Below are 72089 nucleotides of genomic sequence, written 5' to 3'. Positions count from 1 at the left end.
TGCTTTTGTTACTTCTAGGTTAGACTACTGCAATGCTCTACTTTCCGGCTACCCGGATAAAGCACTAAATAAACTTCAGTTAGTGCAAAATACGGCTGCGTCGGAGCCGGTGTCGGAGCCGGCGAGCATCGGAGCCGGTGTAGTACGATTTGATCTTAGACAGGACTAAGATCAAATCGTACTACACCGGCTCCGACGCTCGTCGGCTGTGGCAGGGCTTGCAAACTATTACAGACTACAAAGGGAAGCACAGCCGTGAGCTGCCCAGTGACACGAGCCTACCAGACGAGCTAAATTACTTCTAAGCTCGTGTCAAGGCAAGTAACACTGAAACATGCATGAGAGCGTCAGCTGTTCCGGACGACTGTGTGATCACTCTCTCCGTAGCCAATGTGAGTAAGACCTTTAAACAGGTCAACATTCATAAGGCCACAAGGCTTTATGAAAACGAAAACCATCAAACGCTTTGCCTGTTTGATGGTTCGTCAGAGGGCATAAAATAATTTCTTATCAGCTTCCGGGTTAGAGTCCCGCTCCTTGAAAGTGGCAGCTATACCCTTTAACTCAGTGAGGATGTTGCCTGTAATCCATGGCTTCTGGTTGGGGTATGTACGTACAGTCACTGTGGGGACGAAGTCATCGATGCACTTATTGATGAAGCCAGTGACTGATGTGGTGTACTCCTCAATGCCATCAGAAGAATCCCGGAACATATTCCAGTCTGTGCTAGCAGTCCTGTAGCTTAGCATCTGCTTCATCTGACCACTTTTTTATCGATCGAGTCACTGGTGCTTCCTGCTTTAGTTTTTGCTTGTCAGCAAGAATCAGGAGGATAGAATTATGGTAAGATTTGCCAAATGGAGGGCGAGGGAGAGCTTTTTTCCCTAATGTCGCACATTTAACATGCTGGTAGAAATTAGGTCAAACGGATTTAAGTTTCCCTGCATTAAAGTCCCCGGTCACTAGGAGTGCCGCCTCTGGATGAGCGTTTTCCTGTTTGCATATGGCCGTATACAGCTCATTGAGTGCGGTCTTAGTGTCAGCATCGGTTTGTGGTGGTAAATAGACAGCTATGGAGAATACACAGTTGAAGTCGGAAGTTTACATACACCTTAGCCAAATACATTTAAACTCAGTTTTCACAATTCCTGACATTTAATCCTCATAAAAAATCCCTGTTTTACGTCAGTTAGGATCACCACTTTATTTAAGAATGTGAAAAGTAGAGAGAATTATTTATTTCAGCTTTTATTTCTTTCATCACATTCCCAGTGGGTCAGAAGTTTACATACACACAATTGGTATTTGGTAGCATTGCCTTTAAATTGTTTACCTTGGGTCAAATGTTTCGGGTAGCCTTCCACAAACTTCCCACAATAAGTTGGGTGAATTTTGGCCCATTCCTCCTGACTGAGCTGGTGTAACTGAGTCAGGTTTGTAGGCCTCCTTGCTCACACACACTTCTTCAGTTCTGCCCACAAATGTTCTATAGGATTGTGGTGGTCCCATGCGTGCTCCCATGCGTGCTCCCATGGTGTTTAAACTTGCGTACTATTGTTTGTACAGATGAACGTGGTACCTTCAGGTGTTTTGTAATTGCTCCCAAGGATGAACCAGACTTGTGGAGGCTTACAATTATTTTTCTGAGGTCTTGGCTGATTTCTGTCTGCAAACAATTGTTGGAAAAATGACTTGTGTTATACACAAAGTAGATGTTCTAACCGACTTGCCAAATCTATAGTTTGGTAACAAGACATTTGTGGAGTGGTTGAAAAATGAGTTTTAATGACTCCAACCTAAGTGTATGTAAACTTCCGACTTCAACTGTAGATGGAAACTCTCTTGGTAGATTAGTGTGGTCTACAGCTTATCATGAGATACTCTATCTCAGGCGAGCAAAACCTTGAGACTTCCTTAGATATATCGTGCACCAGCTGTTGTTTACAAATATACACAGACCGCCACCTCTTGTTACCAAAGGCTTCTGTTCTATCCTGCTAGGTAAGTAATCGCTGTTCTGATGTCCAGAAGCTCTTTTCAGTCATAAGAGACGGTAGCAGCAACATTATCTACAAAATAAGTTACAAACAATGTGAAAAAACAAACAAAATAGCACGGTTGTTTAAGAGCCCATAAATCAGCAGCCATCCCCTCTGGCGCCATTATATCCTTACACATGTTAAACCGTTACACATGTATTCAATCGAAAGTTCACATGTTAACACCACAATTTTCATGTGAGAAGAATAACATGTTTTCACCTCACATGAATTGCAGACTCACATGGAATTTGCAGTGTCACGTGAACAATTTTCACGTGAATATTGAATTTGAATATTGAACTTTCACGTGAAAACCTAACTCTCGTGTGGAATTGCATTTTCCTATGTGAAAAACGTTCACGTGAAAATCGAATTTGCACTTTCACGTGCTTTTACATGTTGTCTCGTGATCACGTGAAATTCATTTGGTTTTTCCGTAAGGGATACTACACTCAATATGGAATTTGTTCCATTCGTGGCTCCTAAATATCTCACATGATCATTACAAACTATGACTACCATCCTGCCAATACTCTTAAATGGTTTCCTCTCCATGCATGATGTTTGGGACAGAGCCTATCTCAGCTCTCTGCTCTCTTTAAAGGTTGTGTGCGTGTCTGCTTGACCCGCTGGGATGGAAGGTGTGAGAGATCCAGCCATCTGTTTATCCGGCTTGCAGGGTCGGGGTGCACCAGTTGCCGCTCTCTCTGTGTGACCCAAATAGCACCCTATTCCCTACATAGTGCACTACTTTTAGTTCACTATGTAGGGAATAGTGTGCTATTTGAGACTCAGCCTCTGTTTGGCTCCTGGGGTCCTGGCATGTGGGCTCTGTGTCAGATCTGGCCCTCCAGATGGTTCTGGGATCAGCTCCAGGTAACAGGCCAGTAACGTGGCGGACGTGTCGGGCCATCCCAGGAGACACCAAGCAATGTGATTCACCGTAAATTTCCATAACCCTCCCACCGGGCCCAGCCCCATGCTTCAACCCACCATGGGCCAGCATTTATCCGGGGGACTTGTTTGTTCCATCAGAGTTAATGGATTAAAGTTGGTTAAACCTTTTACTGCAGTGGGCTAAATCAGGGTCATACAGAGTGTTTCTTGGCAGTCTTAAACAAATCTACTTTGAAACAAAAGTATACACCTCACACACATGGTTATGGGTTTAAAACAAGAAGACACCTGTACCATGTCAGATATAGAGTTGAAATGTATTCAATTTTGAGTTTGCATCCCAATATTACACTTTATATACATCCCAGAAGACTGAAATTTAACAAAACAGTTCGACATAGTCGATTAATTATGAAAAATATGAATAACATTCCACCCATGAGGCCACTAGAGGGCGATCGACTGCAGGAAAGGGATGTATACAATGACTTTTATATGACTTAAATTACTTTCTAAACAAGAAAGAAATACATGCTATGAACAGGAGGTAGGAAATCAGGTTTAAATGTGAAGGTTTAAATCTATTACCTGTAATAGTGAGTCAGAAAAAATCATAAATAACTGTATGATTAAGCTATTGGATCTGATGCAACTGAAAGTTCGAGACTTCATAATTTATAGGGAGAAAAAGCTTATCTCTGCTTTGATTAGAATATTTTCTGAGGGCACTTTACAATGTCACCAGTGAGCTGTGCTATTTTGAGTATGCTCTGTCTATGCTGTAAGCTACTCTAACAAGTTTCCCTATTGCAGTGATGCAACTTTGAATGAGATTAACACACATGTAGCATAACCAGATTGACTTGTTAGTCATGTTCCTAACTTCAAGCAATAGGCATAATATATTTAAAATTGTTTTCTATAAATCTCTGCAATCAGCACCCCCACATCTAGTAGTGTGACAGCTTCACAATTCCTGTGGACATGTCTGCCTGGGTCTGTATCCAACACGACGCCAGACGGTTACTCTTCGGAACATGATGCCTGCAGCAGCTTTGTGCAACCAGAGAGAGGCAGGAGTCAGCCAAGACACAACACACACACACACACACACACACACACACACACACACACACACACACAGAGAGAGTCTGTCTTTTCAGGAGCAAGTGTCAATGCAGGAACGCTCCAGGCCTTCTGAGAATATGTGTGCTCATTATGTTACGATATGGCAACATTATCAGATGTTGAGAGATGGTGGTCAGGGTTACATTTGTGCTCAGCTGCTTTATCTGTGGCAGGAGCCGGGGGGAGATTCTGGCACTCAAAGATTCTGAGGGAGAGAGGGAGAGAGAGAGAATTACACTAAAAGATAGTGAGATGCAGAACACATTTGACCTTCAAAGACTTTTCAGTTGGAAGAGAAAACAAGACGAGGCATCCTGTTTCTGGTTCCATGCATGATACATGGGTTATACATGTTATCCATGTGAAGGAATTCATCCAGTCCATTTACAATATAATCCTATTCTCTCATACTGATTATCTCATTCCTGTTTTTATCCACAATGAGAATGATAATGGGATGAATGCTGGCACAGTGCTGACACAGTACAGATTAAGGGTAAATATGGACCGTCGTGAACCATTACTAAATGGAATAAAAATGTGTCATTGACGTTTATATATCTGGACTGCTTTCTTTCATAAGGTCCTTTGATGGAGTTTTGTTCTGTCTTGCTCTTGGGTGAGAAACTGGGTATGTTCTCACCCGAATGTTGGTAGATCATATTACTGGAGTTGTACTGACCAAGGGAATAGTTGTTGGTTATTGACAAACCAGAAGGATTTATGCAAGCCAAAGAACATATCCACAAATAGACTCCTTGTAAATCAACTCGATCCAAATAAATATTGTGTTTAGATTTCTGGTTTAAGATAATTATGTCATCATTTTTGGATCGCTTGGTGATAATTGCTATGTTACAATGTGACTTTGTCTTGTCGTGAGATGAAATACTATCTGTTTGCACAGAAAAAGACGGCATCTTCAAACTACTCATTTACCATGCTAGCTGTATTGAAAAACACGCTTGTGCAATAGACAAAAAAAATAATTAAAAAACGATTTAATTCATCATGATTTTGATGACATTCTGAGTACATTTATTGAGCAACTTTATGTAAATTCATACAATCAAACATGTGTTTATGCACTGTGTGACATGCCATAATTGATATAATTAACTGCAATTGAAGATGATTATTCAAAATGTGTGCTATACAAATCCTGGGAACTAAAACTATCCTTCAGATTTAATGACAGCCATCTGAAGCAAGTTCAGAGTGTAAATGTTTATTCATTTACGCCTGGCTATGTCTCCCACTGTGCACCCAGCCAGGCAGACACACTTCACAACAAGACAGTCGTTCTTTCAGATAGCAACTACGGGGAGATGCCTTTACAAGTGGTCCCTCGTTTGAAGAGTTTTAGGCCTACACCATTTTCAGAGTTATATAATGCCTTCTTAAAATGAATAACATTTTACGAAATATCTATAATATTTGTGTAATGTAGGATACAGTGATTGACTGCATGGGTTATTTTATATAGGTTAGAGTGCAGGTAGCCTATATGCATGCATGTGTAGGTTATAACATTACATTAACTCAAGTGCCAGGCACTCAAATGTCCCTTAAATTGTATAACACCATTTTAAAAACTTTAAAAAAGAGCTTTAGAAAGACTACCACTTGAAAACTGGCATAGACAATCTATCTAGGCCACTCGAGACAAAAAGCAGAACAGGCCAGTCAGAGTGGTAGGCAGCAGCATATTCCTCGCCTGTATTGTTTTTTTTAAGTATAAATGATAGGATAGCCATAGAAATGGATAGTCTTGAATGTTCTCTTGCATCCCACAAAGTTTTGGAACAGCGCGCTAAAATACTCCTCAAGTCACGACTGCATTACTGTGTTATTATTCCTGTAGTAAATGTTGCTGTCATGTCCTCAATTGTCATAGATTTAAAATGATAAAATAAACGTTTCGTAGTGCGTAAAAAAAAAAACGTTTCGTAGTGCATTAGCCTATCTTTACTAAATCACGAGAAACGAGCCGCTGTCAAAGTGTGAAAAGCTTGGACTAAGTGATGATCCTACCTGAGAGAACTCTCGGGTTTCATTCAAGACACACCATGCGTCAGCAACAGCTGTCCTGCAGCTTGGACGGTCTCTGAGAAGGAGGAAAGGTTATCAGCGAAGGCTTGAAAGAAGACTTTACCACCGGGTGACTTGGCTTTTGTGGAAATACCTTTCTTTTTTGTTACAGGACAAGGTAAACCAGGTTGGGTAAACAGAAACACCGAGTTGTCTGTCATCTTTTAGCGCCGCTGTGGTCTTTTGCTGAGGGGGCACTGAGCGGTTCGTTTGCGTGGGAGGAAAAGTGCCGTTGAACTTTTTGAAGTCAGTCTGTCAGTTGGGGTTTTGAACTTCACATAATCTTCGTGTTATGTTTACAGTGTGGTGCGATCATGACAACATGGCCGGTGGCTTTACAAGATTGAATTTATTCCTGCCAAGTAAATAATTTAATCACTGACATCTCGAAGTTATTTTTATAGCCTATCTATAGAAACAAGTGTAGCGCCTTGGCTATTGCCGGTTTCCTACATAGCCAAGCGTACACCTGTCTCACCCAAGTAGGCTACAGTCGATTAGTTTACTGGTCTTGTGATCCAGTTCTATGATATCATGATTTAAATGACTGACACATTGGTCATTTATATTGAAAATGTATATTATTAAGTTCCTAAAGACGTTAGGAGTCATCCATGGGTCATTACCTTCCCAGTGCTTCATAGCCTAACCATGTTGCTTCAGTTGCTGGTTAATTATGGGATATACTGAACCCCAGTTTATAAGCATGGGGTGAAACCATATTGGACTTTGCTGAGTATAAGTTTGCTCTGTGATGTATTTCATAGTATTGTGATGTATTTCATAGTATTTCACCTGTCATCAGTAGGTCCTCTCAACACAGTTTTGTACACCGAATATATGGACATTTTTGGTCTGACCCCACTTGTGTGGATATCAACAAATATTAAGAGTGTGATATATCCTTGATCATGTTTTTTTCTTTCAACATGCGTTATAGTTGACTGTGTTATCGATAATACAAAATAAGGTCCTCTATAAGCCAAATGGCACGAAGTTCAGAGGTTTGGATTTAGCCAAGAATTTCCAGCAGTAGCCTATAATTGCTGGTAATTGCATGAACGAACCAACTTTCTCTGCCAGTTCCGTAAGTAATCCGTCATTTGAAATTCTGTTGCAGTTTCTCTCGTTACCAGTAAGACAAATCTCCTTTTGGATGTAAACATACAACAGCACACACACTCATGGGGACGTCTTAACTTGGATCAAAGTATCGATACCATAACACAAGTACTGTATTGGCTGCTGTGAGATGCGATTTGGAGAAATGGCATGCTCAGCAGGTTAACATGCCATGGACATAGCACGTCGTTTATGCAATAGCCACTGCTGTGACACAGGAGACAACTGTGTATGTCCCTTACAGAAAATGAATTAGGAGTTTACTACCGGTATGTGTGTGAAAAGCATCAAGATTGGAGTCAGTGAATACACCAGAACGTTCCCTTTAACGTGATGTAGAGCACGCAATGGTGGAAACGTTGTCTGGCCAGCCGTGCTCAATTTAGAGTGCATCTTAACTTGCATATGGTGAGCGTGTATCCTTTATTAGGTTTTACAGAGTACGTCATAGATGATGGACGAGTGCAATGCCACTTTGTGATTCGGAACTTCCAGTATAGTATAGATCCCTCAAACTCAACTCTGGACCTCGATGGCAGTTCCACCGCATTTTTTTCATTGTTCCCCTCTAATCAGGGACAGATTTAGACTCGGGACGCCAGATGGGTGGAATGAATTATCAGGTTGAATAGAAAACTAGCAGGCTCCGGGCCTCATAGGGTAAAAGTTTAATACCCCTGGTATAGATCATGAAAATGTATTTAAAATGTCTACTTCCTTTTCAAACTCCTTTACTTGAATTCAGTGACACAACCAGGCCGGGAGCCTCTATCAAAACAATCAAGGTCTTATCAAATTCACAGGTCAGGAGTCAAAGGTCACAGCATAATCCCAATTTGTCACATGCGCGTTTCTTTCTGCAATGTGAAAGATGGAAGCGGAAGCTGAACATTAGAACACAGTGTCCGTCGTTTGAAGTCTTTAACACCTCATCCTATTGCAGTAGGCAGCTAGCTGGGCTTTATTTGCGTAGGCGCTCCATCAGATTTTTTTTTTTATTATCTCAGACCGGAGGAGAAGGAGACATGTCCGCCTCTGTCTGTCCGTCCGTCCGTCCGTCCGTCCGTCCGTCTGTCTGTCTGTGTGTGTGTGTGTGTGTGTTCTCAGATTAGAAGGGAGAGGAGCGTACTAAATGCACAGGACACTGTATCTCATCTCGCTGGAGGATCTCACTGTGTGTGTGTGTGTGTGTGTGTGGTTGGAGGGGAATTCCCTTTGATGATGATACCATTATATCCTGACAACCCTGTATCGAATCTCTGTCCATCTCAGTGGTGCTATTTGCATCAGGGGAAATGCCTCTCAGCTGGCTTTGTCTGCCGGGCATTCTGTGGTTTGGTTTTGTGTTGCGTCCCACCGTGCTGCCGTGCTGGTGCATCGCATCGGTGTCAGAGGGAGGCACATATTAGACTGTGTTTGTGTGTTAGTGCTGTGCAGTACTTCTGTTACAGGCAGAAGATATGTGTGGGGGTTTGAGTGATTTTGACAGCAATGGCTTAGAGTGATAACAGCAAGTGAAATTGAGAGTGATTCTTTGCCATTGCAACAGCAGGTTAGAAGAGTTAGATGTGAAAGTTAAGTGTATGAGGCTAGAGTCTCTCTCTCTGTGTGTGTGTGTGTGTGCGTGCACGAGCGTGTGTGTGTGTCTGTCTGACCGAGTTATTCAAAGATGAAAACGTACAAAATGTCTGCGTGCGGTATGAGTGAGTATGACAGTGTCAGAAGGTGGAATGGGTGAGTAAGATCTTCTCAGAAGTCTCTGGTGCTTGGCAGGATGCCCCCACAAACATGCGATGGAGAGGAGGAGCTGTTGCGGGGGGGGCCTAGATGGCACCTGCACCTGTCTCCCCCAGCTTGGCTCCTGTCTCACCTGCCCCTCTAGGCCCAGTTGTCTTATTTATAGAGATGATGGCTTCATTTCCAGCCACAAGGGGAGGGGGGGTGAAGAGATGCTGCATACGTGTGTCTAAGCTTTGACCGCTGCTCCTCCAGCCCTCTATGCCAAACCATGCAAATCGGAGCCTCTGGCGTCCAAGACAGACGGAGGCACGTCTCCGGGGTCCTTGCGCCGCTCCCCGATTGCCCTCATTAGACATGTACAGTAGATCAGGTTGTAACTCTCTTTCTGTATTATTAACTGTCAGCACTGTCCCCTCCGTTGAAGTCCCGTTGCTGGTGGAGAGGCCTTGGGCCTTGTCTTACGGCCTTGACTCTTGTGTTGCGCCATCCGCCTGTTCGCCTTCCCTCGAGGAGACGATGTTGGCAATAACACGTCGTTTTGTCATTTGGCGGCTTTTCTGTGGAGGTCACTGGCGGAGACAAGAGGATCCTGTGGGGATCCTTGGAGTTTTTGGTCAGTTTGTAAGGGGAAACTATTTGGCACTTGTGGAGTCGAGGAGGGCCAAGGGGGACTTTTTGTTCTCTGGTGACTGTGGGCTGTGTGTGACAGTTAAAGAAGGCCATCTGACTTGTGCTGGGTACTTGGGTTTTGGGGATAACCTGATGTGTTTCTAAGGTTCCTGTAGCTGTTGGTCTCTGTTGTGGGATAGAGTAGGAAAGATACTTACGCAATTCGTGCTTTCGTGGCAAATCCAAACCAATATTGTGCTGGCTTGATTAAATTTTCTTTCACATTGTCCTTTCCAGCATGGTTCCAGCAACTATGGTCGATGCGTAACCAGGCTGGTGCAGTACAGCTTGGTTTGGCTCAGCTCAGTGGTGGGAACAGGGTGTGTCCCCTGGGTGGAGGATGAGGGTCAGAGGGGGTAACGGGAGAGGCAGGCAGGCGCCATGTAGAGTGGCAGACGCCTCATGTACACTTAGACCCAGAGGGTGTGAGAGTTTGTTAGGGAATCAGTTTTCTCTTCTGGTCAGCTCCCCATAGAAAAAGGGCAATCTGAGAATTGGTTTACCAACTGAAGACGAGGTCTAAACCTCACACCTATTGTACCTATTTCTGAAAGGGTCCTCCTTCAGTATAATCTGCGCCACACACACACCACGGCTCTACTTTGCAATCTCAACCATGTGCTATTCTTTTTGATATGTTCTGTTTATGACTGTGATACCTGTTTGAGGTTTATATTATGACACATTTTTAACAGGCTTTTGATTCGCTGGGAACCAGGATGGAAAGGCAAATGTGAAAAGATCGTATCTGAACCAGCACAGAACAGTTCAGGTAATACTATACAGCACAGTACAGCATTATTAAAGAGGCCAGAAGGGACTTACAATCCCTGGTGGGCAAGCGTTTCGAGAACAGTGCGCAGCTGCCTTCGTGTCCCCTGGTCTGAGTGTGCTGGAGCTGGTCGTTCAGCTACATCCAGTCTAGATGAACAACATTCTGCTGGGTGAGGATGCTGAGTGGGCTTGACTCGTGGGTGACAGGGCGTTGAAGAGCGGGACGAGAGGTATGAGATATGGCTCCCCATGAGAGCCATAAGAAAGAGAAACTCACGGGCTGGGGGGGAGGGGAGGGGGGAAAAATCAGGAAAGGCCACCCCTGTGCTGAGTATCTCCTGAGGGGAGTACTGCCAGCCAGCCATGGGGACAGAGAGAAGGAACATAGTTCCCAGTGTTTGTGTCCTTTACAGCCCGGGCCGACACGACACGCTCCCCGGGCATGGTGTGTGGCGTCCCTTATCGCAGCGATAAGTGGATTTCTGACATGTCGGTGACGGGTGGCTCCCTGTGAGATGACGGTCCTGCTGTATTTCATATCACGCGGTGGAACAACGGGGACGACATGATCTCATGGAGTTCACATGCGTTATCTGGCGTGGCGAGGGCTTGTGGGTCTGGAGTGGGTGCCATGAGATGACTTGGCGCTTGACAGTTAGGAAGGACGGACATAAGCGAGGAGAGTGTCTTCTGCATTTGGTCCAATCGAATGTGAACAAAGAAGGTTTTCTTGGTGTTAAAGGGGTAAAGGGGTCAGTCGCTGGCGCTGCTCCTGAGGAAAACGTCAAACTTTTTCGGGCTGGTGGATGATATTTCTGGACGTGGCTGAAGTTGACCCTGATTCTCGTGCCTCAGAAACATGGATACCTACCCAGTCCTTCCAAAGCGCCTCCCCCATCCCTGTCCCCCACCCCTGTCGCTCTTGCGTGTAAGCGCCGGCAGCCTTTAATGTCTACCAAATTATCTTTGCGCAGGAGCCAGAAGCCTAAAGCTGTGTAACTTAGTTTCCGGATAGGAATACCATCACTCTGCATTCCCTGGCTGGATAGTGTGACACACATTGGGCCTCTGTATCCTCTCTTCCACCCGCTTCTATCCCTCCGGTATGTCTCTTGTCAGAATAGTCCTGTAGACCGCTGCATGTTGACAAGCACAACGTATAGTGCACTTCCGTGCTTACTGCTTAGCCCCATGCTTGAGATGAAGTTTATATAACAGCTTAGGCTAACTTCCGTGCTTAGCCCATGCTTGAGATGACGTTTAGAGTATAGAATATCTTAAAGGGGTGGTATTCAAATTACACATTTACGTACATTTTCTTAGCTTGAAAGTAGTTTATAGGCCACATTGTATGCAGCTAGGGTTGCAAAGGGAGGGTATATTACTGGAAGCGATTGACGTTTACCAGTAAACTACCAACACTATTGCGTTATATAGCAAACGTGCCCACTCTGGTCTTGCCACATGTGCTCTAGCCAACAGCTCGCAGACACAGTGCGGGTAGGCTATGTACATTATGAGATTATTATGGATAAAAGTAATATTATTTTTATTTGTCAAATGGCAGCCAAGCATCGATCGTCATGTCAGCAGAATAAGACCCTCGATATTTATTGGAAAGGAGCATTAAGCTCATCACTTTGCACGTTCACCACCCTGTGAATCTCATCTTAACTTATTTCATCTGTATCCTAATAAACCGCATGGTTTCCCGAGCCGTAGCGGGAGGACCACAAACCATATCATCGCGTGACTCCAAGTTTACTTCGATATGATGGTTATTATATCAATATTTGCGCATAAAAGGTGTTTCCACACCATTTCTCGCATAATTACATTTTCCCGACACAAAAATATCCCACCATGTCGAAGGAACAATTTGTCTGTCAGCATTTATAAAATAGTTTCTTCAGCACCGTCGTGACTTTTTTCACGTGTCAGGTAATTCATCCGCATGAAATAGTTGGATGGAAAATTGGTTTCTGTCATCTTTAGTCGATTTGCAGGACTATAATGGAGAGCTTGCAAGCGTTTGGCTAACGGTGTAAACATCTCCCTTCATTTATTTTATTTTATTTAACCTTTATTTAATTAGGCAAGTCAGTTCAGAACAAATTCTTATTTACAATGACGACCTACCAAAAGGCAAAAGGCCTCCTGCGGAGACGGAGGCCTGGGATAAAAAAATTAATAAAAATACAATATAAATATAGGACAAAACACACATCACAACAAGAGAGACACAACACTTCATACAAGTGCATACCTAGAGTACTGGGCTGCCTCAAGCATAAATACCACCCCGTAGAACACAAAGTCTAAGCTTTCTGCAAGGTGCCTGTTCTTCCTGTTATAGCATATGCTGACGGCCCCATATAACTGAGGCTGACTGGCGGAGACGTTTTTGCACTGTTTGTCTTATTGCCTGTTGCTCGGCTGTTACATACAGTATCAAATGTTGTGGTATCAAATAGTGCCCCGTTTGGATGACTTCAGTTTCGTCTACAGCCCCCCCCCCCCGGCACTCTGGGCTGCAGGTCACACATTGGGGCCCAGGGCTTTACAACATAAGGTTAGTTACACATGTTAACAACTCCGCGAAGGACGCCTCCTGACACAGAAAGAGCCCATTAGGGCTCTGGTCAAAAGTAGTGCACTATGTAGTAGGGGTTGGAACCAAAATTATATATTTTTTTAGTTTCACTGTTCCGATCAGTAAATTAAAGTTCTGAACTGGTTCAAACAAAAAAATCATGGTTTATATCGTTCCTCTCTGTTCCTTTTTAAACTTTACATTACATTTAGCTTGACATTGAATTACTTCGAGCAGCTTGCTATGGAGCTTGCAAGCTATAGATGTTGACATGCTTTGGAAAGACAAGTGTAGGGCGCAGATGCAACTGAACTTTGGTGGGTGGGAAGAGAGGGAGAAAGGGAGAGAGGTTGGAGGTGCAGGTAGCCTACACAATCACACACGCTGGAAAAGATTTTCAGCCGGCTGGCAGACACTGGACTATGTATCTTGAGTGACAGAGTGAGGGCTTTGCATAGGTGCATCGTAGGTGCATTTACATCAGCACTGCTCGTTCTCTCCCTTCTAATCTGAGAACACACACACACACAGGCTGGTGGACGGACGGACACAGACAGACAGACAGACAGACAGACAGACAGAGAGAGAGAGAGAGAGAGAGAATCAAACAGAGACAGACAGACAGACAGGGTGGCAAGCAGACGGACAGAACCACAGACCGACAGGACTCTTTCAGAAAGCATGTTTGATTTGATTATGTTAAGCGTCTTGTTGATGTGCCGTGTGTGCGTGCTGCAGACTTCACAGGAGTGAAGGATCTGGCAGTGGCCTGTTTCATAGCAGCAGACCAGGACCAGAATGGAGCAGTGTAGCCTAATAGTTGTGGGAAACCAGAGGCAGCCATCTCTGCCAGGAGAAATGCAAGACAAAACTGGGAGCAACATGTTTGGAAGGAGGAGGGGGGGATAGAGGGGTTGTCACAGGCCAGGCACATACATTAAGGAGGGAGGGGTTGACATGTGTGTGTGTTGAAGGAAGCAGTCAAGTGCTAGGAGAGGGGCAGGGGTGAAAGGGGGGTGGAGGGGGCTGGAACGTGTAAACAGAGTGGATAGGATTTTAACCCCATGCGAAATAGAATGTGGCAGAGTTCTGAGCTGTCAGAAAGCTCTGAGCCGGAATGCCAACGGCCTGTTTATCGGCACGATGTAAGGCAGGGAGGGAGCGGAGGGCTAGCGAGTGAGGAGCTAGGAATGAGCAGAGTCATCGCCGGTACTGTAACCCGACGCCTTACCATGATTGTCTGTAGCAGCTGGGCAGCCACCATGTAGAGAGGGGTACTGGTGGAAGAACCACGCTTCCCCTGGAACCATTTACTTTCCTAGGCCAGCCATGATATGATCCAGGCAGGCCCACTCCATCCTCTAATGTGAGGTCCCTACATTGACCTCAGGGGTAAAAAATCATGCAAATCTGCACAGTCACAGGATGGCCTTATTTCTATTACAGCATATTGGATGACTGTCATTCATATTCCATTCACCCATTTTCCCTATACCCATCATGAGGTTGCTACAACCTAGCCCACGAATGAAAGTTAACAACATACACTACCGGTCAAACATTTTAGAACACCTACACCTAAAGCAGATATTCAAAGCATTATTTTACAATTATTGCAACTGGAAGTTTTGAGAAATTATATGATACAAATTTGCATTTTCTTGATTTATCAACTGGAACATATTTTTTTTACATTTTTTAAATTAGTTGTTCAGTAAACCTGCGTGACGTCTGTGTGTGTGTGTGCATCAGTGGCGATTTTAGCATGTACAGTTGAAGTCGGAAGTTTACATACACTTAGGTTGGAGTCATTAAAACTAGTTTTTCAACCACTCCACAAATTTCTTGTTAACAAACTATAGTTTTGGCAAGTCGGTTAGGACGTCTACTTTGTGCATGACACAAGTCATTTTTCCAACAATTGTTTATAGACAGATTATTTCACTTATAATTCAATGTATCACAATTCCAGTGAGTCAGAAGTTCACATACACTAAGTTGACTGTGCCTTTTAAACAGCTTGGAAAATTCCACAAAATTATGTCATGGCTTTAGAAGCTTCTGATAGGCTAATTGACATCATTTGAGTCAATTGGAGGTGTACCTGTGGATGTATTTCAAGGCCTACCTTCAAACTCAGTGCCTCTTTGCTTGACATCATGGGAAAATCAAAAGAAATCAGCCAAGACTTCAGAAAAATAATTATAGACCTCCACGAGTCTGGTTCATCCTTGGGAGCAATTTCCAAACGCCTGAAGGTACCACGTTCATCTGTACAAACAGTAGTACTCAAGTATAAACACCATGGGACCACGCAGCCGTCATACCGCTCAGGAAGGAGACGCGTTCTGTCTCCTAGAGGTGAATGTACTTTGGTGCGAAAAGTGCAAATAAATTCCAGAACAACAGCAAAGGACCGTGTGAAGATGCTGGAGGAAACGGGTACAAAAGTATCTATATTGACAGTAAAACGAGTCCTATATCGACATAACCTGAAAGGCCGCTCAGCAAGGAAGAAGCCACTGCTCCAAAACCGCCATAAAAAGCCAGACAACTGCACATGGGGACAAAGATCGGACTTTTTTGAGAAATTTCCTCTGGTCTGATGAAACAAAAATAGACCTGTTTGGCCATAATGACCATTTTTATGTTTGGAGGAAAAAGGGGGATGCTTGCAAGCTGAAGAACACCATCCCAACCGTGAAGCACGGGGGTGGCAGCATCATGTTGTGMGGTTGCTTTGCTGCAGGAGGGACTATTGCACTTCACAAAATAGGAAGGAAAATTATGTGGATATATTGAAGCAACATCTCAAGACATCAGTCAGGAAGTTAAAGCTTGGTCGCAAATGGGTCTTCCAAATGGACAATGACTCCAAGCATACTTCCAAAGTTGTGGCAAAATGGCTTAAGGACAACAAAGTCAAGGTATTGGAGTGGCTATCACAAAGCCCTGACCTCAATCCTAACATTTGTGGGCAGAACTGAAAAGTGTGTGTGAGCAAGTGGCCTACAAACCTGACTCAGTTACACCAGCTCTGTCAGGAGGAATGGGCCAAAATTTACCCAACTTATTTTGGGAGGCTTGTGGAAGGCTACCCGAAATGTTTGACCCAAGTTAAACAATTTAAAGGCAGTGCTACCAAATACTAATTGAGTGTATGTAAACTTCTGACCCACTGGGAATGTGATGAACTAAATAAAAGCTGAAATAAATCATTCTCTCTACTATTATTCTGACATTTCACTTTCTTAAAATAAAGTGGTGATCCTAACTGACCTAAGACAGGGAATTCATTTTTACTAGGATTACATGTCAGGAGTTGTGAAAAACTGAGTTTAAATGTATTTGGCTAAGGTGTATGTAAACTTCCGACTTCAACTGTAAGTCTTGGTGGGGCAAATAATAAAAATAAAAGTATGATGCACGCCATCAAAGCCACAACACAACACTAATCAATACATGAATGCACAATAACAGTGACAAACAATGCCCACAAACTGCTAGGGCCTACATAAAGCTGCACCAACAGCAGTCCCAACATCTTACCACTGCTACACCAGGCTATCAGCGGAGCCTTGTCTGGCAGCGAAACACTTTATTCAGCCTCATTTACTGCCTTTTAAAAAAACATAGCTGATATGGCTGACTTGCTTAAACAAATGTGGTTTCTAATGAGATGTACAAACTATGGCATAAGGGGATGACAAGCGGATAAGAGGCATTCCGTAATTTTGATTAAGACATTAATGAGCGAGCTAGGACGGACGTAGTCAATATAATTTTTTTTTTTATTGCACTTTTGAAATGGACAGCGATAGAATTCAGAACCTGGGCCGTTCTTACAGTGTTCTCCCTGTACACCAAGTCAGAAACATAGGATAAATAAAGGGAGCATATAAGCAGACAATGAAAGTTCTTACAATATTCAATGATTACATTTCTCTAAAACAGGTTATAGGCTACATGTGCATCACCAAGTCAAAACAGTAGGCGAAATTAAGAGGGGAAAATAGACCAAATTATTAGAGTGAGGCACATGGGCTACTAATAGCGTACTACACAACATACACTTAGTATTACTTTCTTGGCTACGGTATACATATCTCCCTGGTATATTACATAATTTATGCAGCAGCATACAATAGATTTTTGGAGTCACCTTCTTGTGCGGTGCTCACTTGAACAGGAAGGTGACGCGGCTGCCCTTCGTGGTCAAATTTTGTCATCAAAGTCTGGCATTCTCTGGATTTATGGTGCTTTCAAAATAACTGGGAACTCGGGGGAAAAAACAAGGTCGAATCATGATGATCTCATTGATCTTCAGGTCGTAGCTCGAGTTGGATAACCGTTCAAAACGTATTTTCCCAGTCGGCGCTCGATTATTCCCGACTTCTCATTTGTCTTGAACTCACTGAAGTCAATTTTTTGCAGTTCCGAGTTAACAGTTGTTTTGAGTGCGGCACACATCATGCTTCATTGACAGCATGGCCAATGTTAAATGTTTATAATTTTAAACTTGGAAAAGAGACCCTTAATCCCAGATTTGGGACCACACCGCCACTCCACTGAATAGCAGGCTAGTGATTACTTTGCAATACTTACAGAGTTAGCCACTGTCACTGATTACTTCCAAACCACTCATTGTTGAATTTGCGATTTCCAACTTGTTGTGCAGTGTTTATGTCCAATGGCCGATGAGCACCGATACGTTTTAACTATAATTTCTCTTCATATGACAAGGAATGAAAAGGATTTGCCAGTAGATTGTCGACTTGATTCATGATGATGACTGATAGCTAAGATTTTGAAAGTATGATGTTGACATGATCAGTCCAATCAAAGCTACTGTACATATAACATGATTTGACGTCATTTTATCTGTGGCCAATGACCTTGAGCCTTCTTGGATGGGCACTTATAAAGTAACTCTATGGCAGCACCCAAGTGGCTTTAATTTTCTAGGACTACCCTTAGACTTGGCGGTGACGTAGTGTCCCCATGAGTGACAGAACACTGAGCCAATCACGGCGCAACGCTCCGTATTTTCTGCTGGCTTGCCCCACCACAGAAAGCACTGAGCTAGGCTGAAACCTGCATTTTGGAGCTGCCTTACTCAAGAAAACAAAAAAGAGTTGTTGGTATGCGGATTTATTAACTCAATGATATCATTTATTTATTTTTACATTGTTTGCAAACTGATATGTGACACGTATTAATGCCAAAATAACATGCAAAACAGCCCCCCCCAAAATAAGAATGTAGATATCTTTTTGGGGGGGGGTAAAAAAAATAGCAAAAAATGTGGGACTCAAGTCGGGCTGACCTGACCTGAATGACGGGTCGCCGCTGGCGTGCAAGCACACCTGTGGAGCCACCAGCCACACTGCCTTGGTATGGTCAATATGGTATTATTTAGAAGTTGTCTTGTCATTGTAAAGGAGTTTCTGTTGACGAAAGGGAAGAGGATTCTGTAAAGTAGTTTCAAGGCTACGGATTGTTGTAAAAAGTACAGATGAAGGCTTGGCTGCTCAAAAACACAGAAAAGGACTGACATGTCTGAGTTCACATTTCAGCTGAAACTGCTGCACAGTGTCCTCACCCAGTCTTTTCTCTTTGTACCTGTCCCTCTCCATGAAATACCCTTATGAAACAATATGCCAAAACATTTTAAAGATGTATTTTTTCAACTTCCATTTTCATGCCTAATATCTTTTCATCTTCCTGATCCATCCCTCCAACTCACAGCACACTAGTTAAATTAAGGTTACATTCAAAAAAAAAAAAAACCTGCTGAGAGACCCCGGTGTGGTTGCATTTCTCGCCCAGCAGAATGCCAAGATGGTCGCCCTGCTCCCTCCCACAGGCACCGAAGTGTTTCGCCGCTTCACCCTTGAGTCGCTGGCGGAGATCGAGAGGCGGATGGCCGAGGAAGCAGAGGAGCAGGAGAGAAAAAAGGCCCTGAACATTGAGGTACATTTAACATTTGAGTCATTTTGCAGACACTCATCCAGATTCCAGAGTGACTTTACAACCAGTGGATTTAAATAAGGTAGTTAAAATGACCACATATCACAGTCAAGCCATTGCAAGTAAATCTTTCTTTCAAAATAGCTGCTATCCGCAAAACCAGTGCTGGTAAGAAATGGTCAAGTGATTGTGATCATGTTTTTTTGTACCTTTCCGGAGGTGGCAGAGGAGGACCTGCCAAAGCCAGCCGTCGACCTGGAGGCCGGCAAGGCCCTGCCATTCATCTACGGAGACCCGCCACCTGAGCTGTTCAACACGCCCCTGGAGGAACTGGATCCTTTCTACAAATCACACAAAGTGAGCACTGCAGTGAGCACTGCAGACCATGTCCCTTAGTGGCCCGAGGACTGAGTGTCCACAGAACCAAACATCATCACAAAGTTATTTAATTTACAATAAGCTCAAATCAGAGGTGTATTTACACATTCCAAGGAATATTATCATATTGTTATTATTCAGAGGGTAAATGCCCTCTGATTTACAACAATTACAACAAACTCTATTTTGCTAATATCCTTGAGACAAACATCAAGACATTCAATTATTCTTTCTTCACTAATCTTTACTTCTTGTTTTTCAGACCTTTATTGTCATCACCAAAGGGAATACAATATTCAGGTTCAATGCTGAGCCTGCCTGCTATATTCTAACACCCTTCAGTATTCTCAGGAGAGGATCCATCAAAATTCTCATACATTCATATCCTTTCAATACAAGTATCTCACTGATCTACATTATAAATACATATAACTTAGGATCCTGCTGAATGTTCAGAGTCCAAGAAATGTGCTAGTGTGTGTGTGTGTGTGTGTGTGTGTGTGTGTGTGTGTGTGGTGGGTGTGGGTGATGTTTGTGTGTGTGTGTGTGTGTGTGTGGTGTTGTGGTGTGTGTGTGTGTGTGTGTGTGTGTGTGTGGTGTGTGTGTGTGTGGGAGAATCAGAGCAGGTGGTTAGTCCAGTTCATAAATAGAAACTGTCTCTGAGCCTGTTGTTATCAGACCTCATGCTCCGATACCATGTGCCCGACAGTAAGGGAGTGAACAGCTCGAGGCTGGGGTGTGTGGGGTCCTTGATGATGCGGCTGGCCTTCCTCATCACTATTTCGAGTAGATGTCCTGGATGGGTGGGGGCACTGAGCCATCTTCACTACTCACTGGAGGGCCTTGCAGTCATGGATGGAGCAAATCCTGTATCAGGCCGTGATGCAACCAGTCAGGATGCTCTCGATGGTGTAGCAGTAGTATATGAAGAGGACCCGGGTGGCATTGCGAATTTCTTCAGCCACCTTAGGAAGTAGAGACACTGTTGTGCCCTCTTGACAAGAGTGGTGGGGTTGTTGGTCCATGTCATGTCTTTGGTGATGTGAACACTGAGGAACTGAAAACTGCTAAGTCTCTCTACTGCAGTCCTATTGATGTGGATCGGACATGTTCCCTCCTCTGTTTCCTGAAGTCAATAATCAACTCTTTTGTTTTGCTGACTTTGAGGGAGAGGTTGTTGTCCTGGCACCGCAATTCCAGTTCACTTACCTCCTCCCTATATGCTGACTCGTCGTTGTTGGTTCCATGCTTACAACCTTGATGATGGAGTTGGTGTCGTGCAAAGCCACACAGTCGTGTGTGAACAGGGAGTACAGCAGAGGGCTGAGGACACACCCCTGGGGGGCCCCTGTGTTAAGAGTCAGTGTGGAGGAGGTGTTGTTGCCAATCCTCACAGTCTGTGGTCTGCCCGTCAGGAAGTCCAGCATCCAGTGCAGAGAGTGGTGTCCAGACGCAGAGTTCTGAGCTTGGTGTCAACAATAGTGTTGAATGCTGAACTGTAGTCAATGAACAGCATCGTCACATAGGTGTTCCTTTTGTTCAGATGTGTTACGGCTGTGTGAATAGCAATGGAAATGGCATTTTCTGTGGATCTGTTGGAGCGGTAGGCAAATTGGAGTGGGTCCACTGTGCCTAGCATGCTGGCCTTGATGTGGTCCATGACCAGCTTCTCGAAGCACTTCATGACGACCGGGTGAGCGTGATGAGGCGATAGTCATTTGGGCATGTCGTCTTGTTTTTCTTGGGCACTGGGATGATGGAAGTCTCTTTGAAGCAGGTGGGGACTACAGCCTGGGACAGGGACAGATTAAAGATGTCAGAGAAGACACCCGCCAGCTGGTTAGCACACACTCCCAGGAATGCCATCTGGGCCAGTGTATTCACTCTTTTGAGAGTTTTCCTCACGTCAGCCTCGGAGAGCAAAAGCACCTGGTCGTCCGGAGCAGCTAGACTCTTCCTGGATGGATCGGTATTGTCTGTCTCGAAGCGAGCATAGAATGTGTTAATCTCGTCTGGGAGGAAGGCTTCGGGGGGCACCACACTGCTGGATTTGCCTTTGTAGTCCGTGATAGTCTAGTCCTTGTCACATGCTTCACGGGTCTGAGTTGTCAAGCATCAATTCCATTTTGAGTCTGTATTGTCTATTTACTTCCCTAATGGATTTGCGGAGCTCGTATCTTCTTGCCTTGTACTTGCCTGCTGACATTGTATGCTGTAGTACGGGCACTCAGCATGGTACGGATATCTCTGTTCATCCAGGGTTTTTGGTTTGGGTATGTTCGGATTGTTAATGTGGGTACAACATCATCAACACATTTCCAAATGAAGCCTGTGACTGACGATGTACACTACCGGTCAAAAGTGTTTGAACACCTACTCATTCAATGGTTTTTCTTTCTTTGTTACTATTTGTTACTATTTTCTACATTGTAGAATAATACTGAAGACATCGAAACTATTTGAGATTCTTCAAATAGCCACCCTTTGCCTTGATGACAGCTTTTCACACTCTTGGCATTCTCTCAACCAGCTTCACCTGGAATGCTTTTCCCACATATGCTGAGCACTTGTTGGCTGCTTTTCCTTCACTCTGCGGTCCAACTCATCCCAAACCATCTCAGTTTGGCTGAGGTCGAGGGATTGTGGAGGCCAGGTCATCTGATGCAGCACTCCATCACTCTCCTTCTTGATAAAATAGCCCTTACACAACCTGGGTCATTGTCCTGTTGAAAAATAAATGATAGTTCCACTAAGCCCAAACCAGATGGGATAGCCTATCACTGCAGAATGCTGTGGTAGCCATGCTGGTTAAATGTGCCTTGCATTCTAAATAAATCACAGACAGCGTCACGAGCAAAGCACCCCCACACCATCACACCTCATCCTCCATGCTTTACGGTGGGAAATATATATGAGGAGATCATTCATAAACCCACACCGCGTCTCACAAAGACACAGAACAAAAAATCTCAGATTTTGACTCCAAACCAAAGGACAGATTTCCACAGGTCTAATGTCCATTGCTCGTGTTTCTAGGCCCAAGCAAGTCTCTTCTTATTATTGGTGTCCTTTAGTAGTGGTTTCTTTGCAGCAATTTGACCATGAAGGCCTGATTCACGCAGTCTCCTCTGAACTGTTGACGTTGAGATGTGTCTGTTACTTGAACTCTGTGAAGCATTTATTTGGGCTGCAATTTCTGAGGCTGGTAACTCTAATGAGCTTATCCTCTGCAGCAGAGGGAACTCTGGGTCTTCCATTCCTGTGGCGGACCTCATGAGAGCCAGTTTCATCATAGCGCTTGATGGTTTTTGCGACTGCACTTGAAGAAACGTTCAAAGTTCTTTACATTTTCTGGATTGAGTGACCTTCATGTCTTAAAGTAATGATGGACTGTCATTTCTCTTTGCTTGTTTGAGCTTTTCTTGCCATAATATGGACTTTTACCAAATAGGGCTATCTTTTGTATACCCCCCTACTTTGTCACAACACAACTGATTGCTCGAACACATTAAGAAGGAAAGAAATTCCTCAAATTCCCCTTTAAGAAGGCACACCTGTTAATTGAAATGCGTTCCAGGTGACTATCTCATAAAGCTGGTTGAGAGAATGTCAAGAGTGTGCAAAGTTGTCATCAAGGCAAAGGGTGGCTATTTGAAGAATCTCAAATATATAATATATTTGGATTTGTTTAACACTTTTTTGGTTACTACATGATTCCATATGTGTTATTTAATAGTTTTGATGTCTTCACTATTATTCTACAATGTAGAAAATAGTTTAAAAAATAAAGAAAAACCCTTGAATGAGTAGGTAGTGTATATTCCTCAATGTCAGTGGATGAGTCCTGAGTGGATGAATCTTTGAATATTTTCCAATCATTATTCTCAAAACAGTCCTGCAGCATTGAGTCTGCCTTCTCTGTCCAGCGCCCCACTATTCTCTGTGTTGGTGTCTCCCTCTTGAGTTGCTGCTTGTAGGTCAGGGAGTAGGAACAGAGAGACGTGGTCTAATTGGCTGAAATGGGGAAGGGGGATGGCTTTGTACTTATCATAGATATTTTTATTTACATCCCAGTTAACAATTCTAGGGAGAAAGAACGTTTTTGTAATGTTACCCGTAATGTTCCTTAATGTTTGAGCGTCCAGCTTTCTGAGGGTTAGGAGAATTTTCCATCAATGTCCCACAAACATACTCCACGGAGTTGTATTATTTTCTAGACAACGCATAGAGCCCCGAGTTGATTATCCCTTTTATACCCTGGCTAGATTTGCCACTAGAAATGTGTTAATTTGCTGGTAGAAATGTGTTCAACATTCACTGAAGGAGCCAGCAAGTCAACTAGATAGCTGCAATTGTTGCGTGGTAGACTTGCTAGCTTAGCTAACCAAACAATCAGTCCTAGCTTGCTATTATGAAAATCGAATTCAACAATACCAATACTGTTTCCAATTCGACTTTTGCTTTCAAAAGCAGCTCAAACATAGAACATGTAAGAATGAACTATAGCCATTGAATTCTACCGTGCAAATATACAGTGGGTTATAGGGAAATACTAAATGCTCTAGAATGTCCTTCAAGCCAATCAGAAAGGAGTATTGAACAATGCCATGGTGTATACAATATTAATGTTCTAGACACGTTTCATGGGAATGCCCTTTTGCCCTCGGAACAGCCTCAATTCATCAGGGCATGGACTCTACATGGTGTCCAAAGTGTTCAACATCGATGCTGGCCCATGTTGACTCCAATGCTTCCCACAGTTGTCACAGTGTCAAGTTGACTGGATGTATGTTGGGTGCTGGACCATTCTTGATACACACAGGGAACTGTTGAGTGTGAAAAACCCAGCAGCGTTGCAGTTCTTGACACAAACTGGTGTGCCTGGCACCTACTACCATATCCTGTTCAAAGTCACTTAAATCTTTTGTCTTGCCCATTCACTCTCTGAATGGCACACGTACACAATCCATGTCGCAATTGTCAAGGCTTAAAACTCCTTCTTTAACCCGTCTCCTCCGCTTAATCTACACTGATTGAAGGGGATTTAACTAGCGACATCAATAAGTGATCATTGCTTTCACCTGGATAGACTATGTCACGGAAAGAGCAGTTGTCCTTGATGTTTTGTACACCTTCAGTGTATACAGTGATTATTATTCAACACCTGGGATTTGAACTCACAACCTCATGGTTCACGGCATTCAGATATTCCTGCTACACCATCATGTCTGCGTCAGTTATCAGTTAATTTGACTATTCTCTCATTATTGATTTGATTTACTTATTTCAAAATGTGAAGTTTTTCTGCATAGTTGTCTGATGTTGGTGGGGCATATTAACCTGTTTTAAGGATACTCCTGAATCACTAGGATCAACGAAAGTTTGTCTTGAGTGTACTTTTAACAGAGATGAGATTTACTTCAAAGTGCATTCACCCTATTACTTATGCATAGGAAGTTCTTTCAGTTCTACATATGTGCCTAGGGAGGAGGGGTTAGGGTTTGTTCTGGACAGGGCCTAACTATACTGGCCCAATAAGCAGATGCCTTAGAGATATCCCTTATTGGGACAGTGGTTAGGGTGTTCGTCATTGGCGCTGGTGGCTTGGGTTTGAGACCTGCTAGGCGAGTCACCCTACTCACACGTCCTTAGCAATATATGTTAATGTCATTATTTGGCAACAGTTACAACACACCTAATTGATCAATCGGTTTTTACTATCCAGTATGTCACCCATTAGCGACTACTGATTACTATATTCATAGGAATCAAAGATATAAATGAAATAAAAATTGTTATTAAAAAATGGACTAATTAAATTGGTCCATAGAATTAGATTTGAATACCATTATATTGCCATGTTATTTCCTTAATATGGGTACATTATTTAGCATGTTCATCATGTTAACGATCATGTCCAACTGTGTGTTCATGACGATGAGTGACCCTCCGGCATGGAGTAAAACTGTTGAGTAAGTTTCCAACCTACGTAGGAGATTATTCATGTTTTGTGGAAGCTATATTGACTGCTTCAGCATCCCATGTATTTTCAAGTCAGTACCTACATTTTGGGGTGGGGGCACTTTAAAAAAAAAAGTGTAAATGTTCATATAAATATCAGTGATTTTTTTGTAATTATTTAAGGTTGGTCATAACATTATTGACAGTAATTTTGACCACTACAAAGTTTCACCAAAAGCTATTTTATAAAGCTTCTCTCTCGTCCCCTCTTTTTGTATTGCAGATATGTTTTCACTGGTATCTATACCGTTGAGGCAACAGTTAAAGTGTTTTCCAGAGGCTTCTGTGTTGGAGATTTCACATTCCTTCGAGATCCATGGAACTGGTTGGATTTTATGGTGATCAGCATGGCGTGAGTATTGGGAGAGTGATTGCCGCCAGTCGTCAGCGCAGTACCATTAGACACGGGGGCAGGTGTTAGAGTGTGTGTGTATTTGTGTTTCTTTGTGTGTCTGTGTGCATGAGTGAAGGAGTAAGGTCAAAGGTCAGAGGACATCTCCAATGGCTTAATGAGTTTGACCTTGGCCTTGTCTGCTTCCTTACCTCTCCTCCCCCCAGGCCCCAGCACCCTATGTACTCTCTCTCCCTCCCTCTCTCCCTCCCTCTCCCTCTCTCCCTCTCTCCCTAATTCACTATGACTCTAAACCCTCTGTCTACTACATCAAATACGACGATGACTTCCACATCCACGACCTGGTCAAAACCATCTAGAATACAACTTTACCCGCTCAAAACCACCTAGAAAGGACTAGTCCCCCCTGCCTCCGATCCTCACACCTGTGCACTCACCTTTTCAACTCAGTCAATTCAGGAAGTGAGGTGAAATTCAGTATTCACCAAAGTTGAAATATTGGGAAACGTCTCAATCATGACGGGAATGTCAATCCATTTCCTGAATTGACTGGATGAAATGGAACTCTCTGCCACCATGACACTTCCCTGTCATTATTGTGGACATGTTCCCTGCCCTGTGTCTCGTCCAGGGTCAGAAGTTTGCTAAAAGTGTGAACTCTGTGACTCAGAATCGACTAGTCTTTTGTAAACAGTACAAAGCTTGCATGTATTTCCTTTTCTTTTAAGCAGCTACGTTTGATTTTGTTTGGCTAAGGAGTACTAATTGTAAATCACTCTGGATAAGACCGTCTGCAAAATGACTCAAATATAAATATATAATATATCTCTCCATCCCTCTCTCTCCTCTCTCTCTCTCACTCTTTCTCTCTCCATAATGCCCTTCTACGCCACTTGCCTCGCTTTATCATGGAGCCCCAATGAATGAAAATATTTGTCCACTTGCAAAGGACGGTCACACACCACACTCTGGGTCTATTTATAGGTGCTCACCTCCTTCCCGGGCTTTGTTTGTCCCAGTACCAAATGGCTGAAGGTCTGTGACGGTCCAAAGTGCTGCACTATGACTGTACTCTATATGGCCTTGGAGCCCCGATGAAAAGTAACACCATACAGTTCATCCACCTAGTTTCAATCATGTAAATATAAGATTACAAATATTTGAGTTACTGTACATATAAGTGGGTTAAGGATCCTACTGTCAAAATCTGAAACAGAGCTTGTTTCTGTGGAGCCCAATGTGATCTAGTTTCTATCAAATGTATTTTTGTAAGTGTCGTCCTTCTTCGAACATTGAAACTTTTGCTGGTGAGTCCCAGCCACATCATGACGTATGCCACTTCATAACTAAATCTCCATATGGTGTCTTACTGGTCTAGTCACACTCCTGCCTTCTGCAGTCAGTTTACAGATAACACTGCCATTTGGCTCTAGAAGTGGACAGTTACCCTGAGCTAAACATATCCTCCGCTAAACCATATCTTTTACCATAGCAACCCTCTGATCCTCTATTTTAGAATAACAACTCAGCCAATGGTATTGAATTAACTGTACATTTAAAGTCCATGAAACGGAAGAGATTTTGGTTCAACTGACACATCAACTGTCAACTCCTCTATTCTAATGTGTGGTTGTGTTGTCATGTTTTGTGCTCGCGCAGGTACCTCACAGAGTTCGTTGACCTGGGCAACGTGTCTGCCCTCAGGACGTTCCGTGTGCTCCGAGCCCTAAAAACAATCACTGTAATTCCCGGTACGTGTCACATAAGAAGGTCCAAATCCCACCGGGGTGTGTTTGTTTACTGCACCACTTGCTTTTGAACACCTGCTTTGGGTCATGTGTACCTCAGTCGGTAAGTGAATGGTGCTAGCAACCCTCAGGTTGTTTTGGGTTGTATTCCCGCACTGTATTGTAAGTCACCTTGAAAAAAGGCATCTGCTAAATTGCATCTGTTATTATATTATAAGTACAATGCTCTGCAAGCTACACAACACAAAATGGGTTATTAATGACGCCATGCGGAGAACAAGGATATCAAGCACAATCAAATATTCTCAACGTTATGTTTTTCGTTCTTCGGCAAATCGTTTTCAGGTCACGGATGATTTGAATGCTTTTTTTTTTGGGGGGGGGGGGTATTTTAAGGTCTGAAAACCATTGTGGGCGCTTTGATCCAGTCGGTGAAGAAGCTGGCTGATGTGATGATCCTGACAGTGTTCTGCCTGGCTGTGTTCGCTCTGGTCGGCCTTCAACTGTTCATGGGAAACCTGAAGCAGAAGTGTGTTTACTGGCCCCCTGTGGAATGGCGTTTGAACTCTACCGACATGGACAACATCACTATGGCCTTCAACGACACCGATGGTTTTAATGACGTCACGGGCTACAGTGGCACAAACAGCAGCAACAGCACGTGGGACTTCAAGGCGTACATCGACGATAAAGGTATTGACAGGCTTTTGATGGCACATTGACGTGTGGAAGCGGAGTTGATAATGGCCAAATGAACCATTGTATTACGTTAATTGGGACTGTATCATGGCACTTACTGTATGATAGTTTTAAATAAGGTATAGACATCTGTATAGGTATATACATTTCTATAAGAAGTATATACATTTGAATAAGAAATAGAAAACAATGCATGCTTCAGTGAAACTGTGGGCAATAATGACACAGAGCGGGGCAACAGCACGTGGGTAATGCATACGTCAAGGATTAAGGTAGTGACAGGCTTTTGATGGCACATTGATTCAGGGAATTGATAATGACTTACTGAACCGTCAACTATATATTCGTTGGGATTTTGTCACAGTACTATATGATATTATGTACAGTGCCTTTGGAAAGTATTCAGACCGCTTGACTTTTCCCACATTTCGTAATGTTACTTTACAGCCGTATTCAGCAATCTACACACGATACCCCATAATGACAAAGCGAAAACAGGTTTTTAGAATACATTTTAAAAACTGAATTACCTTATTTACATAAGTATTCAGACCCTTTGCTATGAAATTCGAAATTGAGCTCATCCTGTTTCCATTTATCATCCTTGAGAAGTTTATACAACTTGATTGGAGTCCACCTGTGGTAAATTCAATTGATTTGACATTTTATAAATTTTTTATTTAACCAGGTAGGCTAGTTGAGAACAAGTTCTCATTTACAACTGCGACCAAGATAAAGCAAAGCAGTTCGACACATACAACAACACAGAGTTACACATGGAATAAACAAACATATAGTCAATAATACAGTTGAAAAAGTCTATATACAGTGTGAGCAAATGAGGTAGGATAAAGGAGGTAAGGCAATAAATAGGCCATGGTGGCGAAGTAATTACAATATAGCAATTAAACACTGGAATGGTAGATGTGCAGAAGATGAATGTGCAAGTAGAGATACTGGGGTGCAAAGGAGCAAGATAAATAAATAAATACAGTATGGGGATGAGGTAGTTGGATGGGCTATTTACAGATGGGCTATGTACAGGTGCAGTGATCTGTGAGCTGCTCTGATGATTTGATTACATGATTTGGAAAGGTACACACCTGTCTATATAAGGTCCCACAGTTGACAGTGCATGTTAGAGCAAAAAACAAGCCATGAGGTCGAAGGAATTGTCCGTAGAGCTCCGAGACAGGATTGTGTCGAGGCACAGGTGTAGGGCACCAAAACCTTTATGCAGTATTGAAGGTCCCCAAGAACACAGTGGCCTTCATCATTTTTAAATGGAAGAAGTTTGGAATCACCAAGACTCTTGCTAGAGCTGGCCGCCCGGCTAAACTGAGCAATCGGGGGAGAAGAGCTTTGGTCAGGGAGGTGACCAGAACCCGATGATCACTCTGACAGAGTTCCATAGTTCCTATGTGGAGATGGGAGAACCTTCAAGAAGTACAACCAGCTCTGTAGCACTCCACCAATCAGGCCTTTATGCTAGAGTAGCCAGACGGAAGCCACTCCTCAGTAGAAGACACATGACAGCCCGCTTGGAGTTTGCCAAAGGGCACCTAAAGACTGTCAGACCATGAGAAACAAGATTCTCTGGTCTGATGAAACCAAGATTAAACTCTTTGGCCTGAATGGCAAGCGTCATGTCTGGAGGAAACTTGGCACCATCCCTACGGTGAAGCATGGGGGTGGCAGCATCATGCTGTGGGGGTGTTTTTCAGCGGCAGGGACTGGGAGACTAGTCAGAATCGAGGCGAAGATGAACTGAGCAAAGTACAGAGAGATCCTTGATGAAAACCTGCTCCAGAGTGCTCAGAACCTCAGACTGGGGCGAATGTTTACCTTCCAACAGGACAACGACCCTAAGCACACAGCCAAGACAACGCAGGAGTGGCTTCGGGACTAGTCTCTGAATGTCCTTGAGTGGCCCAGCCAGAGCCCGGACTTGAACCCGATCGAACATCTCTGGAGAGACCTGAAAATAGCTGTGCATTAACGCTGCCCATCCAACCTGACAGAGCTTGAGAGGATCTGCAGAGAAGAATGGGAGAAACTCCCCAAATACAGGTGTGCCAAGCTTGTAGCGTCATACCCATGTAGACTCAGGGCTGTGCTTGCTGGTAAAGGGGCTTCAACATAGTAAAGGGTCTGAATACTTATGTAAATGTGATATCTTTTTTTTTTTTTTTTTTTGCAAAAAAAATCTAATAACCTGTTTTTGCTTTGTCGTTATGGGATATTGTGTGTAGATTGATGAGGAAAAAAAACAATTTTAGAATAAGGCTGTAAGGTAACAAAACGTGGAAAAAGTCAAAGAGGCTGAATACTTTCCGAATGCACTGTATATCAACTTGGTACACTTTCTAATGGGGGTCCCTTCTCTGTTTTCCTCCAGTGAACCATTACTTCCTTCCTGGAATGTTAGACCCTCTTCTTTGTGGAAACGCTTCTGATGCTGGGTAGGTTTTTGGGGATATCAGAGTTGAGCATATGGGTAGCTTTATAATCTTGCCTTGTCTCTGTTGATAATGCAATATATGGTGCAAAGTATTTCAACGTAATTCAAATATAACATATCTTTGAATGCTGAAGATCATAAGTCCCGTTCAAGTTGTTGTGCCACTTTCATTGGCATTTTGACAGAAATTGCCCTGAAGGATACACGTGTATGAAGGCCGGAGGGAATCCCAACTATGGATACACAAGCTACGACAGTTTTGGATGGGCCTACCTTGCCCTATTTCGGCTTATGACACAGGACTTCTGGGAAAATCTATTCCAGCTGGTGCGTATACATCATGTGCTTCGATGGCAACGACATAGAGATGTATTTGCTTCTGACATTTCCTGAAATGTACATCTGTAACATCAGCCGGTAGACCAGGATTGAATTTGAGAGGTTGCAATCTTATGTGTCATCAGGGATATTGATACAGAAAGAGTACTCGCTCGGTTTCATGGTGATTTAACTGGCCGTTCCCCCCCCCCCCCCCCTTACCCATAGACTCTTCGCTCAGCAGGGAAAACCTATATGATTTTCTTTGTGGTGGTGATCTTCCTGGGCTCGTTCTACCTGATCAACCTGATCCTGGCTGTGGTGGCCATGGCGTATGCGGAGCAGAACGAGGCCACCATGGCCGAGGCCAAGGAGAAGGAGGAGGAGTACGCCATGATCATGGTGCAGCTGAAGGAAAGGAGAGAAGCGGAGGTCAAAGAGGTGTGATCAACTTACTATGTATGCGAAGTGCTTTGAGCATCCGGGAAGAAAAGGCCCTGTATATAAATCCTATCAACTAACAATAAATTGCACTCTTTGATCCGATGATGGTTGATAGAGTAAGATTTCGTTAGTCGATTCAACTCTAGATTCAAATATCTAACGAACTTGATGAATACACAAAATACCTAGTGTTCATTTGCAGATTATTGCTCATGTTGGTCGTTCTCGTCCTTGGTTTGTTTGATTCTGGTCAATGATTGACTGATTATTTGACTGACAGAGACATGACAGGCATCATGAACACCATGAACACGCTGAAGTTGCTGGCAGTCAGACGTCACTGTCCAGTAGAACGTCTAAGAAAGAGAAAGGTGAAATGGCAGATCAAGAGGTCGCTGATGATGAGGCGTGTACGTCCTCCAGCCTTTATAGCGAGGCTATAAAGGACTCCAACGGAGGCCTCGTGATCAGTCCCAACGCCAACAAGGTCCTGGCAGACCAGGAGGTGAGCTGCATGGCTCAGATGGGTTGCTGTGCTCTTGATGTTATGACCTTTTTCACACTAATGTGCCGACCTGAACCAAACTGTGCTGGCTCGGATATTGTTTATTCACATTTTCCTTTTCAGGACGGTTTTAGGAACAATGATGAATGCATAACCAATGAATGCATAACTAACTCAGTACAGCTTGGTTTGGTTAGGCTGAAGAAATGGGTTACTGGCCTCCCGAGTGGCGCAGCAGTGTCTAAGGCACTGTACCGTGTTCGATCCCTGGCTGTATCACAACCGGCCGTGATCGGGAGTCCCATAGGGCGGCGCACAATTGGCCCATCGTCGTCCGGGTTAGGGGAGGGTTTGGCCCGGGGGGGCTTTCTTGGCTCATTGCGCTCTAACGACTCCTTGGGGCGGGGCGGGCGCCTGCAAGCTGACCTCGGTCGTCAGGCGAATGGTGTTTCCTCCGACACATTGGTGCGGCTGCCTTCCCGGGTTAAGTGGGCGAGTGTTATTAAGAAGCGTGGTTTGGCGGGTCATGTTTCGGAGGATGCATGACACGACTTTCGTCTCCCGAGACCGTCGAGGAGTTGCAGCGATGAGACAAGATCGAATTTGGGGAGAAAAAAAGGGCGTAAAATATAGATATATTTTTGAAGTGTGTTGCTATGCGCCTGATGGTTAAGTGTGTCTTGTTTCTCTTTGTTCTACAGTCTGCTGTTGTGTTGAAGAGGGCCAGTGATCCCAAGGGGAGCGAGGACCAGCTGGAAGTAGTAGGCCTGCAGAGGAAGACACCCAGTTCATCCAGTGTTTACAGCCAAGATGCCATGGACGGTAATTGTCAGAAATCGCAATGGATCTGTATAACGAGAAATGAAATGTCCTAAGGAATCCTCGTGTGGGACTGGAATGTGATGTATAGGACTGTGATATCCACCAATACCTGTGTTCCATATGGCTACTGTAGTAGAGCAAGGGCTTCTTTTATATTATTTTGTGAGTTATGCAGAGTTTCATCATCAAAGTTTCCCATCTAATGCACTGATGGCGCATTGTGTCAGCTTCTTCTGCTATAAGACCTACAACCCAAGACCTTACACGTTTTAACTTTAGGTGCTCAAGATAAGTAATACTTTTCAAGACCTACATAGACTTTAATAATATTTTTGAACTTTAGGTGCTGCAACCATTAAATAAAGGTTGAAAACAAATCATGAACCCATAAAAAGTCCTTATCGTGAAAGGGTTGTGTACAAAATAACTAACAACCTCCTCCTTTACCCTCATTCCAACAGATTTGGAGGAGGAACTGAGACCTTGTCCGCCTTGCTGGTACAAGTGTTCAGACATATTCCTGAAATGGAACTGCTGTGTGCCCTGGGTGACTTTCAAGAAGTGGATGTACTTCATAGTGATGGACCCATTCGTGGACTTGGGTATCACCATCTGCATTGTGCTCAACACCATGTTCATGGCCATGGAGCACTACCCCATGACACCAGCGTTTGAAGAAGTGCTGAGTGTGGGGAACTTGGTGAGTTACCTTCCTTAATGATGCTCTTCCACTTCACCTCTTCTGAAGCCATGATAAGGATACCTCAGAAATCTCTCTCTCATAATGATCATCTTGAAAATGCAGGTTTACAGTGCAGAATCTGCATATCTACACATGGCACAGGTTTCAATATAATTCACTAGGCCCTCCCCTCTCTCAACTCTTGTACAGGTCTTCACAGGAATCTTCACAGCAGAGATGGTGCTGAAGCTCTTCGCCATGGATCCGTACTACTACTTCCAGGTCGGGTGGAACATCTTCGACAGCATCATTGTGACAATGAGCCTGGTGGAGCTGGGGCTGGCCAACGTCGAGGGTCTGTCCGTGCTCCGTTCCTTCCGTCTGGTGAGAGTAACTCCACCCAGAGTTTAGAACACACTCTCTCAGTGTAACTGTGCAGTGAGAATGGATCCCGATAGATCAAAGCATTTTCATAAAATAGTTGCAAGAGTACTGGGTAATTTACCAAAGTTATCTAGAAGAAAAAGAAACGCACACCATTTTTAGGCGAGGTGCTGGCTAGCGGAGTAGAAAACTTAAAAATAAAGGAGAGCCGCACACTCTAGGAGCTCAGATACAAAAATGTAATTACCAACGTTTCGACAGCCAAGCTGTCTTCATCGGGGTATAATCACAGACCCTGCGGGATGACTCGTTTATATAGTGTCAAAAGACACACAGGTGTCTGTAATCATGGCCTATAAAGAGTGGCCTAATATCATTGGTTAATTCTCAAATATTAAAATGGCATACAAAGAGCAGCATACAAAAAACAAATGGATAGCATACGATCATAGATTCATTTTAGTCTACACAAGCTTACAAACAATTACAATGGCAAAGTCACAATAATCACAAGAGTGGCTTCAGATCAAAGTCTACGTTGAGACCGAAGGGAGCAAGGGTCTTTAAGTTAAAGATCCAGGCAGCCTCTCGTTTTAACAATAAATTATCAAGGTCACCCCCTCTCCTAGGGAGGGTGACATGTTCGATGCCAATATAACGCAGAGACGAAATCAAGTGGCCTGCCTCCAAAAAGTGAGCCGCAACTGGGTAATTCAAGTTTTTGCACCTAATGGTGCTACGATGCTCTGAGATACGTACTTTTAATTCGCGCTTTGTTTTACCCACATCATTTTTACCACAAGGACAAGTTATAAGATAAATAACTGCCTTAGTGGAGCACGTAATAACACCTTTGATTGGGATCGATTTGTGGGTTACAGTCTATTTTCAATCCTCTCAAAAAGGTTTTCTTGCCTAACATCATTATTTGGAAACGGTATATTGATGATATTTTTGTTCTATGGAGGGGTGATGCAAAACAGCTCCAGGCATTCCATGCTTTTCTTAACTCCTGTTCTGAACATTTGAGATTTACTATGCAATCTGATACACGTCAAATCGGTTTTCTTGATCTTCTGATCTTGTGTGAAGATAATGTTCTATACACTGATCTTTACAGGAAACCTACTGATCGTAACAGTTTGTTGAGGGCTGATAGTTGTCACCCATTTCCCTTGAAAAACAGTTTGCCTTACAGTCAATTATTTCGAATCAAAAGAATTTGCAAAAAACTATCAGATTTCGACAGAAATATGGCTGAGACGCAAAGAAAGTTCAAGGAGAGGGGGTACAAAAATGATCAGATTAATATTGCCATTGAGAAATTACAAAACAAAACGAGACATGGCCTTTTTCAAGGGCAGTCTCGCAAAAAGACGCATTCTTGCATTCTAACTACCCGCTATTCAAAGCGCTCTGAACAAATTAAGGGAATCGTTCACAAACATTGGCACATTCTAAAATCCGATGATAGTCTCGGTAATGTGTTTTCGGACCTTCCCTTGGTCGTATTTTCGTGGGGCAGAAATCTCAGAGACCAATTGGTACACTCTGATTTACCACCCCAAGATATTCCCGAACAACGTCTATTTGCGCCCCTACTGGATGGAAATTACAAGTGTAATGGCTTTGCTCAATGCAATGGCACTTATAAATGCTGATCCTTCAAACACCCACAAACAGGGAAATCGATCCCCATCAAAGGTGTTATTACGTGCTCCACTAAGGCAGTTATTTATCTTATAACTTGTCCTTGTGGTAAAAATGATGTGGGTAAAACAAAGCGCGAATTAAAAGTACGTATCTCAGAGCATCGTAGCACCATCAGGTGCAAAAACTTGAATTACCCAGTTGCGGCCCACTTTTTGGAGGCAGGCCACTCGATTTCGTCTCTGCGTTATATTGGCATCGAACATGTAACCCTCCCTAGGAGAGGAGGTGACCTTGATAATTTATTGTTAAAACGAGAGGCTGCCTGGATCTTTAATTTAAAGACCCTTGCTCCCTTTGGTCTCAACGTAGACTTTGACCTGAAGCCATTCTTGTGATTATTGTGACTTTGCCATTGTAATTGTTTGTAAGCTTGTGTAGTCTAAAATGAATCTATGATCGTATGCTATCCATTTGTTTTTTGTATGCTGCTCTTTGTATGCCATTTTAATATTTGAGAATTAACCAATGATATTAGGCCACTCTTGGCCATGATTACAGACACTTGTGTGTCTTTTGACACTATATAAACGAGTCATCCCGCAGTGTTTGATTATACCCTGATGAAGACAGCTTGGCTGTCGAAACGTTGGTAATTACATTTTTGCATCTGAGCTCCTAGAGTGTGCGGCTCTCCTTTATTTTTAATTGACGAAAGTTACCGGAATCTTCTGTAATTTGGGTAATTAGCAGGTCATCTATGGCAATCTGTGGTAACTTTGGTCATTTATACTTGAATAGCATGTATATTATGTATTCATATTACTAATTTTGTATATCTGTGTCCATACTGTCCATGAATTTCTAGTAGATAGACTACATGGTTGAATAGAAAATAGCCCAATTAATAAAAGAAGCGTCTAATAAACAATGGCATTATTTTTTATCAACTCAGCAACTCTCTTCCAACTATTGACTTTTTTTCACAACTGCCATCAGTTTGACGCTACAACATTTACAATAAAGACGTAGTAAAACACTATGTATTGACATAGTCAAATAAATAGGTGTGAAAATCTTTTGTAAACATATGTCATGCGGAAACCCTCATATCAAACACCAATTGCATTCACTAAGTTGATGGTTTATATTCAGGATAATGTTTTGCAGCTTTGTCATAATTTTTTTAATAATAAAAGCATCTTATGTGTTATTTTATATATACCAAAACATATATAAATGGGCTGGTGACCTGGCGGTTGGGAGCTTGGGCTGGTGGCTGATGGATTGCTGGTTCGGGTCCCTGTTTTTGATCTTTTGGGAGTTCTGTCGACGTGCCCTTGAGCAGAGCGTTGACCCTGGTTGCTTCTGTGTGTCGCTCTGGATGTGAGTCTGTTAGATTACTAATGTAATGTAGTTGTTGAGCGGCTTCACTGCAGGTATATTGCATGTTTTAAATATTCTGTAAAAAAATATATAGAGATATATATAAATGCAACAAGGAACAATTTCAACGATTTTACTGAATTACAGTTCATATAAGGAAATCAGCCAATTTAAATAAATGAATTAGGCCCTAATCTATAGATTTAACATTGACTGGGCAGGGGCGCAGCCATGGGTGGGCCTGGGAGGGCATAGGCCCACCCACTGGGAAGCCAGGCCCAGCCAATCAGAAATACTTTTTCCCCACAAAAGGGCTATATTACAGACAGAAATACTCCTCAGTTTCATCAGCTCTCCGGGTGGCTGGTCTCAGACCATCTCACAGAAGAAGAAGCCGGATGTTGAGGTCCTGGGCTGGCATGGTTACACGTGGTCTGCGGTTGTGAGGCTGGTTGGACGTACTGACAAATTCTCTAAAACGACATCGGAGGTGGTTTATAGTAGAGAAAAACAGCTCTGGTGGACTTTCCTGCATTCAGCATGCCAATTGCGTGCTCCGTCAAAACTTGAGACATCTGTGACGTTGTGTTGTGTGACAGAACTGCACATTTTAGAGTGGCTTTTTATTGTCCTCAGCACAAGGTGCACCTGTGTAATGATCGTGCTGTTTAATCAGCTTCTTGATATGCCACACCTGCCAGGTGGATGGATTATCTTGGCAAAGGAGTAACGCTCTCTAAAAGGAATGTAAAGAAGTTTGTGCACAAAATCTGAGAGAAATAAGCTGTTTGTGCATATGGAACATTTCTGGGATCTTTTATATCATCTTATGAAACATGGGACCAGCACTACATGTTGAGTTTATATCTTTGTTCAGTAAATAGTTGACATGTGATAAAGCCACACAGAGGGCCATAGATAATTCCAGACACCTGTGATAATCTGAAGTAGCCAAAAAGATCACTAGATGTCATGTGATTAAAAAAAAAAGTAAACTAGAAAGTTACAAAAATTTTGGTACTTTACTGGTAAACTTTAAAAGTGACCAGTAATATGCCCTCCCTTTGCAACCCTATACAAGATTAACATCACATTAGGCACAAGTAAAGTGATACTAACTCAACAAACATAATTATTGGCCAGTTTTCTGGACACAGCTCAATGGAAAATCAAGTTTACGGGAAACCAGCCCTATGTAACCTAATAATGTGTCTGATTGTTTTGGGGGCAGATGCGTGTTTTCAAGCTGGCCAAATCCTGGCCCACACTCAACATGCTAATCAAGATCATCGGTAATTCAGTGGGCGCACTGGGTAACCTCACCCTGGTCCTGGCCATCATCGTCTTCATCTTCGCCGTGGTGGGCATGCAGCTCTTCGGCAAGAACTACAAAGAGTGTGTCTGCAAGATCTCCTTGGACTGCGAGCTGCCCCGCTGGCACATGCATGACTTCTTTCACGCTTTTCTCATCATCTTCCGGGTGCTGTGCGGAGAGTGGATCGAGACCATGTGGGAGTGCATGGAGGTGGCCGGACAGGGCATGTGTCTCGTCGTCTTCATGATGGTCATGGTCATCGGTAACCTAGTGGTGAGTGATGCATTGAACCATGGGATGTGCGCACTGGAGGGTGGGCATTGAACTATTTTGGTGTTTAGTTAATTCATGGATTTCTCAAAAGGTGTAATATACATACAACGAGAGATCAGGGAGAGTGTTCGTGTGGAGTGCTCCATGCATACAGTGCACATACCCACAGATGCAGCTCTTATGTTGCTGTTAGATAATGAGTAGATTACGCCAGCGCCATTCTTTTGATGGATACCAGGCGGTGCTTCACTGTAAACGAAACTGTTTGTGTTTCCTCCTTTGGTTATTCATAGGACAAAGAGAGGAAATAGCTATGTCAGTTGAGGTAGCGAAAGCCTGACAACAAACGATGTGCCAAAGACAAACAGGGCTTTCTGTCTAAACTCCCAGGAGAATACCATAGACTAACAGGGGCATCGGATAGGATACACACCATTCACTCAATGGAGGGGCTATTATTAGCTCCATGATATTCGCCAGCAGTTCTGACCTTGGGGTGTTTGGGGATCCACTGGGGCAGGTGGCATAGAGAAAATAGCAGAGGGCTTACAGGAATCATGGAGGGGGCAGCCTTAAGTCTACTGATGATGTAACAGGCGTTTGAGGTCAGTCCAATACCACTGTTAGATACTATTGAGAGGTAAAGTTACACGGTTACTGTCGAACTGACCTCTGGAAAACGTTTTAGAAAACTTTTGACAATATTAACCAGAAAATAATTTAGTCAATAATAATTTCACTAGCCTGGTTCAAGAGCATAAGGGGACAATAATAACAAATACTATGTGCTAAAATCCAGTTGTTCTAACTATCCATCCAGGTGTTGAACCTCTTCTTGGCCTTGCTGCTGAGCTCGTTCAGCGGTGACAACCTGGCGGCTCCAGAGGAGGACGGGGAGATGAACAACCTGCAGATCGCCACCAGCAGGATCACCAGGGGCATCGACTGGGCCAAGGCCTACGTCATCGAGCAGGTCTGGATCATCATCGGGAAGCAGCCTAAGGAGGATGGAGACGGGGCTGACGGTAATGGGGGTAGTAACGGGGATGTGGACGGCCTCCCAAAGGATAGCTTGGCTTTGAAAAATGTAAACTCCAGTGACAACCCAAAAGCTGATTTAGAGCTTAAAATGCTGGACGTTTGGATAGACGACGTTAACCCAAGTGGATTTCTTACAAATTACAATTTGACCCTGGATGTGCCTATTGCCAAAATGGAGTCGGATGATGACGAGGATGACTGCTCTGAAGAGGAAGAAGGAGAAGGCGCAAATGGAAACGCTAAAGAGGATACTGAGGTAAGACCTTTGCATTACGGATGAGTTAAACATGACACAGGCATCTGTTCCCACTGGGCACACACTGGTTGAATCGACATTGTTTCAGTTCAATGAAATGACGTTGATCCAACGTGGAATAGATGTTGAATTGATGTCTGTGCCCAGTGGGTTATATTTTGAGCGTTCATTACAAGCAATATAGAGAGTTATCAAGACTAAGGCTTCATACTGACAAGAGAAATAACCAATGTACAAGCACATGCACATCATATATTGTTATCTATTGCCAATTATATTAGTACTAGTATTATTCTATTCAGTATCAGTATTGTTGTAATACTGATAAGATAAAGAGCATTTTCCTTTTGGTACATTTTATGAGGTCTTTGGTTTATTATAGTCATGGCCAAATCACTTAAGCAAACTACAGTATTTTTGTTCTGCGGTGAAAATCAAAAGAATTCTGTCTGCTGCTGACATGCAGGGTAGACTACCCACATAAAAAATCCTACAGTTTACTATATAATACTACAGTACTTACTATAGAAGTATGTAGTAATATGTATTATACTGTTGAATACTGTACTACACACTGTAGTATCCCTCAATCATGTGTAGTACTTACTATAGAATGTTGTAGCACTGTATACTGTAGAATACTATAGTAAATACTACAATATTATCCACCAAAAAATACTATAGTAAATAGTGATGCACTGACATTACATTTTTGGCTGATACCGAAATCCAATATTTTCCTTGCCAAAAAAAAACGATTACCGATAACCGATATTTAAAAAATGTGCGGCCTTTTAAGCATTCTAGTACAGTGAAATAGTTAACACACACACATGGACTCAGCGGTATAAGGCTCTGCATCTCAGTGCAAGAGGCGTCACTACAGTCCCTGGTTTGAATCCAGGCTATTTCACATTCGGCTGTGATTGGGAGTCCTATAATGCATTTACATTACATTTAAGTCATTTAGCAGACGCTCTTATCCAGAGCGACTTACAAATTGGTGCATTCACCTTATGATATCCAGTGGAACAACCACTTTACAATAGTGCATCTAACTCTTTTAAGGGGGGGGGTTAGAAGGATTACTTTATCCTATCCTAGTATTCCCTTAAAGAGGTGGGGTTTCAGGTGTCTCCGGAAGGTGGTGATTGACTCCGCTGACGCTGGCGTCGTGAGGGAGTTTGTTCCACCAATTGGGGTGCCAGAGCAGCGAACAGTTTTGACTGGGCTGAAGCGGGAACTGTACTTCCTCAGAGGTAGGGAGGCGAGCAGGCCAGAGGTGGATGAACGCAGTGCCCTTGTTTGGGTGTAGGGCCTGATCAGAGCCTGAAGGTACGGAGGTGCCGTTCCCCTCACAGCTCCGTAGGCAAGCACCATGGTCTTGTAGCGGATGCGGAGCTTCAACTGGAAGCCAGTGGAGAGAGCGGAGGAGCGGGGTGACGTGAGAGAACTTGGGAAAGTTGAACACCAGACGGGCTGCGGCGTTCTGGATGAGTTGTAGGGGTTTAATGGCACAGGCAGGGAGCCCAGCCAACAGCGAGTTGCAGTAATCCAGACGGGAGATGACAAGTGCCTGGATTAGGACCTGCGCCGCTTCCTGTGTGAGGCAGGGTCGTACTCTGCGGATGTTGTAGAGCATGAACCTACAGGAACGGGCCACCGCCTTGATGTTAGTTGAGAACGACAGGGTGTTGTCCAGGATCACGCCAAAGGTTCTTAGCGCTCTGGGAGGAGGACACAATGGAGTTTGTCAACCGTGATGGCGAGATCATGGAACGGGCAGTCCTTCCCCGGGAGGAAGAGCAGCTCCGTCTTGCCGAGGTTCAGCTTGAGGTGGTGATCCGTCATCCACACTGATATGTCTGCCAGACATGCAGAGATGCGATTCGCCACCTGGTCATCAGAAGGGGGAAAGGAGAAGATTAGTTGTGTGTCGTCTGCATAGCAATGATAGGAGAGACCATGTGAGGTTATGACAGAGCCAAGTGACTTGGTGTATAGCGAGAATAGGAGAGGGCCTAGAACAGAGCCCTGGGGGACACCAGTGGTGAGAGCACGTGGTGAGGAGACAGATTCTCGCCAGCGCCACCTGGTAGGAGCGACCTGTCAGGTAGGACGCAATCCAAGCGTGGGCCGCGCCGGAGATGGCCCAACTCGGAGAGGGTGGAGAGGAGGATCTGATGGTTCACAGTATCGAAAGGCAGCCGATAGGTCTAGAAGGATGAGAGCAGAGAGAGAGAGTTAGCTTTAGGCAGTGCGGAGCGCCTCCGTGATACAGAGAAGAGCAGTCTCAGTTGAATGACTAGTCTTGAAACCTGACTGATTTGGATCAAGAAGGTCTTCTGAGAGAGATAGCGGAGAGCTGGCCAAGGACGGCACGTTCAGAGTTTTGGAGAGAAAAGAAAGAAGGGATCTGGTCTGTAGTTGTTGACATCGGAGGGATCGAGTGTAGGTTTTTTCAGAAGGGGTGCGAACTCTCGCTCTCTTGAAGACGGAAGGGACGTAGCCAGCGGTCAGGGATGAGTTGATGAGCGAGGTGAGGTAAGGGAGAAGGTCTCCGGAAATGGTCTGGAGAAGAGAGGAGGGATAGGGTCAAGCGGGCCAGGTTGTTGGGCGGCCGGCCGTCAACAAGACGAGATTTCATCTGGAGAGAGAGGGGAGAAAGGGGGTCAGAGCACAGGGTAGGGCAGTGTGAGCAGAACCAGCGGTGTCGTTTGACTTAGCAAACGAGGATCGATGTCGTCGACTTCTTTTCAAAATGGTTGACGAAGTTCATCTGCAGAGAGGGAGGAGGGGGGGGGGGGAGGGGGGAGGGGGAGGAGGATTCAGGAGGGAGGAGAAAGGTGGCAAAGAGCTTCCTAGGGTTAGAGGCAGATGCTTGGAATTTAGAGTGGTAGAAAGTGGCTTTAGCAGCAGAGACAGAAGAGAAAATGTAGAGAGAGGAGTGAAAGGATGCCAGGTCCGCAGGGAGGCGAGTTTTCCTCCATTTCCGCTCGGCTGCCCGGAGCCCTGTTCTGTGAGCTCGCAATGAGTCGTCGAGCCACGGAGCGGAGGGGAGGACCGAGCCGGCCTGGAGGATAGGGGACATAGAAAGTCAAGGATGCAGAAAGGGAGGAGAGGAGGGTTGAGGAGGCAGAATCAGGAGATAGGTTGAGAAGGTTTGAGCAGAGGAAGAGATGATAGGATGGAAGAGGAGAGGGTAGCGGGGGAGAGAGACGAAGGTTGGGACGGCGCGATACCATCCGAGTAGGGGCAGTGTGGGAAGTGTTGGATGAGAGCGAGAGGGAAAAGGATACAAGGTAGTGGTCGGAGACTTGGAGGGGAGTTGCAATGAGGTTAGTGGAAGAACAGCATCTAGTAAAGATGAGGTCGAGCGTATTGCCTGCCTTGTGAGTAGGGGGGAAGGTGAGAGGGTGAGGTCAAAAGAGGAGAGGAGTGGAAAGAAGGAGGCAGAGAGGAATGAGTCAAAGGTAGACGTGGGGAGGTTAAAGTCGCCCAGAACTGTGAAGGTGAGCCGTCCTCAGGAAAGGAGCTTATCAAGGCATCAAGCTCATTGATGAACTCTCCGAGGGAACCTGGAGGGCGATAAATGATAAGGATGTTAAGCTTGAAAGGGCTGGTAACTGTGACAGCATGGAATTCAAAGGAGGCGATAGACAGATGGGTAAGGGGAGAAAGAGAGAATGACCACTTGGGAGAGATGAGGATCCCGGTGCCACCACCCCGCTGACCAGAAGCTCTCGGGGTGTGCGAGAACACGTGGGCGGACGAAGAGAGAGCAGTAGGAGTAGCAGTGTTATCTGTGGTGATCCATGTTTCCGTCAGTGCCAAGAAGTCGAGGACTGGAGGGAGGCATAGGCTGAGATGAACTCTGCCTTGTTGGCCGCAGATCGGCAGTTCCAGAGGCTACCGGAGACCTGGAACTCCACGTGGGTCGTGCGCGCTGGGACCACCAGATTAGGGTGGCCGCGGCCACGCGGTGTGGAGCGTTTGTATGGTCTGTGCAGAGAGGAGAGAACAGGGATAGACAGACACATAGTTGACAGGCTACAGAAGAGACTACGCTAATGCAAAGGAGATTGGAATGACAAGTGGACTACGCGTCTCGAATGTTCAGAAAGTTAAGCTTACGTAGCAAGAATCTTATTGACTAAAAATGATTAAGATGATACAGTACTGCTGAAGTAGGCTAGCTGGCAGTGGCTGCGTTGTTGACTTTGTAGGCTAGCTGGCAGTGGCTGCGTTGTTGACACTACACTAATCAAGTCGTTCCGTTGAGTGTAATAGTTTCTACAGTGCTGCTATTCGGGGGCTAGCTGGCTAGCTAGCAGTGTTGATTACGTTACGTTGCGTTAAAAGAACGACAGTAGCTGGCTAGCTAACCTAGAAAATCGCTCTAGACTACACAATTATCTTTGATACAAAGACGGCTATGTAGCTAGCTGTGTAGCTAGCTACGATCAAACAAATCAAACCGTTGTACTGTAATGAAATGGGGCATTTACGTATGTCCCCATTACCAGTAAAACATAAAACCAATTTCTTTCACTTACTTGCTGTGCTGTTTTGTTGTTCATTTGTTCAGTCGTTTCATTCTCAACCAGGATTTCTATGGAACGCCGTTTGGGTTTTTGCGTGTCAAAAAAGATACACGTCAAATAACAGTATTTCACTTGTCAAATAACACGGCATCTGTTTCAATATCTAGGTGTCATAATCTAAAATAACCCTAATTTATAAGACAGTTCTTATTTGATTAATGGTGGTCGGACCCATCTATATGAAGCTAGCCATAATAAGGATTAACCACAATAGTGGACTTGCGATTAGCCTTCAAAATAAAAGTATGGCATAATTCTACTATTTGTATTCATTTGCATCACTGTCAATGACATTCTTTTATTTTGAAGGCAAACCGCAAATTCCACTACTTTGCCTAATCATTATTGCGGCTAGCTTCACAACACATAACCCGGTCTGGTCGAGCCTCACTAGACAGATGAAGCTAGCTGGCTGCTTATAATGTTAGCTTCAGGCAACAGGGTTAAGTAGCTGGCTAGTAGCTGGCTATTTAAGTAGCTGGCTATTTATTTTCATGAACTGAAGTTCAATTTCAATAGGCGAACAACAAGTGGCAACCTAGCTAATACTTACTCACAAAGATTCCTAAATCATTGCTGAGAATAATCAAAATGACTGCAGTTTCTACTGGTCATTGTTTTCAGGCTGGTTGTATTGGTGCTAGCTAGGTAATTACCAAGCTAAAGCTAGCTACCCCAGAAGTTGCGGTCGAACAAATGATGCTTTATTACCAACGCGGTATTGTAAACACATCGTTCGTGGCCGGTGTTTGCTTGTTTGCAGACTTTTTTGTACAGCTTTGACAGTGCTAAATGTATGTTTTTGGGACACGCCAAGACCCAAACGTCATTCCATAGTATGTATGTCGTGAAGCTAATAGCAGTGACTCTATTATTGTGAAACGGTAGGGTAAGGGTTGGTAGGGTAACATTTGAAAAATAGCGCACTTGATACTGAGTCCCGCTGCTCGACCAGTCGGCGAAAGCCAACATCACCCACGACAGAGAACGGTTGACTGTCAAGGGAAATGAATTCCATTATCTTAGCTTTAATGGATTTCGCCTTTGAGTTGTCTCGCTGAAACGTTCTTACTCTTTCAAATAACTGGTCGACTTGTTGACTGCTCGATCCGCACAGCAGACATTGTGTGGGCTAGGTTAGGAATGCTGTGTTGCACGTGTAGCGCCAAATTTTATGTGGCGTTATTACGTCATGTATCTACGTTATATAGGAATGCATGGTAGCTTTGACATAGGTTTTTAACATCGCCATTAAACTAGACAACGGCCGATACCGATGTTGGCATTTTTAGTTAATATCGGCCGATTCCGATATGTTCACCGATATACCGTGCATCCCTAATAGTAAATACTCCAGTAATGTCTGCAAAAACAGTACAGTCCGCAAAAACATGACTATTGTAAATACTACAGTATTTAATTTGCAATTACCCTGGCCATTCCCCTCCCCCATATCCCAATTTGTGACAAGTGAGAAACCTACATGCCAAGTATAGAACTATCCGTTCAGACCCCAGTCCTACCGACCTTCCTACAGGTTATGGAAAATTTGCTCTTTTAGTATTTCTCCAGTAGGTTTCCTCAAGGAGAAAGCCTTCACTTCTATGTTAAAGATAAAAGTAAAACACAACAGTAAATACTACAGTATACTACAGTCACAAAAAACACTACGGTAAATACTACAGTATACTACAACCCGCAAAAACACTACATTAATTACTATACTATATACTACAGTTTTCTTTAACTACATTAATTAAACTATAGTTAACCGTATACACCACAGTATTCACTGTATTGTTTCAGCAGACTTTGATCCACAAAAACACTACAGTGAATACTGCTGTAAAGACTGCAAAACAATTTACTGGGATCAGCACCATCAGACCCAGATAGAAGCTCATAAAGATCACTGCCACAGAACATCTATCTATCTCTGATCGTCTGGTTGCAAAGTGAGGAGAGACCATGTGACTGTAAGACGGAGCGTGGGAAAGAAGACCAGCGCAGCATGTTAAGCAAACCTGACACACACAGCTACCTGCATACTCACACACACTCCTAAAGGAAACACTTCACACCACTCATACTCTTACTGTGTCGGGGTACAAAATCAAAATCAATGAAAGCTAAATGTATTTATGCTCTATATACAGTACCAGTCAAAGGTTTGGACACAGCTACTCATTCCAGGGTTTTCTTTATTTTTACTTTTTTTATACATTGTAGAATAGCAGAATAACACATATTGTAGTAACCAAAAAGGTGTTGAACAAATCAAAATATATTTGAGATTCTTCATAGTAGCTTTGATGACAGCTTTGCACACATTTGGCATTCTCTCAACCAGGCATTCTCTCAATTAACAGGTGTGCCTTGTTAAAAGTTAATTTGTAGAATTTCTTTCCTTCTTAATGCGTTTAAACCAATCAGTTGTGTTGTGACAAGATAGCAGTGGTATACAGAAGTTAGCCCTATTTGGTAAAATACCAAGTCCATATTATGGCAAGAACAAATCAAATCAAATGTTATTGGTCACATACACATTGTTAATGCGAGTGAAGCTTAATGCTTGTGATTCTGGTTCCGACAGTGCAGTTCTATCTAACAAGTATTCTAACAATTCCCCAAGAACTACCTAATACACACACATCTAAAAGTGGTGAATGAGAATATGTACATATAAATATATGGATGAGCGATAGCCGAGTGGCATAGGCAAGGTGCAATAGATGGTATAAAATATGGTATATACATATGATATGAGTAATATAAGATATGTAAACATTATTAAAGTGGCATTATTTAAAGTGGTGTTGTTTAAAGTGACTAGTGATCCATTTGTTAACGTGGCCAGTGATTGGTTCTCCATGTAGGCAGCAGCTGCTCTGAGTTAGTGATTGCTGTTTAGCAGTCTGATGGCCTTGAGATAGAAGCTGTTCTTCAGTCTCTTGGTCCCAGCTTTGATGCACCTGTACTGACCTCACCTTCTGGATGGAAGCGGTGTGAACAGGCAGGGGCTCGGGTGGTTGTTGTCTTTGATGATCTTTTTTTGCCTTCCTCTGACATTGGGTGCTGTAGGTGTCGTTTGCCCCGGTGATGCGTTGTGCAGACCGCACCACCCTCTGGAGAGCCTTGTGGTTGAGGGCAGAGCAGTTGCCGTACCAGGCTGTGATACAGCCCGACAGGATGCTCTCGATTGTGGATCTGTAAAAGTTAGTCAGGGTTTTAGGTGACAAGCCAAATTTCTTCAGCCTCCTGAAATTGAAGAGGCGCTGTTGCGCCTTCTTCACCACACTGTCTGTGTGGGTGGACCATTTCAGTTTGTCGTTGATGTTAACGCCGAGAAACTTAGAACTTTCCACTTTCTCCACTGCTGACCCTTCGATGTAGATAGGGGTGTGCTCTCTCTGCTATTTCCTGAAGTCCACGATCATTCTCCTTTGTTTTGTTGACGTTGAGTGAAAGGTTGTTTTGAGGACACAACACTCCGAGTGCCCTCACCTCCTCCCTGTAGGCTGTCTTGTTATTGGTAATCAAGCCCACTACTGTTGTGTCGTCTGCAAACTTGATGATTGAGTTGGAGGCGTGCATGGCCACGCAGTCGTGGGTGAACAGGGAGTACAGGGTGGGGCTGAGCACGCACCCTTGTGGGGCCCCAGTGTTGAGGGTCAGCGAGGTGGAAATGTTGTTTCCTACCTGGGGGCGGCCCGTCAGGAAGTCCAGGAACTAATTGCACAGGGTGGGGTTGAGACCCAGGGCCTCTAGCTTGATAATGAGCTTGGAGGGTATTATGGTGTTGAATGCTGAGCTATAGTCAATGAACAGCATTCTTACATAGGTATTCCTCTTGTCAAGATAGGATAGGGCAGTGTGCAGTGTGATGGCGATTACATAGTCTGTGGACCTGTTTGGGCTGTATGCAAACTGAAGTGGGTCGGGGGTGGCAAGGAGGGTGGAGGTGATATGATGTAAGGTGGAGGTGATATGATTTAAGCAAAGAGAAATGACAGTCCATCATTACTTTAAGACATGAGGGTCAGCCACTAAGGAACATTTCAAGAACTTTGAAAGTTTCTTGAAGTGCAGTCGCAAAAACCATCAAGCGCTATGATGAAACTGGCTCTCATGAAGACCGCCACAGGAATTGAAGACCAAGAGTTACCTCTGTTGCAGAGGATAAGTTCATTAGAGTTAACTGCATCTCAGATTGCAGACCAAATAAATGCTTCACAGAGTTCAAGTAACAGACACATCTCAACATCAACTGTTCAAGGAGGGGACTGTGTGAATCAGGCCTTCACGGTCAAATTGCTGCAAAGAAACCACTACTGAAGGACCACAATAAATAGAAGAGACTTGCTGGGGCAAAGAAACACGAGCAGTGGAAATTTATCCTTTGGTCTGGAGTCCAAATTTGAGATTTTGGTTCTAACCGCTGTGTGAGATGCAGAGTAGGTGAACGGATGATCTCCGCATGTGTGGTTCCCACCGTCCAGCATGGAGGAGGAGGTGTGATGGTGTGGGGGTGCTTTGCTGGTGACATTGTCTGTGATTTATTTAGAATTCAAGGCACACTTAACCAGCATGGCTACCACAGCATTGTGCAGTGATACGCCATACCATCTGGTTTGCGCTTAGTGGGACTACCATTTGTTTTTCAACAGGACAATGACCCAAATCCACCTCCAGGCTGTGTAAGAGCTATTTGACCAAGGAGAGTGATGGAGTGCTGCATCAGATGACCTGGCCTCCTCAATCACCCGACTGCATCCAATTGAGATGGTTTGGGATGAGTTGGACCACAGAGTGAAGGAAAAGCAGCCAACAAGTGCTCAGCATATGTGGGATCTCTTCAAGACTGTTGGAAAAGCATTCCTCATGAAGTTGGTTGAGAGAATGCCAAGAGTGTTCAAAGCTGTCATCAAGGCAAAGGGCGGCTAATTTAAAAAATCTCAAATGTAAAATGTGTTATTTCATAGTTTTGATTTCTTCACTATAATTCTACAATGTAGAAAATAGTAAAAATAAAGAAAAACCCTTGAATGAGTAGGTGTGTCAAACTTTTGACTGGTACTGTATATAATTATACGAAGCTATATATACTGTATATACGTATGAGGTATATATATATATATATATATATATATATATATATATATATATATATATATATATATATAGTGGTATATACCTCATATATTTGTTTTAGTGTCTTGTAAATACAGGGCATGCCTTTGTCAGTTCCTCAGCAGGCCAAGTCATACAACATTTGTTTCATTCAGGAGCTGAAGCCTGAACGATTGAGTAATGCATACCTTTGGCGTGCCTCTAAAATGGATCAAATGACATGTTTCACATGACAGCTCCGCTTACGGCTAAACCCATGGCATTTCAACTCTGACCTCTGCTTTAGCTACCCCAGCTGAGACCCATTTCTCGGAATATGGTGTAAATAAATTATAAAAGGGTAAACAATTAGTTTGATCACATAAACAAAACATGCAATAAGACAGACACTACATCTTGTCAAATTATCAGACAGTGCATATTGACGCACGGTATAAATAAACAAAGCCAGTCTTTTTTCATATTAACTCGCAGTTAACATATAACATTATTGAATTACAGTTTATGTCCTTCAGTGCAGGGGTTGAATAACTCTTTGGAGCTGACATGTTTACAAACTTTGAAGAGACTGTAGGGCAACAGTTGCTATGTCCTACTTCTTTCCCACAGTGTGTTTACTCATTAGTCTAACGTGACAAGCGGCACTGTATGTGAAAGAGAGATACCATATGAATCTGTGACTGGGAAAAGAGTTATAGACACATAGGTAACTTAAATCAGTACTCGTCTTACTAAACCACATCATTTTGTGCTGTGTCCCAGCAGACGCATCTAGATCTTTATACAATCTGCTCAAAACAGTGAGTAAATAAAGGTCATAGTAAGTTGATGATATAGAATTACATGTGTCTCAATCCAACCCAGTGGGCATGATTAACCTCTGATTTCAAGATACGATAGTATCTTAGTTCACATTTGCGATAGTTCACATTTGATGTTTTTAATGTCTTTTTGTTGCTGTAAGATTAGCTACAAATGGGATATCCCATATTATCTCATACAGATGTCTCTCCCATTACAGTTAAAGAAACCTATTGCACCGGACAACGCCTCTTCAATATGCAGCACAGTGGACAATCCCCCTGAAGTGGAGGAAGAGGAGGAAGAAGAGGCAGACCCCACCAGCCCTGAGAACTGCTGGACCGAGAGTAAGAGGATCTCCCACTTACAGGCTTGATGCTACCATGGGAGTCAATATACACTGAACAAAAATATAAATGCAACATGTACAGCGTTGTTCCCATGTTTCATGAGCTGAAATAAAAGATCCCAGAAAAGTTCCATATGCACAAAAAAACGTATTTCTCTAAAATGTTGTGCACAAATGTTGATAATCCATCCACCTGACAGGTGTGGCATATAAAGAAGCTGATTAAACAGCATGATCATTACACAGGTGCACCTTGTGCTGGGGACAATACAAGGACACTCTAAAGTGTGCAGTTTTGCCACAGATGTCTCAAGTTTTGAGGGAGCGTGCAATTGGCATACTGGCTGCAGGACTGTCCACCAGAGCAGTTACCAGAGAATTGAATGTTAATTTCTCTACCATAAACTGCCTCCAATGTCGTTTTAGAGAAATTGTCCAACAGGCTTCACAACCGCAGACCACATGTATGGCATCGTGTGGGCGAGCGGTTTGCTGATGTCAACGTTGTGACAGAGTGCCCCATGGTGGTGGTGGGGTTATGGTATGGGCAGGCATAAACTATGGACAACGAGCACAATTGCATATTATCAATGGCAATTTAATGCACAGAGATACCCGTGATGAGATCCTGAGGCCCATTGCCGTGCCGTTAATCTTTTATGAACTGTAACTCAGTAAAATCGTAGAAATTGTTGCATGTTGTGTTTCTATTTTTGTTCAGTAATACTGTAGTTAACCTACATCAGCCTCCAATGATTCACTTCGTTGTTCAGGAGGAGAGAGGGAGAGAGAGCAGGGCTCGGTTACTTGGTGTAGACTTGTTTGAGTCATGTTGCATTTCCCTGGTTGATATGACAATGGCTATACTGCCTATTTAAGTGGAGGTTCCTTGTATGGTTCAAATGGTAGAATACACTTTAAGTGAATATGAATTCATTAGCACTCATCTCCATTCATTCATTCTTTTTTCTTCCCCTGCATTGATTGTAACTCTGAAATCCCCGAAAGATTAACGGCACGGCAATGGGCCTCAGGATCTCATCCCGGGTATCTCTGTGCATTAAATTCCCATCGATAATATGCAATTGTGGATAGTACTGGTAGATGGGGTGCGAGGTTTGTTTTGCCTAATCTTACTAATATGTTCTCCTTCCTCAAATCTCTGCTAGAATGCATTGGGCGATGCCCTTGCCTTGATTTTGACATCACCACGGGCAAAGGGAAGACTTGGTGGAACTTCAGGAAGACATGCTTCCTCATTGTGGAGCACAACTACTTCGAGACCTTCATCATCTTCATGATCCTGATGAGTAGTGGAGCTTTGGTGAGATAGAGTGATGCCTTCTTTCAGTGCAACGCGAATAACCAACATACGGTGTTTTGAAACAGCTGTCCATAATCTTTTGCTCGATTCGTCACAGGCTTTTGAAGACATATACATTGAACAGCGCAGGACCATAAAAATCATCCTGGAATATGCTGATCAAGTCTTCACCTACGTGTTCATTATTGAGATGCTCCTGAAGTGGGTGGCTTACGGATTCCAGGCCTACTTCACAAACGCATGGTGCTGGCTGGACTTCCTCATTGTGGATGTAAGTCAAAGTAGTAACCCCAGCCCATCTGTGTAGTGCATCCTCGTCATAATAAGCTATATTTTATTTGATCAACATGTATAAGTCATATTTAATCAATATAAATGAGCAATATTTCAGTTCATTTGAGAAAGCTAATCTTCACATGTTATTGTCACATCCCAAATCTCCAAGGTGTCTTTGATTAGCTTAACGGCTAACATCCTGGGCTATGCTGAACTTGGACCAATCAAATCTCTTCGAACTTTAAGGGCTTTGCGGCCCCTCCGCGCCCTGTCCAGATTTGAGGGAATGAGGGTGAGTGAGTAGTCTTTCAAAAGTCGAGAAAACCGAAACAAGAGAGCTGGTGTATTTGATGAGTCCCAAACATGTAAATCTGTGGCCCTAGAAATGAAAAGCATTTGCTGATACATTTTCAAGAATTGATCAACAATCCAAAGAGTATTTCACTCCAATGAGTCTCAGCAGTTCAACATGAATCCATTTTTACATACTGTACAAGCTCTTCTTTTACTAGGGATTTGATTTGTAGGTTTTCTCAAATTGGTAGGTTTTCTAAAAAATGAACCCTAACGCTTTCCACAGGTGGTGGTGAACGCTCTGGTGGGGGCCATTCCTTCCATCTTCAACGTGCTTCTAGTGTGCCTCATCTTCTGGCTCATCTTCAGCATCATGGGAGTCAACCTGTTTGCTGGGAAGTACTACTACTGCTTCAACACCACGTCTGAGGAGAGGTTCTCTGCTGACGTTGTGAACAACAAGACCGAATGCTTCCAGCTAATGGAGGGTAATGACGACGTGCGCTGGATGAACGCAAAGGTCAACTATGACAACGTGGGCATGGGCTACCTCTCCCTCCTGCAAATAGTGAGTTTCGAAACAGGTTGCTTACTAATGATATAGCCTGCTACCGTTCTATAGTTGAAGTTGTTTAAAGTGGTAATACGGGTGTTGGCCTGTGTTACATGTACATAGCCTACTGTTTCTCAGTGGTGGAAAAGGTACCCAATTGTCATACTTGAGTAAAAGTATAGATGCCTTAATAGAAAGTTACTCAAGTAAAAGCTGATGTCACCCAGTAAAAGACTACTTGAGTAAAAGTCTAAAAGTATTTGGTTCTAAATATACTTAAGTATCAAAAGTAAAAGTATAAATCATTTCAAATTCCTTATATTAAGCAAAGAGGCACCATTTTCTTGTTTTTAAAATGTATGGATAGCCAGGGGCACACTCTAACACTCAGACATTATTTATAAAAGATGCATTTGTGTTTAGTGAGTCTGCCTGATCAGAGGCGGTAGGGATGACCAGGGATGTTCTCTTGATAAGTGCGCGAATTGAACCTTTGTCCTGTCCTGCTAAGTATTAAAAATGTAACGAGTACTTTTGGGTGTCATGGAAAGTGTATGGAGTAAAAAGTACATACTTTTCTTTAGGAATGTAGTGAAGTAGAAGTAAAAGTTGCCAAAAATATAAATAGTAACGTAAAGTACAGATACCCCAAAAAATTACTTAAGTAGTACTTTCAAGTATTTTTACTAAAGTACTTTACACCACTGCTGTTTCTTACAGTATACATTTTTTCTCTCATGTCCAGGCAACGTTTAAAGGATGGATGGATATAATGTATGGCGCTGTGGATTCACGTTCTGTAAGACACTTCCTTCTTAATACTGTAGTAATAATAATTATACACTTTGAAATGAGTATGACAACCAACTGATTTCTTATGATTTTATCCTCTCTGTTCCAACAAGGTGGAAGACCAGCCCATATATGAGGATAATGTTTACATGTACATCTACTTTGTCATATTCATCATCTTTGGGTCCTTCTTCACCCTGAATCTCTTCATCGGTGTCATTATCGACAACTTCAACCAACAGAAAAAGAAGATAAGTAGCCGTCCTACAGCCTAATATCACTAAAAACCAAACACAGCATGAAATACATTTCTAAAACACATTATCACAACAATACGATACACATATAAATTACTAATATTTTAGGTCACTGACATGCACGTGAAAGTAACTGTATGTCTCTATACTTTGGAGGGAAAGACATTTTCATGACAGAGGAACAGAAGAAATACTACAATGCCATGAAAAAGCTTGGTTCCAAGAAGCCACAGAAACCCATTCCCAGACCCCAGGTAAGCACCTGCTAGGGTTACCGGCTAATTGCCTTAAGAAGAAAATAATGTATATTCCATAGCATCTACTGTACTACTGTACGTGACCCACCCCTTACACATCATTTCATTGACAGTATTCTTAGTTCAAATACAAGTGTATCATCACCAATGTTTAAGAGGAAAACATTCAGCCAAATACAGTACCACTCAATGAGAAGGTATTGCCCAGACTTTATCACTATCTGCTCTTGTCCGCTTCTGTTCCTCCCCCATGGCAATATCTTTCCTTCCAAAGTATAGAGACATACTGTTATTTTCATGTGCATGTCATTGACCTAACATACCTCTAATTCAGTCGGTTTTATCCTCTCCTTCTCTTGGTCTCTGTTGATTGGCCGGTTGAAGAACAAATTCGCAGGCCTTATTTTCGACCTGATCACCCAACAATTCTTCGACATCTTCATCATGGTGCTGATCTGCCTCAACATGGTAACGATGATGGTGGAGACGGACGGCCAGAGCAGGGAGAAGGAGGATATACTCTTCCTCATCAACCTGGTGTTTATCATCGTCTTCACCACAGAGTGTATCCTCAAGTTGATCGGACTGCGGCAATATTTCTTTTCCGTCGGCTGGAATATTTTTGATTTTGTCGTAGTCATTCTCTCCATCGTTGGTAAATATGAAGAAATGATTGTATTCATTAGTCATGTAGCTACAGAATTCTTTATTTTTTTCTGAAATGAAACATGATTGAAGAACATAGTAATTACAATGAAAACTAAAATGTTGTTCTTTTCTTTCCATTCCAGGTTTACTGCTGGCGGACCTCATAGAGAAGTATTTTGTCTCACCTACCCTTTTCCGTGTCATAAGACTGGCCAGGATTGGTCGAGTTCTGAGACTCATCCGAGGAGCTAAAGGCATCCGGACACTGTTGTTTGCCCTGATGATGTCACTTCCTGCTCTCTTCAACATTGGGCTCCTGCTCTTCCTCATCATGTTTATCTTCTCCATTTTCGGAATGTCCAACTTTGCGTATGTCAAGAAGGAGGCCGGAATAGACGATATGTTCAATTTTGAAACTTTTGGCAACAGTATAATTTGTCTGTTCATGATCACAACCTCAGCCGGTTGGGATGGTCTCCTCTCACCCATTCTGAATAGTAGACCTCCGGACTGTGACCCGGACGTGGAAAATCCCGGCACAGATGTAAGAGGCAACTGCGGCAGCCCTGGTTTGGGAATTTGTTTTTTCTGCAGCTACATCATCATGTGTTTCCTTGTTGTGGTCAACATGTACATTGCCATTATTCTCGAGAACTTCAATGTGGCCACAGAGGAGAGTGGCGACCCGCTGTGTGAGGAAGACTTCGAGATGTTCTACGAGACCTGGGAGAAGTTCGACCCTGACGCGTCACAATTCATCACCTATGACATTTTGTCGGAGTTCTGTGACACGCTTAAAGACCCGCTCAGGATCCCCAAACCCAACGCAATCAAGCTGATCACCATGGACCTTCCCATTGTCCCTGGGGATAAGATCCACTGTCTGGACATTCTGCTGGCGCTGACCACAGAGGTGCTGGGAGAGTCAGCGGAGATGGATGCCATGAAAGAAAGCATGGAGGAGAAGTTCATGGCCAACAACCCCTCTAAAGTGTCATACGAGCCAATCACCACCACCCTGAGGCGAAAGCAGGAGGAGGTAGCAGCTGTTGTTATTCAGAGAGCCTATCGTAAGCATCTGCTGAGACGTTCGATGAAACTCGCTTCCTACAAGTACCGCGAGAAGAAAGCGTTAACCAAGGAGGACGAAGCGCCGCCAGAGACGGAGGGAATGATTGCCATCAGGATGAACAAACTGTATGGAAGCCAACAATCCCTCGGAGTGGATGACACCGTTGTAGATATGGATTCTCATGAAAAACGGGAGAGCAACGAACTGACAGAGACACAACCTCCTGTGGAGACCGCTGAAGAGCCGCCGCCTGTGGAGCTTCAGAACGAGATCCTCTTGCACTCTGCCCCCTTTGTCATCCCTGTCTCAATCCGTAACTCACAGCTGAAAGAGTCCGATGTTTGAATAACTAGTGCAACCAATGGATAAACACCGCATCATCACGGTCTTCTGTCTTTGACGATGAGACTGCTTGTTCGTCTCCAAAGTCCAACTTTGGTATGTTTGGCTTGGGTCAGAGACAAGGTTGTCGCTAACTAAGACTGAGGGACACATTGAGCCCAGCCCACTGAATCAAAGAGATGATGATATAACGAATATAGCAGTCAATTTAATTGATGTTGATGATGATAACCTGGAATGTATTGACTGAGAAATCCTAGCTATTGTTGGCAAGACAATCACCAAAGCCTGAGCTGAAAGTTTTGGGCCCATTTATGGATGTAAGCCCAGTTGTGGTAACAGACCCCTTGTAATATATAGTTCAGAATTAAATAACCTAAGAGATAGGTAGCAATGTGTAAGATAATAATAAGTCAATAAAACTCCATCTCACAAAAATATACCTTTCAGTCCCCTGAAAGTAATTTAATAAATATGTTCCTTTTCGTATTTTTATGCCTTTTTTTATTCAAGATGTATTCTTCAAATCAAATCTGCACTTGCAGTATTAAATTGCAACAAAAAAGGCCAACAATATTCTCAGCTGTATCTTCAAAGTTTAAATATGACTCCAAAAACAAGATTCTCAAAAAGTATGATAGTTTTTTCATTTGGAATTATGACTTTCGGTACATCTGTCATTTTAATCTAAACTTTTATTACTGCCCTAGCATTTTCCAAATACCGGTACAAGAAGGTCAAATAAAAATGTCAAATATATTTTTCAGTGAATACAATTGTATTTTGAAAAGTTATTATTTGTTTGGTTTGACGTATTTGGCCAACACTTTTGTGTGTTCATTTTAAGGTATTAAAGCAAATACTCACACTGGGATGTACAGTATATACAAAGTATTTTATAATTTTTTTACCCAAAATATATTTAATAATAAATATGACCTGTGCCTTTAACATATGAAATGAGAAAAAACTTTAATGAAGGAACAGGTTTAGAAAAAAGATGGAGAAATTATTAGCATTTGCAATAATCAACTAATTCTGCTGAATAACACTTAATTTGTCAAAATTTTTATAAGGTCATTTTTCTTTTATTGGCGAATTTCTTAATTTTCTGTATATTTCCTTTGATTTTATTTTTAAGGAAATTGACTTTATTTTTTTCTCATTGTAGTAACACAAGTACTACTAACAGTGTTCGGTTTTTAATCTGCACTTATTTATGGTATTAAGCAGTATGATGATAGAAATTCATAATTACATATCTTCACAATAGGAGCACATGCTGAAAATGTACTGGTCCGTTTATTGGAACATGGGGCTTGTAAACACCAGAGTTGTTGTTTTTGATTTTCACAAGGGGCACATACTATATGTGTTAACGTTTCAGCTAAAATTACCATACAAGTCTTAACACAGAAATGTCTTAATCATGGGAATGCAGTAGGATAGCACCTTGAAACATAAGTTGTACTGGAGAATGAAGCCTTGTTGGGAATGCAGTTTATTCATTCAAAAGTGGAATGTTAACTACTTTTTAATGATACTTTAATATCAATCTCACCTAAATGTGTGTACAGGATCTTACACAATCTCTGTTAGAAGAGGCACATTTGACTATTGATACTAATACACTCCGATTAGCACAATCAAGCACACTGCGATTTCTTTGGAAGCTTGTATGAGAAACGCATGGATTAGCTACACATGCATGGAACCAGCTTGAGTTACTACTACAATTCCTAATTTCACCGTCAAATGTGTGTCCGTTTGCGTTTCGAAAACAATGTGTGAAGGACAATTCAGATAACATATATACATGTTCTATTTATTTCAGTGAATCAATAATTCTAACCAATTTGTACTTCATTACAAGGGGTCTTGAGTTTGAATTAAGGACAAATACTAAGTTAGCAACTGCTTACTTTTGTACACGCTCTTCCATGTTTGTTAAGCCAAGTGTGCCTATACGTAAGTGCTACCGACAACAGCAGTTCCTCCAAAGGGAGAGGGGTTTGCCTCTAAATCATGTTCTATGCACAGTGTGAACATTCAAGCGGAGGACCTTGGAATTGTGAAATGTAAATGATATAGATATCATGCACCATTGTTTACAAAACGAATACTGTGTGAAAGAAGTAGAGAAGGATGTCATATTGTATTTTTCTTTCTGAGGCTGAACGCGTGCTCTCAGCGTGGCCTGTACATATTGTATGTTCAATGCTCAATTGTGGAGGTTTTTGTAGATTGTATTATCGATATAAAGAGCATTTCATTCATGTAATGGTGAACTATAAACGCAAATACACAGCGGTACATATTCTGCTTTAAAGCTTTACTTTCTAACAATTCTAATACATTTCAAATAAAAAAAGAAAGATGGGTCTGGGTGCTCTGCCAGTTGTATTGTACTTCAAAAAATATTTCGGAGGGATCTTTATGATGTCTTTGTTTACACACATACTGGATATGCCATCTGCTGGAGAGCCTTGCATGTCACAGCTTGTCTGCCAGACATGAGTAGCGTTCAGTTATCTCACCTTTACCAGTCACGACATCTCTGTTCCCAGTTATGATCAGTAGCAATTCCCAGATGTGACGTTTTTCCTCTGGAGTACAAGAATACATGTAATCCCTTAAGCATTTGTGAATTCTGAGATGTAGATTTTGTTCATTTCTCTATTTCCTGTGGGACGGTGCATAACCAGCAGTCTGATATCTATTTAAACCTATAGTGTTAGGACTTAGTTCGCGGCCCATAAATACTCTCTCACCTTATTATCGTGCCTCAAAGACATTGATTAGATAGCTCTCACAGCCATACCATAGCTTTATCTGTCATGTAAAAGACTTACAGGATGCACTAAATGTTGTAAAAATCCCTTATGCATATGATGAATGTATAATTCAACTCAAGAGAAACATAATTTCTATTTAAACAGTGGTAGAACATTTAGTTAGTTTCCTGCCAACACTATCAATGCAGCATTACGTTTCAAAAACAAAACGCTCTGTTCCAAGTGCTGATCTTTGGTTGTGTTCACTTCACATGAAAAACATTAAGCTGTGCCTTCAGGACGTCTCACCCAGCAGGCATATGACTGCAGCAGCAGCAGTACTGTAATCAGAACCCGTTGGGTTTGGAGCAGTTGCCCTCCAATAACCAAGCACAACCCCTCTCCTCTTCCCCAGACACACACACGAGCGCACACACACAAACACACACACACTCTCTCTTTCTCTAACCAGGCCCTTCCTTTAGGAGAGTGGCGGGGGCAATGGGGCTCCGGCTGGAAGTGTCTGCCGGACTATTCCTCTCCGAGTTCCAAGCATACAGCACAAGTCAGGGGTCATCGGTGCGTAACGACCTTAAGACAGCGAGGGTCTGTGTGTTCTACATGTCTCTCTTTAGTTTGCAAGACCAGGAGTGGGACCACGACTATAATGTTACACCCATTCACTCCTCACACTGACTGACCAGTCCCTGTTACACATGCCAAGCTTGGCCCTATGACCGACCAGTCCCTGTTACACATGCCAAGCTTGGCCCTATGACCGACCAGGAGGTCAAGGAGATTAGCTACAGATGTTATCTACATGCTTGTGATGACTGGAGGGAAGGGGCTTGGGTGTGGTGACCATAATGAGCAAAATAGAGGCTCACTCAAATTCTATCACATCACAACTGCCAGCTAATATAACTTACTAGTCTAACAATCTGATAGTGTCATGAATGTGTTTCAAAATACAACAAATGGTGCCATTATCATGTTATCATTTAATTTAAAGATATGTCATGTGTAAGTGCGCTATAAAGGGTTAGAGAAAGCCATTTCAGTGTAACTTTTGTTTGTGTAGTCTATATGTTTTAACTTCACGGTCACTGAGCGGTGAGGCTTTTCCTTAAACTCACTTAGGACAAGGTTTAGTTTCAAGTTTTATTAGTGGTTTGTGCAGAATAAACATGGTATACAATCCAACGAAATGCTTACGGTCAGGTTCCTTCTCGACAATGTAACTTGAATAAGAAATAACAAAAGACAAGAATACGAACATAAAGTAAATGGCTCAGTAGAATACAATAAATATTTTAGCATAAGTATAATACAGGAATGCACAATTTAAAGTACAATATTTACACATGTATGAGAGAAAGAATGGATTGGGGGGGCAAATGTTTAAATTGTGCAGTATTAAATCTGAGTCTGTGCAATAGAGGAGGTTGGTAACAGCAATTGTGATGTGTGTGCGTGTGTGAGTGATTGCATGTGTGCTAAGGGTGTGGAGAGGGAGTACAGATGGTCAGTTCGAGTGTTCAACAGTCTGATGACTTGTGGATAAAACTTTCTCTGAGCCTGTTGGTATCAGACCTCATGCTCTGATACCGTCTCCCCGAGGATAAGGGAGTGAACAGCTTGTGGTTGGGGTGTGTGGGGTCCTTGATGATGCTGCGGGACTTCCTATGGCACTGTTTTAGTACTTTACGTTTTTATAGCGTTACGCTGATGTGTAAGTGTATGCGTGTGTGTGTGTAAGTGTGCATACATGCTTGTGTCTATGTGATTGGGGGGGAATAGCATAGCCAGGGAGTGGCGTGGATTTCGCCCAATGTAGTGAGACTAGTGAAGCACTGGCAGGGCTTGTCCTGTCAATACGTGGAATCTCCTCCAAACCAGAGTCCCAGCAGCTTCCTGGGAGTCGCAACATGAGAGGAGACAGGTGTTTTGATGTAAGACTGAGGGGGGAGGAAGGGGGGCAGACCAGGGGGAGGAAGGTTAGGGTGTGGAGAGGGAAAGAGAAAGGGATCAAGCGTTCTAATGTGAGTAATAGTCGGGAGGGAGAGAGGGTGGGGGTGGGGGGGGTGTTAGTGAGGAGGGGTGAGAGGGTACAAGGGTATGCCCCCTCTGGAACCAGCTGGTGCCCAGTCCTAGATCTCCGATGGCAATTAGGGTCAGAAGTCAACCAGCTAGTGCATGGTACCCACTGTAGGTACCATTCCGCCGCTCTGATGAGACGTAAAAATGGCAGCCATAAAACATGACACCATTTATAACCCAACCACATGTCTACTACAAATTAGGGGCAAATATAAAAAAAATATATAGAAAATATAAAATACTTACAGTACAGTAGCAATCGACTTTGTGGAGTGAAGCTATGATACACCTTACACTCACTCTTAGAAGTAAAAGTGCCTGGAAGAAACTTTTGAGTTGCTTTCCAGTTGAAAAAGGTTCCAGGAGTTTCCTAAATGACCTTAAAAGAACCCATCTCTAATGGCTCAAACTGGAACCTTTTAGTGATGCGAGGGGTAAAAAAAAAAACATTTTTAATAATTTATTGTAGAACTGGCATCTTATCAGATTGGAGGCGAGCTTTCAGATAATTATTTTTCGTCACCCGCGTAAATGTCATTCCTGTTCGTCATATTAAGTTTGTACACTGCAAATGTAAATGTCCCTTGAATATTTATGCATATTACATATTCTAATATAATATTATTAATATTAACATTGATGATTACATACAGTAATAAAGTGGTAACTATTCCAACTTTGGGATTTGCATAGGCTCTTGAGGAACTCAGTGAAGCTACAAAACTGTCAGTGTTCAACCTTAACATGTGATGACAATACAACAGAACAGATGAACAGGAATGACATTTACTCTAACGGGTGCCCCCCCCCCCCAAAAAAGCCACACCATTACTAAGCCACTCCCCCACTCCAGGGTTCCTCCAGAAACCCATTGCTACATTGAACCGTTAAAGGTTCCTCCCAAGAACCCCTCAACTAAACAAAGGCGCAAATATGAACCATTTACTAACAATGGTTCCTTTAGGAACTCCAGGGTTTCTCGAGTCATCACTTATTCTAGTTTAGGGGACAGATGTTACAAATGTAGCAAAAATGTAAGCTACTTCAAAAGGGTCACACAAAATGTTTTAGCTTAAAAGCTCTACGGGGTCGGTGTCCCTATACCGGGACGGTTGAGCTAATGTGCGCTAATGTGATTAGCATGACGTTGTAAGTATCACCAAACTTTCCAGGACATAGACATGTCTTATATTGGCAAAAAGCTCAAATTCTTGTTAATCTAACTGCACTGTCCAATTTACAGTAGCTATTACAGTGAAAAAAGACCATGCTATTGTTTGAGGAGAGTGCACAACAACAACAAACTTTTAACATTGGCAACTGGTTTGATACATTCACCTCTGAGGTAAATAATGTACTTACATTCAGTAATTTGTCATCCTGAGGGTCCCAGAGATAAAATGTAGCGTAGTTTTGTTTGATAAAATCCATTTTTATATTCAAATGTAGGAACTGGGATCTACAGTTTGAACCCCTGCTGTCTCTGGCTCCACACCCACCCTGCCCGGCCATCTAGATGTGTGAAAGTTAGTGTATTGTAACGTCCTGACCAGAGTTCTTATGTGTTTTGCTTGTTTAGTGTTGGTCAGGATGTGAGCTGGGTGGGAATTCTATGTTGTGTGTCTAGTTTGTCTGTTTCTGTGTCCAGCCTAATATGGTTCTCAATCAGAGGCAGCTGTCAATCGTTGTCCCTGATTGAGAATCATATATAGGAGGCTTGTTTTGTGTTGGGATTTTGTGGGTGATTGTTTCCTGTCTTCTGTCTTTGTGTTCTGCACCAGATAGGACTGTTGTCGGTTTTCACATTTATTGTTTTGTTTGTAGTGTTCACATATTCTTTATTAAATTATGTTGAACACTAGCCGCGCTGCGTTTTGGTCCTCTCCTTCATCCCAGGAAGAAAACCGTGACATGTATAAGCTAATGATCCATCATGTATGACATTCCTGGGAGTGTGTAAACTTACATTTTGTATTACCATATAATTTTTGTTTGTTCTCTATATTTACTTGAAAATGTATAAATTGACCAATTCGGCACATTTGGGCAGACCTGATACAAAATGTTGTCCAGTATTGCAACGCTTCACTGGATAAATCTGAAACTTTGCACACACACTGCTACCATCTAGTAGCCAGAAACTAAATTGCGCCTAAACTGCAATATATTATGCCCTTTCTTTTGCATTTCAAAGATGATGAAAAAAATAAGTGAAAACACATGTTTTTTTGTTTGTATTATCTTTTACCAGATCTAATGTGTTATGTTCTCCTACATTAATTTCACATTTCCACAAACGTCAAAGTGTTTCCTTTCAAATGGTATCAAGCATATGCCTAACCTTGCTTCAGGTCCTGAGCTACAGGCAGTTAGATTTGGGTATGTCATTTTAGGCGAAAATTGGAGAGAAAAAAGGTCCGATCCTTAAGAGGTTGTTTAAGAAAACAACTTTAAGTAACAACTAACTCTTACGTTAATCTAATTCATAATCTCTGTATATCCTAGGCATATTTGCGGCAGCTTTAGATATGTATGGTCCACCGGAACCTTTCCAGAAGTGACACTGGATGGCAAAATAAGATTTGTTTGCTGATAGACAACACCAGACACAGTTTCCTTTTTCCAACATCAACCCCGAATTGTTCTGTTATTTTTTTAGATGTCAGGAGCAGCAGGAGCGGAATTAACAGTCTCAAATGTTAATAGGAGAGATACTTGATAGTTGTCTAAAATAGTTATTGGAGTCACTTCTAAAAGGGACACGACATGGCACTATACATTAACTTTGCACTTTCAGGAGAAAGTGGGCAGATGGGTGGGTGATGGTGCATGTAATAGAGACAACTGGAATCGGAATCATTCAACTCTACCCCTCCCCACGCCCCCCTTTCCTATTCATAGAATGAGTTCGAAAAAACGCACCCCTGTGGCGTGGTAAGGGAAACATAACCATTCATTAACGTGGAATGACACTGAACTCTTCCCGCTGCTTTGCAATCCCCATTAGTTGTTAAGGAAATGCCTGGGTGATTATCTAGCTAGCTTCCTACTCTACCACGTGACTGACTCACTCCCAGCTCCACCAACAATGGCGTCAGAGTTTCAAAACATTCGGGGCTCAGTCCTTGCATTGCATATCATTGTATTTGCAGGTTCGAGAAAAATTGCCTTTTGTAAAATAATTTCATGCAATTCTACATAATTTTACATGACATGGAGACATTACAAGTATGTTTTTAAATATCACACAAATGATCAAAATGACAGGCTACTCTGACATACTGAGATCAATAAAACGAACAACCCTGTCTTAAATGCAAAATGATAGAGGCACAGATTGTACAATATGAGGAAATTATAGTCCACCAACTTTCCAGTGGCACTCACTCATACACACAGTTTTTTGTATTTTGAAATATTGTGAAAGACCTTTTAACTGCTGCCTTCTGTTCATTGACAGTCACATTGACAGCCACAAATCAACAATCAGCTGTTTGATATTTCCCGCAGGCTGCCCAATTGCCGGATTCCCGACTGTAGGCTTTTATGCGCTGATGATGTGACAAAACACAATCAACAGCATTTAAAAAAAAAAAGAAGTTATTGATCATATGTGGCTAAATTATGCTCTTTGGTGTAGTATTTTCAATGATTTCATTTATTTCTGTACAGACAGGAATAATTATATAATTAGGAACATTTATATAATGTATCTGCAGCACTTCCAGCACCCCTTACCACAGATATGTTTTCTGCCATGCTTTGTGCTCTACCTGTTACGAGGTGCGGAGCAGGTGAACCCAAGAGCAGACTCAGACAAGGAGACTGGGATAAGGTAACCAAGGTATTTATTGAAAAACAGGGGGAAGATGGGGTGCAGGCCAGGGAAAGCTTGTGCGGGTTGCAGGGAGCCAGGTGCTGAGGCTGAGGCTGGAGTGAGGGGAGTTGGGGCTGGGTAAGCAGGTCTGGAGAGGAATCCAAGGAAGCGGTAGAGTGGGGGGTCCAGGACAGGGTAGCAGGACTGACGAGACGTGGGACTGGAGACAGGGACCAGTGTCAGAGCAGACAGAACTGTAACGGAGAGGAAGCGTCAGGCAAGGGAAAACAGGCACACCAAGAAAACAGAATCTATGCAGGAACAAATGGCTAAAACCGGAGACTGACTGAGCAGAGGTTACGATCTGGCAGCGTGGAAGTGGCAGGGCTGAGTATTTGTAGAGGTCTTGGTTATAGAACAGGTTGCAGCTGGTGGGGATCTGCTCTGCCTCCAGCACACCTGTCTCCATCCACACAACCCCCCCCCCCCCCCCCACACACACACACACACACCGCGAAAGAAGGAGAGAGCACTGCGGGAGTGGCAGCAGGTTAGGGAGACACAGGATGAGCAGTAGAGGGCGTGGCAGGCGCAGATGTAACACTACCCAATGCAAAAATAATCAGCACTTAGTATTAATTTAATGGATTGTGGTCAGTAACGAAATGTGAGGTTATTGCATAGGCAGGCCTACAGTACTGTTACAATAATATTTAAAATAGTCTATCAGCAAGTAGCCTACAATTTCTGCAAATAAATGAACAAATGTTTTTATCTAATCATTGTTTTTTCCTGTTGAGCCAATAGTGGTTTCAGCTATATCGTTATAGAAACGATGTAGGCCTTATGAACTTTTTAACCATGGTGGGAAAAGTACTCAATTGTCATACTTGAGTAAAAGTAAAGATACCTTAATTAACAGAAAATAAAAGTGAAAGTTACCCAGTAAAATACTACTTGAGTAGAAGTCTAAAAGTATCTGGTTTTAAATGTACTTAAGTACAGTGGTAGAAAATGTACTAAATTGTCATACAAAGTAAAAGTAAATGCTATACATAAAATTCCTTATATGAAGCAAACTAGACGGCACTATTTTTGTATCATTTTTTTATTATGGACAGAAAGGGGCACACTCCAACACTTAGACATGATTTCCAAACACAGTAGTTGTGTTTTGTGAGTCCGCCAGATCAGAGGCAGTAGGGATGACAAAGCGTTATATTGATAGGTGCCATATTTTTGTCCTGCTTGAGCATTCTAAATGTAACAAGTACTTTTGTGTCTCAGGGAAAATGCAAGGAGTAAAAAGTACATTATTATATTTAGGAATGTAGTGGAGTAAAAGTAAAAGTTGTCAAAAATATAAATAGTAAAGTAAAGTACAGATACTGTCACGTTCGTCTTTTGGATGAAGAGAGGAGGACCAAGGCGCAGCGTGATAGTAATACATTCTTCTATTTATTATAACGAAACGAAGAACACTTGACAAACTATACAAAAAAACAACGTGAAGCTATATACGAAAAGAGCAGACACAGGCAACTTACACATAGACAATAACCCACGAAATCCCTTAAGAATATGGCTGCCTAAATATGGTTCCCAATCAGAGACAATGATAAACAGCTGCCTCTAATTGAGAACCAATCTAGGCAACCATAGACATACAAACACCTAGACTAGAAAACACCCCATAAACATACAAAACCCCTAGACAAGACAAAAACACATAAATCCCCCATGTCACACCCTGACCTAACCAAAATAATAAAGAAAACAAAGATAACTAAGGCCAGGGCGTGACAGATACCCCCCCAAAATACTTAAGTAGTACTTAAAAGTATGTTTTACTTAAGTACTTTATACCACTGGTTGCTATGTTCATATGGCTAATAAGAAAAGATGACAAATGACTTGAATAGCCAATGGGAAAAGTGTACAGATGTGCTTTCGAAACCGGCTGTGACTAAAATGCATCAGAGAAGTATTGGAATGTTCAGGAAAACATTAGCGAAGCTCATCAAGTAGGCTATATAGGCCTAATTGTGTGTGTAGAGAAGATCTGCATTGCTTTCAGTTTGCTAGACGAATGATCATGAGTACTCAACTTAGCTAACGTTTCCCGGCCTAACTGTAACCAAATATCCAAACGGAGATTCAGTGATTTTTTTGTTGTTGTTGCCATTGATTGATTTATAAAGGCGAACTCCCATGCTTGTCTCAATCAAACCATCTCCTTACCATCTAGTTGACCACACACGGCAATTGCCTTACATTTATTATAACGATTGGATGACTTTGGGAGTTTCACGTAACCACGGTTCTATGAACTAAGCAACACTTTCAGTATATACGTGTGGCTCAGTTGGTAGAACATGGCGCTTGCAACGCCAGGGTTGTGGGTTCATTCCCCACGGGGGGACCAGGATGAATATGTATGAACTTTCCAATTTGTAAGTCGCTCTGGATAAGAGCGTCTGCTAAATGACTTAAATGTAAATATACAGTATATATTTTTTTTTGCAGCAGCGCAAAATATTTGGGACTGACAAAAAATAATTCAGGGCTTAAGCCCCAAAAGCCCAGTCCTGGTGACGTTCCTGTCCATCAACCAACCAACATGTTTATTGATTGGATAACAGAGTATGGGGACAGGAGACCTCGCAGGGTGTCACAGCACATTTACTGGACCCTGCAGAACACTCTGGAAGACATTGGACATGTGCCAGCAAATACCGAAGCCTGGTAGTCTTCCCAAACTTAAATACGCCCCTGAATGGTATCCTCGCTTAGGATGCCAAGGGTGACAGTGAGCACTGAGCAACGGAAGCATATTCTCTGACAGGCGTCTCTATATAGATCTTGTAATTTTAATGACCTACAGCTTGCCTTGCTGCTCCTCAGCTCTCTGTCTAGATTTCGATAGGGGATTCTATAGTATCACATCCTCATATTCTATTCTGCTGAAAGATCTTAATCAAAGTTCAAGACGTAAGGTGGTGATAGAAGTCATGGTGGTTGTGAAGCAGTGGCGATCCGTCATTCAGATCAGGTGGTACAGAGCCTCACCTGTTTTGAGCCCCATATTTTTAGCAAATTTTGGGGGGCTTGCCTATTTTGCATGTTATTTTTGCATTAATACGTGTCACATATCAGTTTGCAAACAATGTAAAAAAAAATTCTATATCATTGAGTTAATAAAACCGCATACAAACATGGTCTCTTTTTTTGTTTTCTTGAGTAAGGCAGCTCCAAAATGCAGGTGTTTCAGCCTAGCTCAGTGCTTTCTGTGGTGGTGGGGCAAGTCAGCAGAAAATACAGAGCGTTGCGCCGTGATTGGCTCAGTGTTCTGTCACTCATGGGGACACTACGTCACCGCCAAGTCTAAGGGTAGAGCTATAAAATTCAAGCCCCTTGGGTGCTGCATAGAGAAGTGCATTAGAAGTACCCATCCAAGGCGGCTCAAGGTCATTGGCCACAGATGAAAAGATGTCAAATCAAATGATATCTACAATAGCTTTGATTGGACATCATCATGAATCAAGTCGACAATCTACTGGAAAATCATTTTTAATCATTGTCATATGAAGAGAAATAATGAAGAAAATGATATATAAAACGTATCAGTGCTCATTGGCTATTGGACATTAACATTACACAACAAGATTTAAATCGCAAATTCAACAATGAGTGGTTTGGAAGGAATCAGTGGCTAACTGCAAGCATTGTAAAACAATCATTAGCCTGCTATTCAGTGGAGTGGCTGTGTGGTCCCAAGTCTAAGATTAAGGGTCTATTTTCCTTAAAATTATAAACATTCAACATTGTCCATGCTGCCAATGAAGCATGATTTGTACCGCTCTCAAAATAACTGTAACTCGGGAACTGCAAAATCTGACTTGAGTGAGTTCAAGACAACTGGGAACTCGGGGAAAAATGAGCTACAACTGGTAAAATACGTTTTGAACTTTCCTCCAACTCAGAATTGTAAATTCAGAACTCGGGCCTCTAAATTCAGAACTCTACGACCTGAAAATCACCGAGGTCATCATGATTTTTTCCCAAGTTCGCAGTTGTCTTCAAAGAACCATAAATCCAGAGAATGCTAGACTTTGATGACAAAGTTTAATGACAACATTTTCTCACCAAGACTACCGCGCCACCTTCCTGATCAAGTGAGCACAGCACAACAAGGTCCAAAAATGGCTTGTATGCTGCTGCATAAATTATGTAATATACCAGGGAGATATGTATACTGTAGCTAAGAAAGTAATACTAAGTGTATGTTGTGTAGTACTCTGTTAGTAGCCCATGTGCCTCACCCTAATAATTTTGTCTATTTTCACCTCTTAATTTCACCTACTGTTTGACTTGCTGGTGCACACTGCTATTCAGTGGAGTGGCTGTGTGGTCCCAAGTCTAAGATTAAGGGTCTATTTTCCTTAAAATTATAAACATTCAACATTGTCCATGCTGCCAATGAAGCATGACTCGATTTTGAGAAATGTAATCATTGAATATTGTAAGCGCTTTCATTGTCTGCTTATACGCACCCTTTATTTATTCTACGGTTCTGACTTGGTGTACAGGGAGAACACTGTAAGAATGGCCCATGTTCTGAATTCTGTTGCTGTACATTTCAAAGTGCTGAATACATAGTTATTTTGACTACGTCCGTTTGACTATGTTTTAATCGAAATTACGGATTGCCACTTATCGGCTTGTCGTCCCCTTATGCCATAGTTTGTACATCTCAATTGTCATTAGCAACCACATTTGTTTAAACAAGTTAGCCATATCCGCTATGGTTTTTTAAAAGGCAGTAAATTAGGCTGAATAAACTGTTTTGCTGCCAGACAAGGCTCCGCTGATAGCCTGGTGTAGCAGTGGTAAGGTGTTGGGACTGCTGTTGGAACTCTGCTGTTGGGACAGCTTTATGTAGGCCCTAAAAGTTTGTGGGCACCGTTTGTCACAGTTATAGTGCAATTAATGTATTGTTTAGTGTTGTGTTGTGTAATGGCTTTGCCCCCCCCTCCCAAAAAAAGCGTTTGCCCCACCAAGTTTTACATTCTAAAATCACCACTGTTGTGAAGAATCAAAATTTAGGTTGGACATTATCTGTGATGTTCACTCTTTGGATTAGAATGTTTAATAGGCTACATTTGATCAGGATGAAAACAAATCTCATGATTTAGGCTAATAGATGGTCGAAATTATGTGGACACCCCTTCAAGTTAGTGGATTTGGCTAGTTCAGCCACACCCGTTGCAGGTGTATAAAATCGAGCACACAGCCATGCAATCTCCATTGACAAACATTGGCATTAGAATGGCCTGTACTGAAGAGCTCAGTGACTTTCAACATGGCACTGTCATAGGATGCCACCTTTCCAACAACTCAGTTTGTCAAATTTCTGCACTGCTAGATCTGCCCCAGTCAACTGTAAATGCTGTTATTGTGAAGTGGAAACCTCTAGGAGCAACAACGGATCAGCCGCGAAGTGGTAGGCTTCCGTGGCCGAGCAGCCACACACAAGCCTAAAATCACCATGCACAATACTAAGTATTAGCTGAAGTAGTGTAAAGCAAGCCGCCATTGGATCAATGGAAACACGTTCTGTGGAGTGATGAATCATGCTTCCCTAAGCTGGCAGTCCGACGGACTAATCTGGGTTTGGAGAACGCTACATGCCTGATAAGAGAATTTTGTTCTCCAGGTTCATAACCCAATTTAATTATATTCCTCAGTCTGCAAACCGGAATTTGTAAGATCCTGGTCGAATGAAACAGATGGAGGCCCAGCTAAAATAGATACAAAGGTTTATTCACGGGAACGTTCTAAAGTCAAGAATACAAAACAATTCATTTTATAGCTGAATTCTGTACGCCACGACATTACACAACCATACGCACACACACACCAATTCACACAACCATACGCACACACACACACACACACACACACCACACACACCCACACACACAACACACACACACACACACACACACACACACACACAACACACACACACACGCACACACACACACACACACACACACACACACACACACACAAACAGACGCACAGTCACATGTCCTGCTACCCAGCCGACAGAGATCAGTGACCTTGTTCTTGACAAGTATTCCCTGTTCTCTCCCAATCTCTAGTCAGGTCGGCACCAAGCTCAGACAGTCTGTGTTTATAATACCATAAAGACACATTGTCTTTACCCTAATTCTGACTAGGACTACACATTTATTGATTATGATTTGATACATTCTAATCACTTCCATACAATTATGTGTTTCAGGGCGGAATATTCGAATCATTCAATTAACAGATAATTCTCACCTAACAATGCCCCAATGCATAGTGCCATCTGTGGAGGAGGAAGAGGTGGAGGAGGAATAATGGTCTGGGGCTGTTTTTCATGGTTCAGGTTAGGCCCCTTAGTTCCAATGAAGGGAAATCTTAACGCTACAGCATACAATGACATTCTAGACGACTGTGTGCTTCCAACTTTGTTGCAACAGTTTGTGGAAGGCCCTTTCCTGTTTCAGCATGGCAATGCCCCTGTGCACAAAGCGAGGTCCATACAGACATTTTTGTCGAGATCGGTCAGGAAGAACTTGACTGGCCTACACAGAGACCTGACCTCAACCCCAATTAGCACCTTTGGGATTAATTGGAACGCCGACTGCGAGCCAGGCCTAATCGCCCAACATCAGTGACCGACTAATGCTCTTGTGGCTGAATGGAAGCAAGTCCCTGCAGCAATGTTCCAACATCTAATGGAAAGCCTTCCCAGAAGAGTGGAGGCTGTTATAGCAGCAAAGGGGGGACCAACTCCATATTAATGCGCAGGATTTTGGAATGAGATGCTCGACGAGCAGGTGTTCACATACTTTAGGCCATGTAGTATATACAAATACTGAACA

At 42.8% G+C, this 72089-nt stretch overlaps 2 protein-coding genes and 1 non-coding gene across 3 annotated transcripts; all 3 read left to right on the top strand.

Annotated features, from left to right (window-relative positions):
• Positions 1 to 11031: 11031 nt before the first annotated feature.
• LOC139024256 (sodium channel protein type 4 subunit alpha B-like) lies at positions 11032 to 20381 on the top strand. The gene is made up of 5 exons (XM_070438870.1): positions 11032 to 11566; positions 18889 to 19029; positions 19246 to 19383; positions 19667 to 19802; positions 20083 to 20381. Exons 2-5 carry the CDS (start codon positions 18898 to 18900, stop codon positions 20379 to 20381), a joined length of 705 nt encoding a protein of 234 aa, XP_070294971.1. The 5' UTR covers positions 11032 to 11566; positions 18889 to 18897.
• Positions 20382 to 25291: 4910 nt separating this feature from the next.
• Positions 25292 to 60289, top strand: LOC112070196 (sodium channel protein type 4 subunit alpha B-like). The gene is made up of 23 exons (XM_024137613.2): positions 25292 to 25376; positions 25649 to 25777; positions 27437 to 27528; positions 27922 to 28218; positions 30623 to 30686; positions 30871 to 31012; positions 31232 to 31444; positions 31728 to 31952; positions 32654 to 32774; positions 33236 to 33474; positions 33667 to 33840; positions 38108 to 38464; positions 39285 to 39761; positions 50517 to 50643; positions 51815 to 51969; positions 52067 to 52240; positions 52415 to 52537; positions 52826 to 53107; positions 53838 to 53891; positions 53998 to 54135; positions 54291 to 54395; positions 54783 to 55053; positions 55190 to 60289. Exons 1-23 carry the CDS (start codon positions 25297 to 25299, stop codon positions 56461 to 56463), a joined length of 5313 nt encoding a protein of 1770 aa, XP_023993381.2. The 5' UTR covers positions 25292 to 25296; the 3' UTR covers positions 56464 to 60289.
• On the top strand, positions 45909 to 45963 carry LOC112070203 (U7 small nuclear RNA). The gene has a single exon (XR_002893856.1). It is a non-coding gene; the product is annotated as a U7 small nuclear RNA (small nuclear RNA).
• Positions 60290 to 72089: the final 11800 nt, after the last annotated feature.

The sequence above is a fragment of the Salvelinus sp. IW2-2015 genome, unplaced genomic scaffold (assembly GCF_002910315.2).
Source record: "Salvelinus sp. IW2-2015 unplaced genomic scaffold, ASM291031v2 Un_scaffold1253, whole genome shotgun sequence".
Classification (NCBI taxonomy): domain Eukaryota; kingdom Metazoa; phylum Chordata; class Actinopteri; order Salmoniformes; family Salmonidae; genus Salvelinus; species Salvelinus sp. IW2-2015.
The sequence above is the reverse complement of the archived record's forward strand: the minus strand, read 5'-3'. Positions and strand labels throughout refer to the sequence as shown.

What these genes read in the sequence shown, in the direction of transcription:
- LOC112070196 (XM_024137613.2), top strand. Translation starts at nt 25,297, where the DNA reads ATGTTCATCATGTTAACGATCATGTCCAACTGTGTGTTCATGACGATG. An exon ending in GCATGGAGTAAAACTGTTGA is followed by an intron (nt 25,377 to 25,648) that starts GTAAGTTTCCAA and finishes TTTGTATTGCAG; the next exon opens with ATATGTTTTCACTGGTATCT. An exon ending in TGGACTTCCTCATTGTGGAT is followed by an intron (nt 52,241 to 52,414) that starts GTAAGTCAAAGT and finishes CAAATCTCCAAG; the next exon opens with GTGTCTTTGATTAGCTTAAC.
- LOC139024256 (XM_070438870.1), top strand. Translation starts at nt 18,898, where the DNA reads ATGGTCGCCCTGCTCCCTCCCACAGGCACCGAAGTGTTTCGCCGCTTC. An exon ending in AAAAGGCCCTGAACATTGAG is followed by an intron (nt 19,030 to 19,245) that starts GTACATTTAACA and finishes ACCTTTCCGGAG; the next exon opens with GTGGCAGAGGAGGACCTGCC. An exon ending in TTCATATCCTTTCAATACAA is followed by an intron (nt 19,803 to 20,082) that starts GTATCTCACTGA and finishes TGTTGTTATCAG; the next exon opens with ACCTCATGCTCCGATACCAT.